The 71,412-nt window shown below is 46.4% G+C and overlaps 3 protein-coding genes across 9 annotated transcripts in view; 2 read left to right on the top strand and 1 right to left on the bottom strand.

The window, feature by feature from the left end:
* The window catches only part of srcap (Snf2-related CREBBP activator protein), an 80,852-nt gene extending 70,385 nt beyond the window's left edge, over nt 1-10,467 (top strand). For 2 of the 3 annotated variants that reach the window (XM_059953394.1, XM_059953393.1), the window contains 7 exons: nt 2,219-2,388; nt 2,852-3,048; nt 3,208-3,322; nt 5,153-5,305; nt 5,868-6,050; nt 6,371-6,454; nt 7,481-10,466. In XM_059953394.1, coding sequence (XP_059809377.1) covers nt 2,219-2,388; nt 2,852-3,048; nt 3,208-3,322; nt 5,153-5,305; nt 5,868-6,050; nt 6,371-6,454; nt 7,481-9,643 — 3,065 coding nt within the window. In that variant the 3' untranslated portion in view covers nt 9,644-10,466. Of the gene's footprint in view, nt 1-2,218; nt 2,389-2,851; nt 3,049-3,207; nt 3,323-5,152; nt 5,306-5,867; nt 6,051-6,370; nt 6,455-7,480 lie in introns of all 3 variants that reach the window. The other variant, XM_059953395.1, reaches the window with a different exon arrangement.
* Nucleotides 10,468-23,325: 12,858 nt separating this feature from the next.
* LOC132382881 (mitogen-activated protein kinase 7-like) lies at nt 23,326-42,621 on the bottom strand. 5 transcript variants are annotated; one of them, XM_059953389.1, is made up of 7 exons: nt 42,208-42,605; nt 34,552-34,785; nt 34,214-34,379; nt 28,401-29,593; nt 25,829-26,706; nt 25,490-25,617; nt 23,326-24,480 (listed from the first exon to the last, which is right to left on the bottom strand). In XM_059953389.1, exons 2-7 carry the CDS (start codon nt 34,772-34,774, stop codon nt 24,336-24,338), a joined length of 2,733 nt encoding a protein of 910 aa, XP_059809372.1. In that variant the 5' UTR covers nt 34,775-34,785; nt 42,208-42,605; the 3' UTR covers nt 23,326-24,335. The 5 variants fall into 5 exon arrangements, with proteins under 5 accessions (XP_059809372.1, XP_059809370.1, XP_059809371.1 ...); XM_059953387.1 differs by having other exon boundaries at nt 25,829-26,709; nt 42,208-42,598; XM_059953388.1 differs by lacking the exon at nt 42,208-42,605 and adding an exon at nt 35,947-38,583 and having other exon boundaries at nt 25,829-26,709.
* Nucleotides 42,622-70,078: 27,457 nt separating this feature from the next.
* The window catches only part of LOC132382882 (vitamin K epoxide reductase complex subunit 1-like protein 1), an 8,613-nt gene continuing 7,279 nt past the window's right edge, over nt 70,079-71,412 (top strand). Inside the window, exon 1 of the mRNA XM_059953392.1 lies at nt 70,079-70,579. Within this exon, the coding sequence (XP_059809375.1) occupies nt 70,404-70,579 (176 nt within the window). The 5' untranslated portion in view covers nt 70,079-70,403. The remainder of the gene's footprint in view (nt 70,580-71,412) is intronic.

Genomic DNA, 71,412 nt, shown 5'->3' with positions numbered 1-71,412 from the left:
TTCCATAGATGCTGCCTGACAGCACTTTTTGTGTGTGTTGCTTTGGATTTACAGCATCTGTGGATTTTATCATGATAGTGAGTTACTGTCTAATACCTGTGAGAGGTGGTTCAATTACGTACTGAGCAAAAGGGGATGAATCCTATTGAACTGCTGACATTTCAGGTTTTGCTTTACAATTTTCTCTTTTTTGGGGCGCTAATGTTTTTTTAAAAAAGCATGCGATTCACAAATAAAAATTCTCAGTTATATTGATTAAAATCCCTGGTTGTAATACTAATTTATGTGAACAGAGATATGAGGGCCAAATATTTCTACACACTGTATTCTAGTCTGCAAATAAATAATGCAACAGAGGAATAACCAGCTAGTTTAAGTAGGTTCATGGGCCTTTGAGAAATCTGATGGCAGAGGGGAAGAGGCTGTTACTGAATCTGCTGAGCATGGGTTTTCAAACTCCTGTATCTCCCCTCACGATAGTAATGAGAAGGGAGCATGTCCTGGATAGTGAGGGACCTTAGTGATGAATGCAGCCTTCTTGGAGGCACCACTTCTTGAAGATGCCATCATTGGTGGGGAGGGTTGTGCCCATGATGGAATTGGCAGAGACTGCCACTGTCTCTGGCCTCGTGTGATCTTGCATGTTAGTGCAGCTGCTGAGTATCCTGTGGCATCGGAGGAACTATTGAGCACCAAATTTGGGGAGAGGGCACCCGTTCTGGGAGGCTGGGTTGGCAGGCACTTAAACTAGCCCAACTCATCAAAGTTAGATGCTTGTTAGGCAAGATACAAACATGAGAACAGCACAGTTTGGGCCCTTCAGCTCATAATGTTGTGCTGAACTTTTTAAACCTACTCCAAAATTAGCCATCTTCCTAATATACCTGCCTCTACCTCCAGCCCTGGCAGGGTTTTACACCCCCCCCCCCCACACACACACCCCAGCCCACAACCCCCCCCATCTGCTTTTTTAACCTAGTTTTGTCCAATCACATTAAAAATTTTATTGTAATTGTTTTACTAGCCTTTTCTATCCTGAGAGAAAGGAGCTGGCTGTCTACTCAATCTATGCCTCTCATCATCTTATACAGCTCTATCAAGATTCCTCATCCTTAGCTCCAAAGAGAAATGCCCAGCCTTTCATCATAAGACGTGATTTCTAATCCGGACATCACCCTAGTAAATTTCCTCTGCACCTTCTCTAATGCTTCCACACCCTTTCTATAGTGAGGCGATCAGAACTGAACACAATACTCCCAAGTGTGGCCAGAGCAGTTTTATGGAGCTGCAACCTTACATCGCAGCTCTTGTGCTGAATGGGAGGGCCTTATTCAGTTCCTCTTGGGCTGATGCAGAGGGAGATAAAACCATGATGGACGGACAGAGGTTGGATGCCCACCAGTCTTCTTCCTTGGGGTTGGGAATTCAAAAACAGACTCAGACTGTGCGGCCTTTCGTTGTAGATCATATTCTCTGACTTATGTTAAATTCACGTTTCAGGATGTAGAACCCTGCGGCGTGGTACAGCACAACATGATGCTGTGCTGACTTTTATAAATTTTCTCAGTGATCTCTTCCCTCCTATACAGCCCAGAACCTTCCATTTTTCTTTCATGTGTGTAATAGCCTCCTACATGCCCCTAATGTATCTGCTTCTACCACCACACCCCACAATGTTCCAGGCATCCACCACCTACCTCTTGACTTCCCTGCAGTTATCTTAAATGCATGTCTTCTGACTCGAGTTTGTCGCCTTGATTGGAGGAGTTTATTTACGGGGGGTGGGGGGGGGTGGAGATGGGTGAGGCTGGGGTTGTTCTCCATGTAATGAAGGCAAAGGTAGGATGGGTAGTCAGAATCTCTTCAAAGTCAAGAACATGGTTTAAAGACTGGGTCGAGTTTTAGAGTATGCTTAAAGGAGATGTGCGGGATCAGCATCACAGAGAGTGGTCGGTTTCCCGCAGAGCTGTGCCAAAGGTAATCAGATGCAATCACTACTTTTAACAGGCAGAAACAGATTTTTAAATTGAGTGGGGGTGAAGAGGGGAGCCTTTTTTGAGAGCCCAGGTGCTGGGGAAAGGATTCTGCAGGTTTTGCCATACCGTTGTGTAAAATTCAGTCTCCTCTTTCTGACTCTCTTGCCTATCCCCTGCTCCCACACTCTTCCTTGTCTCTGCTGCTCCACTCCTCTCACTCTTCTGACCCCCATCCCCCACAGGGAAGCTGCAGGTCCTGGACCCCCTGCTGCGACGGCTGAAGGCCGAGGGACATCGGGTGCTTCTCTTCACCCAGATGACGCGCATGCTGGACGTGCTGGAGCAGTTCCTCAACTTCCATGGCCACATCTACCTACGGCTCGATGGCAGCACCAGGGTGGAGCAGCGCCAGGTGAGGGCAGAGCCACCTGTGGACCCTCCAGGGGCTCTTCGCCTGTCCCTGAGACCTTCACCTTGTCCTCTGGGATCTTGCTGTGTGTCATTCATACTTAGCAATATTGGATTAACATGGACCAGACTGGGGTGGTGTAAATTGAATTGGCGGAGCTGTCTGACTGCAGACTGGACTGCTGGAATGGTTTAGACTAGACCGGAGCGCTCATTCCAGGGACTGGATTGAACCAAACCAAATTAGACTGGAGCAGGCCATCCAAGCACTGGATCAGACTGGACGTGTGTAAGCTGAATTGGAGTCAGGGCACTGGACTGGAGCAGTCCATCCAAAACCGGACTGCATTAGTGCATTGCGGACTGGAGTCAGTGGATTGGTGCGGACTGGACTGGAGGAGTATGGCCCGGGTTGATCTTGGGTCTGACTGTGAGATCGTTTTCTCTCTCTCCCTCCCCCACCGCAGATCCTAATGGACCGCTTCAATGCTGACAAGCGCATCTTCTGCTTCATCCTCTCCACGCGGAGTGGCGGGGTGGGGGTGAATCTGACCGGGGCGGACACTGTGCTTTTCTACGACAGTGACTGGAACCCCACCATGGATGCCCAGGCCCAGGATCGGTGTCACCGCATCGGCCAGACCAGAGATGTCCATATCTACAGGTGTGGGGTTTGAGAGTGAGGGCAAAAAATGGGAGGTGCTGGAGTAGAGAGAGTGGAAGGGAGGGGATGAGGGTGGAGGAGGGGTGGAGTCGAGAAACAATGTGTGGTTTGCTTCTTCCAGCGAACTTGGACCTGATCGCTCTCTCCCTCCCACTCCAGGCTGATTAGTGACCGTACCGTGGAGGAGAACATCCTGAAGAAGGCCAATCAGAAGCGGATGCTGGGGGACCTAGCCATCGAAGGGGGCAACTTTACCACTGCCTTCTTCAAGGAGGTAAACAGAGTGTGGGGGCAGAGGCAACTGATGTCTTGTGTTTAGCACGCAAAGTTCTCTGGTTTTGGTCCAGGTGAAGGGGCTTGACCCGGAATATTGACTATCCAATCCCCCTCCCACAGATGCTTTGTGCAGCTGCAGCCTCTCTTTCTACAGTTGTCAGGAGAGAATCTTGAATCCCTTCATAATTGGGGACAGTAGAGTTAGATGAATTTGTATAAGACTAAAGAAAGCACTTGGCACACTTGTCTACATTGGTCGAGAGCACTGAATATTAGTGTTACAGCTGTACAAGATGTTGGTGAGGCTTCAATCGGACTGCTGTGTGCAGTTCTGGTCGACCCTATTACAAGCCAGGTGCAGAAAGGATTCGCTAGGATGTTGCTGGGACTTGAGGGCTTAAATTACAAGGAACTGTACAGGCCTCTAGGCCCATGATGTTATGCAGACTTTTTACTCCAAGATCAGTGTAACACTTCTTTCCTGCATAGCCCTCCATTTTTCCCTTGGAGAGACTGGATGGGTTGTTTTCCGTCAGGTGGAGGAGGCTGAGGGATGACCTTATAAATGTTTATGGCATTGATAATGGTTTGCTATTGTGTCTACCAAGATTCAGTAAAAAGTTCATCTTGCATACTGCAGTGTAGACAGAGTTCACGGAGGAGAGGCTGGTTTCTGTGATGTTTCGAGGTGTGTCCACAACTGTCTGCATTGTCTTGTCACGGGCAGGACAGCTACCAGAAAAGTGGATGCTTTTAGTCTTTTCCCTGGGCTGGGGAGTCTAGAAGAGACTGGTTTTAAGGTGATAGATAAAAAGATTTGAAAGGGACCTGAGTGGCAAGTATTTCATCAGAAGAGTGGTGGACAGGTGGAATGAGCTGCCAGAAGAATTAAAATGTTTAAAAAGTATGGTGCAATATTGTTGTCGTGCGTCTCAAGATAGAGTGGAAAAGCTTTTCTTTCGGAGCTTGTCACTTTAGCCAAATCACTACATACATAAGCACATAGAGAAGGGAAACAGATTGCAGAGTGAAATATTACAGAGAAAGTGCAGTACCGGCAGACACTAAGGTGCAAGGGCCACGATGAGGTAGATCGGGAAACCACAAACATGAGAAAGTCTGCGAATGCTGGAAATTCAAGCAACACACACAAAATGCTAGAGGAACTCGGCAGGCCAGGCAGTACCAATGGAAAAAAGTACAGTTGATAGTTTGGCAGGACTTGGTCTGCAGTATTGACTATACTTTCTTTCATAGATGCTGCCTGGTCTTCTAAGTTCCTCCAGCATTTTGTGCTCATTGCTTGAGAGGTGAAGAGTCCATCTGATTGTTAGAAGACTGTTCAGTAGTGATCTGATGAGAGCAGGGTAACACTTGTACTTGGGCCTGGCTTTTTTTTAACCTTCTGGATGATGAATCTGAGAAAGTCCAAGTGTTTGGGGTCTATGATTATGCCAACTTCTTTACTGAGGCAGTGGGAAAGGTAGACAGAGTCCATGGAGAGCAGGCTGGTTTCCACGATGTGCTGAGCTGTGTCCATAGCACTCTGCAGTTTATTGCAGTCATGGAAAGAATAATTGCTGTACTAAGCCCTGATAAGTTGCTTTTTATGGTTCACCAATGTAAGTGGACACAAATCATTACAAGGTACTTGGGCAAGAGCTTGGGTTTCATTGTTGGCTGCTAGCTTCGTATGAGGGCTTTAAGGTTATGGGAACCTTGGGGTTTGGCCATCTTGTGATTCAGGCCCCTCCCAGGGATGTTTCTCTCTCAGATGGTTAACCACTTATTTCTGTTTCTTCCACCACAACCCCCCCCCCCCCCCCAGCAAACCATCCGAGAACTGTTTGACGTCCCGACAGAAGAGCCCCAGAAGGAGCCAGAGTTGCCTCTGCCACCTCCTCTTCCCCCACCGCCCCCCACTCCCCGGCCAGAAGAGGAGGACTCTGTTTCGGCCAAGCAAACGCAAATCCTGGAACAGGTGAGGAGGTGGGGTGGGAATGATGTGGTGCTTTGGTTTGCGGTGGGGGTTTGGGAAGCAGTGGTCTCTGCGGTGTCCTTTGTGCCTGGCAGTCTACAGAGTCTGCTTTCCCCAACCGCACTCACTTCTGAATGGTGTACGTCGGGTGCCATGGTAGCACAGCAGTTAGCGTGGTGCGATTACATCTTGGGAGTTTCGGAGTCAGCACTCAACTCTAGTACTGTATCTAAGAAGTTTGTTATGTTCTCCCCATATCCATATGGGTTTCCTCCCACAGTTGACCTGCCCCTGCCCCCTCCCTGACTATACCATCTTATTAAGCAGTGTGGTAGTCTGCAGAGACGAGCTGACTTTCTGGCAGTTTTACGCTATATAGTTAACTGGTGTGATGGTCTGTTTGATATCCCCAGTGGTTTACATGTCTATATGAGCAGATTTATGGTCTCAACTTAGCTGTCTACTGTTTGGTTAATGAGTGCTGAGTGAGGGAGTGTGGGTGGGTTAGGATCTGGCTCTGTTTATCAATCCCCACAACCTGGTGAGTCTGTCTCCCTGACCCCAGGTACTGGGCAGGGCAGAGGATGAGGAGGACATGCGTGCGGCTTCGCTAGCCAAAGCGGAACAGGTGGCGGACCTGGCCGAGTTCAATGAGAGCATCCCTCTGGAGGGTGAGGAGGGATCAGCCCGCGAAGAAGAGGAAGAGTTGTCCAAGGCCGAGCAGGAGATTGCCGCCCTGATGGAGCAGGTAACCCAAGGAGAGAGGGAAGGGGGAGGGAGGGACGTGAGAAGGTGGTAGGGGGAGGTTGGGGTTTGGGGAAGGAGAGGGAAAAGAGCGAGGGTGTGTGGAAAGGATGAGGGGAGCTGGGAGGGAGTGAAGGGGAGAGGATGTGGTAAAGTGGAGAGGGATTTGGGTGAGGGTGTGTTGTGGGGAAGCTGGAGGAGAGGAGCTGTTCAAGGCTGAGCAAGGAAATGGAGGAAAAGGGCAAGGAAGGAAGCAGGGGGTGGGGAGGGAGAAGAGATACACAGCCTCCTCACACAGACTAACGGAGTCCCCTCTTCCCTCAGCTCACCCCCATCGAGCGCTACGCCATGAACTACCTGGAAGCCACGCTGGAAGACGTTAGCAGGGAGGAGTTGAAGCAGGCAGAGGTAGGCCCCCTTTAGAGCCTTCACCAGCATGACAGGCGAGTTATTAACGTACACGGAGCATTTGATAGTTCTGGGCCTATGTCCCCTGGGGTTCTGAAGAATGATGAGAGGAATGTCATTGAAATCTATCGAATACTGAAAACTCTAGATTGGTGGATATGCAGAAGATTTTTCCAATAGTGGGAGAGTTTCGGGCCAGTGGGCACAGTCCCAGAAAAGGACATCCCATTAGATCAGCAACGAGAGGGAATCTCTTTAGCCAGAGAGCGATAAATCTCTGGAATTTATTGCCACGGGTGACTGTGGGGTCCACCCTTAGGGTGTATTTAATATGGTGGTTAATACATTCTTGATTAGTAAGGGCGTCAGTTGTTACAGGGAGAAGGCAGCAGAATGGGGTAGCAGACTCGATGGGCCAGATAGCCTATTCACTTCTTGTATTGTGATCTTAAGGGAAATTTTTGTCCTGTGTTCAAGTCCGTGTACAGTGCAAAACCTTAACCTGCAGCAACGTCAGGCACAGCATCCACAAGAGTGTTGAAGACTGAGGCAGTGATTAGGGCTCTGCAGGGTGGTTCACAAATCCACTGTTTGAAGGGAACAGTCTTGAACCTGATGATGATCTTCAGGCTTCTTTATGTACAGCCCGATGGGAGCCACGAGAAGATGGCATGGCCCAGATGGGTGGGCGTTGCCGTATTGAGTCATCTGCTTATGTAGGTACAAGTGGTGGTAGAGTGGATGATGTGAGGGATAATACAGTGGAACAGTGAGATACTCATCTGATATGTCTATCATCTGAGAATCATATGATAGAACACTCACACTGACTGGTCTTCCATTCCGCCCCCCCCCCCCCCCCCCCCACCCGCTCCAACCTCCCCTTCTCCTTTTCCAACTCCCTTTTCCCTTCTCCAACCCCCCTTTCCATTCTCCAACCTCCCCTTCCCCTCCCCTTCTCCATCCCCCTTCCCCTCTCCATCTTTCTGTATCAATCTCCCTCCTACCTCTGCTTCCCCACCACAGGAGCAGGTGGAGGCTGCCCGGAAGGACTTGCACCAGGCTCAGGACGAGAGCTGGAGCTGGGGAGATGGCGAAGAAGAGCCCCTCCCGTCTGAGGAGCCAACCAACCGGCGTCCGAGGAGGTCCCGCCCCCAGCCACCTCCCCGCCCCAGCACTCGTCTAAGCAGGCGACTGCGTGGATGCCGTGTTCCTGATGGGGAGGGCGAAGAGGTTGCACTGGCACTGCCTCCACCACCACCTCCCCCTCCGCCCCTCCCTCCACCCCTGCCTTTTGAGGCCTCCGCTACTCGTGACCTGCACATCCACATCAGCAGTGAGCTCCCTGAGCAGATCTTCGCTGAGGAGGCCGGGTCGGAGGTTTGGGGGGCTGATGGGGTCCGGCCTGGCCCCTGCACACCGACCCCTGTGTCTGATGGTTCTCACCCCACAGAGACGGGAACTACAGAGATGAGAGAGTCAGGGACAGTCCAGGGACAGGTAGAGACAGCGACTGAGACCAGACTGGGACAGAAGGAGATGGAAGAGATGGGGACAGTCCCGGGACAGGTAGAAACAGCGACTGAGACCAGACTGGGACAGACTGAGACGGTCCCAGAACCTAGGGAGACTGGACAGACAGAGTTGGGACAGGCAAAGACAGAGAGAGTTCCAGGACGGGTGGAGACAGGACCGAAAGAGGCAGAAACGCTCACTGGCCAAATGGAGACAGAGACTGCCCCTGCAGATGGTCAGCCAGAGGGCCAAGCTTTGAGTGTTCTTGTTGCCACGGGTGAGACGTCAGTAACCGAGGAGCCAGCAGTAGAGGGGCAGAGGTTGCAAGACAGCCCCTCTCTAGTTCCCACGGACGCAGCAGGCCAAAGGTCACATGAGCGCAAACCGGTGACATTGCATACCATGGATGCAGAGCATCGAAGATCAGGAGAGGGCGAACTGCAATCATCGGTTAGCATGGATGCAGAGGTTCAAAGTTCAAGAGAGGGTGAGCAAAAGGAATCAATTCCTGTGGATACGGCTCGAAGATCGGGTGATGTTGATCCACAGCCATTGGTTACCAAGGACACAGAGGGTCAAAGGTTGGGAGGGGATGACCCAGGTTCATCAGTTACTGTGGACACTGAGGGTCAAAGGTCGGGAGAGGGTGACCCAGGGACATTAGTAACAGTGAACACCGCGGTTCAAAGGTTGGAAAAGAACGACCCAGGGATATTGGTTGCCACAGAGATGGACCATCAAAGGTTGAGAGAAGGCAACCAAGAGACATTGGTCAGCATGGAGGCAGAGGGTCAGAGTTCGAGGCCCACCAGTCCACATGTTCTGGATGCTACAGAGGGTGAAGATGAAGAGGAGGAGGAGGACAAAGAGGTTGTACCACCTCCCCGTCCTCCAGTCAAGCGGAGGCGCCGGACAGCTGACCAGGCCCTAGTGAGGGAGGGGCTGCCGGCTAGTGAGGGGGCCCAACTCTCGGCCACCGTCCTGCGCCGGGTCCCTGGCCGAATCAATGTCATTGTCCGGCGGCCTGAGCCACGCCCCGTCAAAGCTAAGCGCGTCCGCCTCTCCCCAGAGGTGGAACAAGGAAAGGCGGAGGAGGCTTCCTCGGGTCCTCCACCACCAGCCCCCACCCATCGGTCTACACGCCAGCGCCCTGGTGACCTCCTGCCACCCCTAGAGAGGCGCCGCTACAGGCCTCGAGGTCGTCAAGCTGTCCGCTCTCCTCCCTCTCTTCCCACACCAACCCCTCTTCCCACACCAACCCCTCTTCCCCCTCCTCCCTCTCCTCCCCCACCAACCCCTCTTTCACCTCCAGCCCCTCTTCCCACCCCACCCCCTCCAGCGCCATCCAGGAAGAGGGGCCGCCCCATCTCCTCCCACTCTCCAGGTCCCCCACCCAAAGTCCGGATCCCTGGCCGAAGGGGGCGACCTCCCAAGAATCCCCAACTCCGCATCTCATCCCTACCCTTTACCCCCCCTCCTCCTCCTCCTCCGCCTCCACCACCACCACCACCGCCTCCTCCCCCCCAACCCCGCCGGGGAAGGCCACCTGGGAGAAAGTCTCGAGGCAGAGCACGTCCCTCCATGCATCGTCCCCCTCCTCCTCCACCCCCTCTCCCGCGCCGCAGGGGAAGACCCCCCTCTGTCAACCGGAGGGGCCGCCGGCCCAAGGCCTAATTCACTCCCCAACCACCAGCCCCCCCCTCCATCCTGGGACAACTGGGAGGCAGGAGGTCACACACTGTGGAGACCATATTCCTCCCAGTCCTCAGACCCCAGGGTGAAGGAAATATCCCATGTGATCTCCATCTCTCACACCCTCATTGCTTCCTGTTCTCTCTCCTTACCCCTTCTCTCTGCCCTCTTCCCCCCTTCCTCAACTTCCTCTTTCCTTCCTTTCTCCCACTCAAGCCCGTAAGTGGATGTGCAAGTGTGTGTGTAGGGAGTGGAGATGCTGTGAACCCCCAACAGGAGCTTGTGAGGGGCAGGGGACTCTCCCCTCGCTTGTCACACACTGATGGATTGGGGTTGGGTTTACAGCATCTGTGCCCACGTTTCCACAGCCTGCTGGGACATGGACATGGGTTCCCCCAGCAGCTGGTGATTGGGTGCTCCACACCCACTGACCAACATCCACCCCTCCTTTTAGGATGGGGGGGGCAGAGGAATGCAGAGAGGGGTGGCACCCTCCCATTCCCTGCTCTCCCTTCTCCCAGCAAGATGGGGACCAAACACTGCCCCTCCCTCCCCTGCGTTCTCCGATGATCTAGTTGTTCCAATTATGTTCAATGACATGAGAAATTACAGATTACGACTGTGTCTTTCCTGTCCCCTTGTACAGCCAACTTGACTCCAGGGTAAACCTCTCCTCCCAGCCCGACTAGACGCTCCCTTATTGTACTATACATGTATCTTTTGAATAAAATCTATGCAAAGAATATTTTGTATGGAAAACGGAGACAAGCGTTCACATGTGTGACAGAAATAAAGAGATATTAACAAAAATCTACAGCGCACGGGGATGTGCAAGGTGTTCTGAGGCCACAGTGGGACCAAGATCCAAAATATTGAGTTTCCCTCCATGCTGTCCCAGCATTATAAAAGAGAGTGAAGCTCCTTCTGCAGTGTCCCATGACACTCCTGCAGGCAGGCACAGAATGAAGCTCCCTCCATACCGTTCCATTACACACTCTTGAGTTGGACACGGTGATGCACGCTCCGGGTTGGCTACAGAGTGAACCTCCCTCTGCATCATCCATCATGTTCCCAGCATCAAACAGTGAAGCTCTCTCCATACAATCCTGTCATGTTCTTGGGGACAGACACAGAAACTCCAGGCATACTGTCCATCACACTTCTGACACACAAACTCGCAGCACAACAATCCCGATAGACATCTGCAAACTTTGCCACAAAGCTATCAACACATTATCTGAATAATTGACAGGGCTGGATGGGTTCAGGAAAGTTTCCTGCATATATATAAGACCTAACTAGAGCACGTAATACTGACTGGATGTTGTGATAAGTTACATTAGTTTCAGGATAATTGTGGAAAAGCATAGGTCTGGTCCTCAGGTTGAGATTATGAATCGAAGAAAGCCCAAATATGGTAAGCGGGAACTGCAATAGGTTGTTTCTGGTAGGGTGGGAAGCTTTCGAAAGTGAAAAATTGAGAGTACAGAGTTTGTATGTTTCTGTCAGAATAAAAGGAAAGGATAACAAGTTTAGGGACCCTTGATTTTCAAGCCATTGAGCCCCTGGTTAAGAAGAAGGAGATGCAGAGGTACTGGAAGAGTGTATTGTAGAAATTCAGGAGACCAGCCAGGGAAATTGGGAAGGCTGAAAGATGACTACTCTGGTAGACCAGCTGAAGGAGAATCCAAAGTACTTCTACAAATGTACTCAGAGCAAAAGGATAGTAAAGCCATATTTGGTCCTCCTGTTGATGAGAGCGTTCTCCTATTCATGGAACAAAAGAATGGTGATCTTAAATGGACCTTTTGCACCCGTGCTCAGGAGATGTGCACAGGGTTTATAGAATGAGGAAAACCAACAATAAGGTAATGAACCTTGTACGGTTTACATGGGAGGAGGTGCTTGCTATCTTTAGGCAAATTAGGGTGGATTTCACCTCAGACACAATGTGTCTCCTCACTTTGAGGGAGGTTAGTGTGGAAATTGCAGGGGCCTCAGCAGAATGTTCTGAGCCATGGGTGAGGGTTGAGGGAAAGATAATTTTCTGTTTTTTTTAAAAGAAGCTCTGAGAAGACAGGAAATTCTAGGCTGGTGAGCCCGACTTTAGTGGTGGTAAGTCATTGGAAGGTATTTTTAGGGACTGGGTATATACATAGTTGGATGGACAGGAACTGATTAAGCAGTGTCAACTTGGCTTTTTGTGGTCGATGAAGTCTAGTCCTGCAGAGATTTTTGGAAAGGCTTCTAGAAAATCTGATGAAGGAAAAGCAGTGGTTGGGGCTTCAGTGAGGCCTTTGACAAGGTCCCACATGGAAGGTTAAGTCACTGGCATTCATGATGATGTAAATTGGTTTTACTGGAGAAGCCAGAGAGTGGTTGTAGATGGTTGCCTCTCTGACTAGAGGCCTGTGAGTAGTTGTGTGCCACAGGATCAGTGATTGTTCACTGTCATCTGGATGAGAATACTGTATACAGGGTTACTACATTTGTGGGTGACGCCAAGATTGGGGGCATAGTGAACAGGGGAAGGCTCTTAAAGCTTGCAGTGGTGTGGACCAGCTGGAAAACCAGTGAAGTATTGAGTGTAGAAGTTGTATGTTCAGGAGACCAGCCAGGGAAATTGGGAAGGCTGAAAGATGACTACTCTGGTAGACCAGCTGAAGGAGAATCCAAAGTACTTCTACAAATGTACTCAGAGCAAAAGGATAGTAAAGCCATATTTGGTCCTCCTGTTGATGAGAGCAACAGTGAAGATGTGCAAGATGTTGGTGAGGCCTAATTTGGAGTACTGTGTGTAGATTTGGTCACATAATTACAGGAAATCTGTAAGATTGAAAGTGTACAGAGAAAATTCACAAATGTGACTGAGGGACGGTGAAAGGTTGAATAGGTTAGGAGTTAGTACTCTGGAGTGAAGGAGAATAAGGGGAGATTTAGAGGTGTATAAAGTTAGGGGTAAAAGACAGTTAAGGCAAGCAGACTTTTTCTACTGAGGTTGGGTGAGATTAGAGCTGGATGTCATGGTTTTAGTGTGAAAGTTGAAATATTTAAACAGAATCTGAGGATGAATTACTTTACTCAAGGCAAAGAGCAGAGGTTTGAGATCAAAAATTTTCCCCGCTCCTAGATGAGCTGCCGACCATGGATGTTGTGCTCCATCTGCCCAAAGTGACTGGCTTTAAGGCGCTAATAACCCTCATTTGCCCCTTCTGTCAGTAGAAATGGTTGCTCCAGGCTTCGTATCTAAGCCACACATGAATGTCAGGAGCTGGACTTGGTTGGTTGAGGCTATTTGGGTGTATTTAATAGGTAGTGGGGGATGGTCCTTATTGCCACCTTGGCTATAACAACCTTAAGGAACCAATAAGAGTTGCAAAGTCCTTGAAAGTGAGTCCATAGGTTGTGGAACCATGTCAGTTAAGTTATCTTTATAGACTCTTCCATTCAAGGGTTTGTGTTTCCATTGAGGCCATGATGCAGCCAGTTACTATACTCTCCACAGTATTTCTGTTTCTCAAGCCTTAAAGTCGAGAAGTATAGTCCAGAAGCAGGTCCTTTGACCTATCTAGTCTGAGACAAAGCCGTTTAAACGGTCTATTCCCATTGACCTGCAATGGGGCCATATCCCTACCATCCCGATACCTATCCAAAATTCTCTTAAACATTGAAATCGATCTTGAGTGTACTCTTTTAACCCTGTGTACATCTTTCCTGTAGGTAGGTGACCAAAGCTGTATCCAATACTCCAAATTGGGTCTCACCACAAAAAACCCATCTCCTGTACTCAATAGATTTATGAAGGTCAATGTGACAAAAGCTTTGTTTATGATCCTATCTACCTGTGATACTGCTTTCAATGAATTATGGTCCTGTATTCCTCTTTTTTTTAAACACACTCCTCAGTGTGCAACTGTTCACTTTGTAAGATCTACTCTAGTAGTTCCTTCCAAAGTGCAGAACACTTGTCTGCATTCAATTCTATCTTCCATTTTTCCAGCTGATGCAGATCCCTCTGCAAGCCAATAATAGCCTTCCTCACTGTCTGCTACACCCCCAATCTTGGTGTCATATGCAAATTTGCTGATCCTGTTATTCACATTATCTAGATCATTGATATAGATGACAATTGTGAAAGGACCCAGCACTGCTAATGGCACACCACTGGTCACAGGCCTCCAGTTAGAGAGGCAACCCTCTACTACCATTCTAGACATTAAGCCAGATCCTAATCCAATATACTACCTAATTCTGAATGCTGAGGACTGAATCATCTTGACCAGTTTCCCAAGTGGGACCTTGTCAAATGCCTTGTAGAAAACATCCACTACTTGGCCCTCATTCACTTTCCTGGTGACTCCCATGAAAAAAAACTTTTAAGAGTGGTTTAAACACGACCTACCATGCATGAAGGAGGGGTGAAATGAAGAGCTGGGAAGGTGATTGGCGAAAGAAACACAGGGCTGGGGTTTCTGATAAAGGACAAAGAGGGGGAGGTGATGGGTAGGTAAGGAGATAGGTAAGAGAGAAACGGGAATGGTGAAGCAGATGGGGGGTGGCGGTGGGGGACATTACCAGAAATCGATGTTCATGCCATCAGATTGGAGGCTACCCAAACGGAATTTATGGTGTTGCTCCTCCAACCTAGTGCGGCCTCATCGTGGCAGTGGACTGTCATAGGGAAAGAAGAATTATAATAATCTCTGCTGACTATCCTTGATCAGTCCATGTCATCCAAACACTTCTATATCCAGTCCCTTGAAATACTTTCCAATAACTTTTCCACAACTGATGTCAGACCGGCTACACCCCCAATAATTTCCTGGTTTATGCTTAGAGCTTTTTTTTATTTTGAACAGTGCAACAGCATAGGCTATTGAATTCTCTGGTACCTCTCCTGTCCCTAGGATGCTTCAAATATCTGCATTTGCCTCCCATAGGGTCCAAGGGAAGATTTTGTCAGTCCGCAGGAATTTGTCCATCTCGATTTCAGTCAGGATAGCAAACAACTCCATGATCGGTGTAGGGTCCATGAAGTTCATGCTGCTTTGCCTGTCTCCCAAGTAAATACAGATGGAAATACGAGGAAATCTGCAGATGCTGGAAATTCAAACACACAAAATGCTGGTGGGACACAGCAGGCCAGGCAGCAACTATAAGGAGGAAGCACTGCCGACATTTCGGGCTGGCATTCATAATTAACATCTTTCCATCTGTTTTGGCACCATATTATGTGATTATCATTCTGGTCTTCCAGAGGACCAATTTTGTCCCTTAAAATTCTTTTGCTCTGAACATGATTTCTTTCTTTCTTCAATGACTTTTCAGAGCTGCAGAGGGAGCCTTTGGGTTGTCTAAGCACAGAACCCAGGGGTGCTGAGGACAGGCAGCAAAAAAGTTCTCTCTCTCATGTTTTGGATGCAGCTACTGGTTTTGAAACTCAGTGCAGATGGGAGGGAGGATCTCGCTGTCCTGTGTTAATCGTCTCCCCTGTAAACACTCTGTCTACTGTGGTACATATTCCACTTCCCTGCCTATGTATGTGATGCCTTCCAGCCCCTAAGTGCCTCACTGTCTGTGTAACTACCTCCTTCCTATATATCCTACTCATGGATCCCTTCGCTCTGCCACTGGCTGCCATGTCTTTGCTCATGACTTCCCGTCCACCCCTGCTCTCCTCTCCAAGAGTCCCGTGAACACACCTTGCACACCAGGGACAGCAAGGACCCAGGGATGAAGAGGCTGGTCACTGAGGGGTCGGAGGGCATCCTTTAATGGAGTGACCCTCAGTAAGTCCATTTGGGCCAGCAAGTTTTTGTTTCCGTTTTACCTTCCAACCCAACTGCTGTCAATTCACCCAACCACCTGGCTTGTCATTGGAAGGTTCTGTTTTAACTTCACAAATCACAGGCCACACTAGGGGTATTGTCACCCTGCTGTAGGAAGGATTGGGTTAGTTCAAAGTAAACATATTAATGTCACCTGACATTTGTTTTCTTGCGGGCATACTCAATAAATCCATAATAGAATCAATGAAAGACCGCACCAACGTAAGCGTTCAGCCAGTGTACGAAAGACTACGGACTGTGAAAATACAGAAATGAAGGAATACAATAAATAAATAAGCAATAATATAGAGCGAGAGATGATGAGTCCTTGAAAGTGAGTCCATAGGTTTTGGGAAAATTTCAATGATGGGGCAAGTGAAGTTGACCACTTTGATTCAAGAGCCTGAAGGTTGAGGGTTAATAACTGTTCCTGAAGGTGGTGGTGTTACTTCTGAGGGTTCTATACCTCTTCCTGGTGGCAGCAGCGAGAAGAGAGCATGATCTGGGTGCTGGGTCTCCCTGACGATGGATGCTACTTTCCTGCGACAATGCTTCATGTAGTTATGCTCAATGGTGGGTGGATGGGGAAGGTTTTATCCCACTACCTTTTGTATGATTTTCTGTTCAAGGACTTTGGTGTCTCCATACCAGGCTATGATGCAACCAATCAATATAATCTCCATTACGCAACTGTAGAAATTTGTCAAAATTTTAAATGTCATGCCAAATCGTCACAAGCTCCTAAGGAAGCTTGAAGTAATAATTAGCTCCTTGGTCTTACTGACATTGTATAAGAGGTTATTATGACAGCACTCAGCCAGATTTTGTATCTCCCTCCAGATGCTGATTCGTCATAACCTTTGATTCAATCTATGGCATTGGAACTGTGCTTAGCCAGACAGTCATAAGTATAAAGTGAATAGAGCAGGGGCTAAGCACACAGCCTTGTGATGCACCTGTGCTGATGGAGATTGTTGCTGCTCTGAACTGACTTGGGTTTGCAAGTAAGGAAATTGAAGATCCAATTGCACAAGGATGTATTGAGGCCAGGGACTTGAAGCTTGTAGATTATTTTTGAGGGGATTATGGTATTGAATGCCGAGCTATAGTTGATAAAGAGCATTTTGATCTATGCATCTTTGTTGTCCAGATGTTTCAGGATGGAGTGAAGAGCCAATGAGGTTGCATCTGATGTGGACCTGTTGCTCTGGTAGGCAAATTGGAGTAGATCCAAGTCGCTTCTCAAGCAGGAGTTGGATATGTTTCATCACCAACCTCTCAAAACACTTCATTACTGAACGCTGGTCATTGAGGCAGGTTACCACATTCTCCTTAGGCAGTAGTATAATTGAAGCTTGCTTAATTGGTAAAGACCAATTACCGGTCTTTAGTAATTGGCCGGTACCCTGTCTGGGCTGGATGCTTTTCGTGGGTTCACCCTCCTGAAAGCTGCTCGTACGTCAGTTTGGAACTGAGATCAGAAAATCATCAGGAGCTGTGGGAGTTCGTGATGGCTCCTCCATGTTTTGACTGTCAGGGGGAGCATAGAAGACATTGAATTAATCTGGAAGCGAAGCCCTGTTGTCGCCTGTTTTGCTTGATTTAAGAAGTGATAGCATTCAAGCCCAGCCACAACTGTTGTTTCATATGCAGTCTGGAACTGCCACTTCACACTTGAGGTGACTACAGATTAGCGTGATACAGTTGGCGGTAGGACCCTGTGGAATTCTGTTGAACAGGAATGGTACATGCTTCCCTGAAAGCTGCATCACGGGCAAACCAGGTGGTGAAGAAGTCGCCTGACACATTGCCCTTCACCGGTCAGGGCAATGAGTACAGGAGTAGGGATGAAATGTTACGGTTGTACAAGATACTGCTGGGGCCACACTTGGAGGATGTTTGCAGTTCTGATTTCCCAGTTATAGGAAGAATGTGATTAGTGAAACATGATTGCAGGAGGGGTGTGATTGGCAACTAAATATTCCTGGATTTCCTTGCTTCAGGTGTGATAGAATCGGGGGGCAAGAGGGGAAGGTGTTGCATTGTCAGAGAAAATATTACAGCAGTGCTCTGGCAGGATAGATTAGAGGGCTCGTCTAGGGTGGCTATTTGGGTGGAATTGAGGAATGGGAAAGGTGTAGTAACACCTATAGGGGTGTACTATAGACCATCTAATGGGGAGTGAGAATTGGAGGAACAAATTTGCAAAGAGATAGCAGATATTTGTAGTAAGCACAGGGTTGTGATTGTGGGAAATTTTAATTTTCCACTCATAGACTGGGAAGCCCATACTGTAAAACGGATTGATGGATTGTAGTTTATAAAATGTGTGCAGGATAGTTTTTTGCAGCAATACATAGAGGTACCAACTAGAGAAGGGGCAGTGTTGGATCTTCTGTTAGGGAATGAAATAGGTCAGGTGACGGAGGTATGTGTTGGGGAGCACTTTGGGTCCAGTGATCACAATGCCATTAGTTTCAATATAATTATAGAGAAGGATAGGACTGGACCCAAGGTTGAGATTTTTGATTGGAGAAAGGCTATGCAAAAGGATTTAGAAGGAGTAGATTGGGACAATTTGTTTTATGGGAAGGGCGTAATAGAGAAATGGCGGTCATTTAAAGGTGAAATTTGGAGGGTACAGAATCTTTATGTTCCTGTTAGGTTGAAAGGAAAGGTTAAAAGCTTGGGAGAGCCATAGTTTTCAAGGGCTATTGGAAACTTGGTTAGGAAAAAGAGAGATATCTACAATAAATATAGGCAGCATGGAGTAAATGAGGTGCTCGAGGAATATAAAGAATATAAGAAGAATCTTAAGAAAGAAATTAGAAAAGCAAAAAGATACGAGGTTGCTTTGGCAAGTAAGGTGAAAATAAATCCAAAGGGTTTCTACAGTTCTATTAATAGCAAAAGGATAGTGAGGGATAAAATTGGTCCATTAGAGAATCAGAGTGGACAGCTATGTGTGGAGCCGAAAGTGATGGGGGAGATTTTGAACAATTTCTTTTCTTTGGTATTCACTAAGGAGAAGGATATTGAATTGTGTAAGGTAAGGGAAATAAGTAGGGAAGTTATGGAAACTATGATGATTAAAGAGGAGGAAGTACTGGTGCTTTTAAGGAATATAAAAATGGATAAATCTCCAGGTCCTGACAGGATATTCCCTAGGACCTTGAGGGAGGTTAGTGTAGAAATAGCAGGGGCTCTGACAAAAATATTTCAAATGTCATTAGAAATGGGGATGGTGCCAGAGGATTGGTGTATTGTTCCATTGTTTAAAAAGGGTTTCTAAGAGTAAACCTAGCAATTATAGGCCTGTTAGTTTGATGTCAGTGGTGGGTAAGTTAATTTAAAGTATTCTTAGAGATGGTATATATAATTATCTGGATAGACAGGGTCTGATTAGGAACAGTCAACGTGGATTTGAGTGTGGAAGGTCATGTTTGACCAATCTTATTGAACTTTTTGAAGAGGTTACGAAGAAAGTTGACGAGGATAAAGCAGTGGATGTTGTCTATGTGTACTTCAGTAAGGCCTTTGATAAGGTACTGCACAGAAGGTTAGTTAGGAAGGTTCAATCATTAGGTATTAATATTAAAGTAGTAAAATGGATTCAACGGTGGCTGGATGGGAGATGCCAGAGAGTAGTGGTGGATAACTGTCAGGTTGAAGGCTGGTGACTAGTAGTGTGCCTCAGGGATCTGTACTGGGTCCAGTGTTGTTTGTCATATACATTAATGATCTGGATGATGGGGTGGTAAATTGGATTAGTAAGTATGCAGATGATACTAAGATAGGTGGTGGTGTGGATAATGAAGTAGGTTTTCAAAGTTTGCCCAGAGATTTAGGCCAATTAGAAGAGTGGGCTAGGCGATGGCAGATGGAGTTTAATGCTGGTAAGTGTGGGGTGCTACATTTTGGTAGAAATAATACAAATAGGACATACATGGTAAATGGTAGGGCATTGAAGAATGCGGTAGAACAGAGTGATCTAGGAATAATGGTGCATAGTTCCCTGAAGGTGGAATCTCATGTGGATAGGGTGGTGAAGAAAGCTTTTGGTATGTTGCCTTTATAAATCAGGGCATTGAGTATAGGAGTCAGGATGTAATGTTAAAATTGTACAAGCCATTGGTAAGGCCAAATTTGGAGTATTGTGTTCAGTTCTGGTCACCGAATTATAGGAAAGATGTCAATAAAATAGAGAGAGTACAGAGAAGATTTACTAGATTGTTACCTGGGTTTCAGCACCTAAATTACAGGGAAAGATTGAACAAGTTAGGTCTTTATTCTTTGGAGCATAGAAGGTTGAGGGGGACTTGATAGAGGTATTTAAAATTATGAGGCAGATAGATAGAGTTGACGTGGATAGGCTTTTTCCATTGAGAGTAGGGGAGATTCAAACAGGAGGATATGAGTTGAGAATTAGGGGGCAAAAGTTTAAGGGTAACATGAGGGGGAATTTCTTTACTCAGAGAGTGGTAGCTGTGTGAAATGAGTTTCCAGTATAAGTGGTAGAGGCATGTTCGGTATTGTCATTTGAAGCAAAATTGGATAGGTATATGGACAGGAAAGGAATGGGCTGAGTGCAGGTCAGTGGGACTAGGTGAGAGTAAGCGTTCGGCATGGACTAGAAGAGCCGAGATAGCCTGTTTCCGTGCCGTAATTGTTATATGGAGAAGGAGCAGAAAAAATTCACGGGACAGGAAGGCCTGAGTGAAGGAGGCTGAGGTTTATAAAACCACAAAGGTGGACCTTCATAGTCTTCCCCCAGGTCGAGGAGTGTAAAACTAGGAGGCACGAGAAGAGAAAGATTTTAAAGGGCAGATTTTTCACCCAGTGGGCAACGAGTACATATTATGATCTGACTGACATGGGTATAACTGCAACGTTTAAAAGACGTTCGGAAAAGTACCGGAATGACGGGACACTGATGAAAACAAAATTAACACAGGCAAGTTTGGTCTGTGTATGTGAATGGTGTCAAGTTAGGAAAAGGGTAAGTACAATGAGATGTAGGTGTCCTTGTTCATCAGTCACTGAAAGTAAGCATGCAGGCACACCAGGCAGTGAAGAAAGCTAATGGCATGTTGGCCTTCATAACAAGGGGAGTTGAGTATAGGAGCAAAGAGGTCCTTCTGCAGTTGTACAGGGCCCTGGTGAGACCACACCTGGAGTATTGTGTTCAGTTTTGGTCTCCAAATGTAAGGAAGGATATTCTTGCTATTGAGGGAGTGCAGCGTAGGTTCATGAGGTTAATTCCCGGGATGGTGGGACTGTCATATGTTGAAAGATTGGAGTGACTGGGCTTGTATACACTGGAATTTAGAAGGATGAGAGGGGATCTGATTGAAACATATAAGATTATTAAGGGATTGGATACCCTAGATGCAGGAAACATGTTCCTGAAGTTGAGGGAGTCCAGAACCAGAGGCCACAGTTTAAGAATAAGGGATAGGCCATTTAGAATGGAGTTCAGGAAAAACTTTTTAACCCAGAGAGCGGTGGATATGTGGAATGCTCTGCCTCAGAAGGCAGTGGAGGCCAATTCTCTGGATGCTTTCAAGAAAGAGTTAGATAGAGCTCTTAAAGATAGCAGAGTCAAGGGATATGGGGAGAAGGCAGGAATGGGGTACTGAATGTGGATGATCAGCCATGATCACATTGAAAGGTGGTACTGGCCTGAAGGTCCGAATGGCCAATTCCTGCTCCTATTGTCTATTGTGTGAGCACAGACATGACGGGCTGAAAGGCCCGTTTCTGTGCTGCACAACACAGTGACTCTAAACTTCGATTATGTGGAGTGGGGGGGGGGTGCTTGTGTTTTCCCAGGGATAAACCATGGGGGGACTGAATACAGGTAGACTCCCACTCTGAAGTGGTGCGGGTTTTAATCCTTCTTGTCCCCTCTAGAACCGTCGTGTGGCGGGGTACCTTCTTACTCCTAGTAGCCTCATTTCTACACCCTGGTGATCATTTCCTGTCTTATTTCGACAGCCTGGTGATCCGCTGTCGTCCCATTGCAGTTCAGTTTCCAGTCTGATTTGTTCCCGTCCTTTTCAATAGCCTAGATCCCACTGACCTCAACAGAGCCTCCGCCTCATGTTGGTATGTCAGCCAACTTCTGAGGCCTCAGTACGGGAGGGACTAGATGCCAGAAAGGTCAGAGCGGCTCATGATAGAACCCGTCTGTAATTACAGTCCTGATTAAAGGTCTCGGCCTGAAACATCAACTGTTTAGTCATTTCCGTAGATGCTGCCTGGCCTGCTGAGTTCCTCCAGCATTTTGTGTGTATTACCAGGCTGAAGGATATCTCAGCTTGGAGAAGATGGACCGCCATCCAATAAGCAGCGATAAAGGTGATGGAGGAGTGGCGTGTACGGGTCAGATATGGGAGCCAGGTCATGTTACACACTCCCAGATTCAGACAGAGCGAAGCTCCCTCTGCTCCATCCCGTCATTTTCCCCTATGACATTCTCGTGGAATGGGTTGCTAGCAAAGGTGGTGGAGGTGGATACGATAGGGTCCTTTAAAAGACTTTTGGATAGGTACATGGAGCTTAGAAAAATAGAGGGCTATGGGTAAGCCCAGTGATTTCGAGGGTAGGGACATGTTCGGCACAATCTTGTGGACCGAAGGGCCTGTATTGTGCTGTAGGGTTTCTATGTTTCCATGTCAGGCAGAATATTTCTAAACATTTTCCAAGAAAATTATACTGAAAGCATAGAAACACATTTACTAATTACTGCAATCGTTAGTCAAATTTCCAACATGAACATAATTTCAAAATTTATATATAATAAGCATAATTCTGTTTTGTAACTGCAATACAAGTGACGGTTTATGTAGGGTGCTGCTTCTCCCTGGATCCCATAGGTGCTACATTTCACTCCCAGCACTCAGCTGTTGTACACCGGTTCCACAGATGAGGGCGCCCTTGGCCAGTCTGAGGACCAAAACTGTCAGGAGGTTCCTACTGCTCAGATCTCTCCTGCATCAATCGTCCCCCGTACACACTCCCCTCCACCCATCTCCCTGTCTATGACGCCCTTCATTCTCTACACCACTCCCGTCTCTGTGACCTCCTCCCTCTCCATTCCTTTAGCCCCTACAAACCTCCCCGTTCCAATGATCACCTCCCCAACTCTGTACCCACTTCGGACTCGTTTGACATCCTTCCCTGACTCCGTGAGCCTTTTCCTCAGTCTCTGTAATCACGATACCTCGACTCCGAGACCCACTCGCATCTGTAAACCCTCCCCATCTCCAAGATCACCACGACTTCCAGCCCCATATCCTTCGACCAATTTTAATTTCCACCGCTGGTCCATCAGTTGCCCTGCCTTCTTTGCTTGGATCTTCCCACCCACCTCCCATACCAGGGGCAGTGGAGACCCAGGAATACACAGGCTGATCAGTCTAGGAGAGGGCTAGTAGCCACTTGTGGGATAAAGGCAAATCCATTTGGGCCAGTGAGCATCTGTTTGTTTTATTCTCCATCCCAACATCCTTTGGCCAAACACAGTGGCTGATTCACCCATCAACGTGGCTGGACGTTATGTTGCAGTCGGAGAAACGGCACTTGGGAATTCTGTGCTGTTCCTGTTGCCCCGGCTGTATGAAGTGTGTTGTGCGGAGTACTCACTGAAAATAGATGCATGGGGAGACGGAGCAATGATGGTGCTTGCCACATAGGCCTTCAGTCGTTAGGGGCACTGAGTACAGGAACTGGGACGCTCCAGCTCGGTTCTGGTTATCCAGTCATTGAAAGGGTGGATTTAAGCTGGAGAGGCAGCAGGAAAAGACTCTTCAGTTTGTAGCCTAGAGTGGGTAGTTAAACTAATTAAGTTTTATTTATTTCATTTAGAGATACAGCGCGGTACAGGCCCAACGAGCCACACCACCTAGCAACCCACCTACATAACACTAGCCTAATCAGCCAACAATTTACAATGACCGATTAACCTTTACGCCTTGGGACTGTAAGAGAAAACTAGAGCAAACTCTCACAAACTCATGGGGGACAACACACAAACTCCTTATAGATGGCGCCAGATTTAAACTCCATACTCTGGAACGTCCCGAGGCACCCTGAGTTGTAAAGAGATTCGGGACAGGTTGGGACTGTCTTCTGTGAGGCATAGGAGACCAAGGTGTATAAACCCACAAGGGATACAGATAGGGTGAATGTGTCCAGTTTTTTACTAGTGTTGGGGAATGAAGAACTAAAAGGCACCGGTTCAAAGGAGACATGAGGTGCAGCCTTTTTATCTGGACTTTGGAGGTAGTTTGTAAATGGGACCACCTGCTCGAGGAAGTGGTTGAGGTGGGTACAACTACGACGTTCAGAAGACACTCGGAGAGGTGCAGGGGAAGGCAAGTGGGGTGGTGTAGGCACAGACTTGATGGACTGAAGGGTCTATTTCAGTGCTGTTCAGCTAATTCACTCCACACGAGGGTTGGAGTGGGGTTCTTGCACCTTCCCAGGGCAGAACACTGGGTGGGGTGGGAAGGACTATTTCTCACAGCAGGTTTACCAGACCCTCCCTCAGTGGCTTCCACCCCACCCCTCCAGAACTTGGTGGAGTGTCTGCCTCTCCCTCAAAACCTGCGGACGAGGATTCCAGTGTGAGATCGGTGTGCAGAGTAGATGACTCCTTTTGGTCAGGTTTCATCCCCTTGCTTCCTGCTGAAGGAGGTGTGTGGTGGGAAGGCCTCTGGTAATCGGCTGCTGTCCCATTCTGTCAGTCTGGGGATCCAGCTGTGTTCTCAGCAGAGGTGCCACACCCTCCCTCGCTCGCAGGTTTCCAACCAGGTCATGATCATTCACCCTCGTGGTAGGGGCTAGATGTCGGCCAAGTCGGAGAGGCTCATGGGGGATCCCAGCTGTAATTCTTGCTGCAGCGACTCCATCTCAGCCGGATGCATCCGGTGGACCTCCAGCCAATCAGCGAGCAGCGAAGCAGAGAGGGGGGCGGAGTCTGCCTGGCTGTAGGGGAAGGGTGGAAGAAACACGATCAGACACTTACAATGTCATGTCAGAAACAGAGTGAAGCTCCCTCCACACCGTCCCATCACATACTCCCAGGGTCAGACACAGAGTGAATCTCCCTCCACACCGTCCCATCACACACTCCCGGGGTCAGACACAGAGTGAATCTCCCTCCACATCGTCCCATCACACATTCCCGGGGCCATCTTTTCAGGTGGCGGGAGGATCTCCCAGGGCAGACTGCCTGGCGATGTTTAGGGGGTGTGTTCGTGCCCGGGTAACTATTGAAAAAGAACACGCGCAGTCCACAGCGGCCTTGGAGGAGTTTCGAGACCGTTGGGCTCCGCGGGGTGTAAATGCCATCGTGGATAGGGATAGCAACATTCTGGTGTAATGTCTATTCTCTATTTGTAGTGCAGTAATTGTGTTTGCCACTGTTTTGTATATATTGTATAGCACCGATATTTGTAATAAAGGATTTTGTAATAAAAAAAAGGGTCAGACATAGTGTGAATCTCGCTCCACACCGTCCCATCACACACTCCTGGGGTCAGACACAGAGTGAAACACCCTCCAGACCGTCTCATCACACACTCCAGGGGTCAGACACAGAGTGAAACTCCCTCCACACTGTCCCATCACACACTCCCGGGGTCAGACATAGTGTGAATCTTCCTCCACACCGTCCCATCACACACTCCAGGGGTCAGACATAGTGTGAAGCTCCCTCCACACCGTCCCATCACACACTCCAGGGGTCAGACATAGTGTGAAACTCCCTCCACACCGTCCCATCACACACTCCTGGGGTCTGACACAGAATGAAACTCCCGTACCGTCCCATCATATAGTCGTGGAGTCAGACGCAGAGTGAAACTCCCTTTGCAACCTCCCATCACATACGTCCTTTGGGAACATGAAGCCCCCTCCACACCGTCCCATCACTTCCAAAATGTGACACCGAGGGGGGTAGAGAGGGCTTTGAACTAATGTGAGGGTCTCTCACCTTTCCTGGGACTCGCCCACCATGTCGAAAGACTGATTGAGGAACTCCTCCAGATCGAAGCCCACTCCGTAGCCTGCCCCACTGCCCTTTGGTGTGACTGAGAAAACGGGCGGAAGCAGATCCTTCACCTGGGAGAGAGGGGGAGAGGGAAGAAGTCAAGCACAAGATCAGGGAGGTACATTCCACTGCGTACACCCTTCTGACACCCTCCCTCCCCTACAGACCTCGTCTGCATGACCCCCACCCTCCCCATCTCTGTGACCCCCCCTCCCCTACTGTACTGCCCTCTTCACCTGACCGCCTCCTATTTCCCCAGACACCAAACCCCGCTCACTTTACCTGTGACTTGGACAGCTGCTGGGTCACCATGCTGACATCCTCCTGCTCCGTGGTAGCTGCCACTGAAGTCTCGCTCCCTAGTTGTGGCTCGGTTGCCTGTCCTCTCGATGCCTCGGGGACTGCCCGCTCCTCGTCAGGAGGGTGGGGACCGTCCCACGCCGCTGGCCGGTAGAGAGGTGCAGTGCCGCCCCACTCCTGTCCCACTCCCGTCCCAAACGGGCGCCCAGGGGTGGGTATGTGGGCGAGGGCAGGGTTGGAGGTCGTGGGGGCCTGGGCAGGGGCAGGCGGGGGTGGCCGGGATGCAAGAGCCCGGTTGGGCTGGAACGGGTTCCCAGGGAAGCAACAGGGCAGCTCGGCTGGGCCGCCAAAGCCCGAGAAAGGAGGCAGAGCCACGGGAGGCGGCAGTACCGGTTCCGTTCCTGGTCCCGTCGTGGCTGGGGCTGGTCCCAGTCTCGGGGTCGGTCCCGTTCCTAGTGCAGGGCCTAAGGGGGCCGGACCCTGTCCCCGGGGGGCAGGCGGACCCAGCCCTGATCCCGTCCCGGCGGCCGGCGGCCGTCCTGGTCCCTGCTCGTGTCCGAAGCCCGGTCTCCGGACCAGCCCGCCGCCGTTGAGGGTGGCCCCTACCCCTGCCGGCCCCAGCCCGGCCTCCGTCATGCGCATCCAGCGCTGCAGCAGGCTCTTGTCGCCCTGGCTCAGGACCACGCCGCCCAGCACGTCGCCTTCCTTCAGCTGCCGCCGCTCGCGCTCCCTCTGCCTCCGCTCGCGCTCACGGGCGCGCTCCTGCCGGCGCCGGCGCTTCTCCTCACGCTCGCGCTGCCGCTCCTGGGCCGTCACCGGCCGCCGGACTTCCGGCGTCTCCTGGGCACAGGCCGACGCTTCTGCTGTTGGGGGGGAAGAGGGTTTCCATAACTCAGGTTGTTTCCATAACTCGGGGCTTTACTCAGCTAGTGGGTTACTGAAACCCTGAAGGGGAGAGGGTGCCTGGGTTCCTTAAATGCCCTCATGCATCTGCCCCCAACACCACAACAGCGAGTTCCACACATTCCCGAGCTCCAGATCCAGTCGGTGTCCGGAATCCTTCTGGGCACGACTCACTAATTCCACCCGGTCTGAATCTTTTGCCCTCGGGATGCTGAAGTCCCCCATGGCAACAATTCTGTTATCTTTGTACTTTCCAAAATCTTACCTCCCAAACTGCTCCTCTTGTCTCTGTTGCTTTTGGATGGTCTACAGAATGCTCCCAGGAGAGTGATTTCGCTCTCCCTCTTTCTGATTTCCACCTGCATTCACTCAGTACACGAACATCTTCCCTTTCTGTAGCCACGATGCTATCCTTGTCCTTCCTGTGTCTCTCTACACGCTGCACCCACCTGGACATCTTCTGAACTATGACTCTAGTTCCCATTGCCCTCCCAAACTGCTTGGAACTCCCTCCAAAGCTCCAGCAAATCTATCTGCAAGGGTATTGGGTCCCCCTCAAGTTCAGTGCAACACACCTATTTCTACAGGCCATACCTTCTCCAGAAGAGATCCCAATGATCCACAAATCTGAAACCCTGCCCCCTGCACCAGGTCCTCAGCCATGCATTTATTTACCAAATCAGACTAGTTTGACCCTCACTAGTGCATGGCATGGGCATCAATTCAGAGATTACTACCCTGGGGATCACCTGTTTCAGCATCTTCCTTAGTTCTCTTCATGTCATCTCTTTTCCTACCTATGGCGTTGGTACCAATATATACCACGACTTTCAGCTGTTCACCCTCCCCCTTTGGAGTGCTCGGGACACAGTCTGAGACGCCCCAGACCCTGGCACCTGAGGGGGCAACATACCATCTGTGTGTCCCTTTCATGTCACAGAATCTCCTGTCCACTCCCCATCACCACTGCTCTCCTCTTCCCCCATTAATAATCCTCCGGAGCCACAGAAGCAGACCCAGTACCAGACAGCTGGTGGCTGCGGTCCTTCCCCCAACGGGCATCATGAGGAACGTCACTCTCTATTTCCCCTGTTTTCCTCCTCCCTCCCCTTTCTTTCTCTTACTCCCCTTCCAACCCGTGCTTTACACTCCCTTTCCTCTTCAAATCCCCTCTCCCTCAGCTCCCTGTCCTGTCCCTTCCCTCTTTCTCCACCCCTCCCTATCAGATTTCATTCCTTCCCCATTTCCTGCCCCTCTGCTTTCCTATTTTCTCCCCCTCCAACCTTCCCTTCCCTCCCCTTCCTCTGTTTGCCCTCCCCCTTCTTTCCACTCCCTTTCCTCTCCTCCCAATATGTTCCCCTTGCCGGTTTCCTTCCTTCCTCCTTTACTCCCTTTTCTTAACCCTCCCTACCCTAAATCTTCCTTCCCTCCATCAAACCCCTCCTTCCCTTTCTCCACCCCTCAAACCCCCTCCATTCTTCTCAACCCCCTGAATCCCTCCCTCCCCTTCACCTAAATCCTCTCCCTCTCTCCTCAAGCTCTCTTCATTCCCCTCCCTTCCTCTCCCATCAATCCATCTCCCTCAATCCCTCTCCTCTTCTCCTCAATATTCTCTTTGCCCCTCCTCACCCCCTCCCTGCCCTCCACTCACCTCTGTTCCTCTGCCTCTGTGCTGATTTCAACAGGGCCGCCTTCAGTGCTGCTTTCGTATCAGCTGAGATGCCTCCGTCTTTCCTGCCCTCCACCCGGGATGCTGGTGTCTCCTCCTCCTCCTCCACCTCAGCACCCCTCTCCTCCTTCTCCTCTTCCTCCTCTGAATGTCGCTGCCTACGCTGCTCCAGGACTGTTGGCTCCTCCCTGGGGACGGGGCGGGTGACAGGATGGGGAACGGGGAGGGTGTGCGAGACGGAAGCGGGGACAGGAAGGGGTTGGCGTGGCTCCCCGGCCATCTCCACATCCCGGGAGGAAGGGGTAGCAGCAGAAGAGGAAGAGGAAGGCGATGGCAGAGGGACCACTGGCCTGAGCTCAGCCCCCCGGCGTTGACGGCGTCGGTGGAACTCGGCAATCTCACGGCCCACTGCCTCTCTCAGCTCTTCCCTGCCGGCTCCCTCAGTTGGCTCGTCCAGCTCCAGGGGTGGAGAGCACTCGGGCTCATCCTGGGGGTCGTGGTACTGGGCCAGGAAGGGGTGGGCCAGGGCCTGTGCCGCCGTGGGGCGCTCCCGGGGGTCCAGCCTCAGCAGGCGGCCCAGGAGGTCCAGGGCCTGGGGTTGGGCCCCGGGGAAGAGGGATGCCAGGGAAACGGGCTTACGGTGGGGCAGGCCCCTCAGGTAGGACCGCACTCTCTCAGCCCCCACTGAGGCCACCAGGTCATCGGAAGGGGTGCCTAGCACAGCCAGAATCAGCTGCAATTGATGGAGGTAGTTCTTGCCGGGGAACAACTGCCGACGGGCCAACATCTCGGCAAAGATGCAGCCGGCGGACCATAAGTCCACTGCGCTCCCGTAACCAGGGAACGAGAGCATGAGCTCGGGCGCTCGGTACCACCGGGTAGCCACGTACTCTGTCAGGAAGGGCTGCTGAGAGGAGGCGGCGGAGGAGGAGGTGGAACTCCCCCCACGGCGAAGGGCACGCGCCATGCCAAAGTCGCCAATCTTGAGCTCGCAGTTCTCGTTGACCAGCAGGTTCCCGGGCTTGAGGTCGCGGTGGACGACACGGGCCGAGTGGATATACTTGAGGCCCCGAAGGAGCTGGTAGAGGAAGTACCGCGAGTGCTCGAGAGTGAGGGGCTGCGGAGAGTGGATGATCTGGTGAAGATCGCTCTCCATCAGGTCCAGCACCACATAACTGGGGGCAGGTGAGGGGAGAGAGGTGGGGTAGGGAGGGAATGAGTGGGGGGGGAGGAAGTGAATAAGAGGAGAGGCAGGGAGAGAAATGGAGATAAAGAGTGGGGACAGAGGAGAGAGAGTGAGACAGGAACCGACAGTCCAGGGCTCATAACAGTCCCTACCCCTCTTCCCCAAAAAACACCAGAAGACAGGAGAATCTGGGCCATTGAGTCTGCTCCATCATTCCAGCATGGCTGATTTACTCTTCTCAGCCCTATCCTCCTGCCTTCTCCCCATAACCTTTGATGCCCTTACTGATCAAGAACCAAGCAAACCTCAGTAACTTGCCCTCCACAGCCGCCTATGGCAATGATTCCACAGATACACCACCCTCTGGCTAAAAAAATTCCTCCTCATCTCTGTTCTGAAAGAACATCCTTCTATTCTGAGGCTGTGCCCACTGGTCCTTGACTCCCCCCCCCATTGGAAAAATATCCTCTTGTAAAGGGGGTTTCTTCTTTTTTCTTTGTTACTGTTGGGAAAGGGTTTCTTTTTGTTAACTAGCAGGAATGCTAATTTACTGATAACGAGAATGGTATTCCTTTGTAAACCAAATGGGGATTAATGTTCTTTCTTCTGAGTCTGTAAGCTTTTGTTGACGGGCTTTTGGGCAGATCGGCGCGAGGGGGTCGAGAGAGAGGACGCAATGCTCTAAGCTGGGCGAGGATCGGACCCCAAAGGGGGGTCCGAGGCTGGGAGATTCTCCGAGGAGGGGGGGGGGGATGAAGCTAGATGTGCTTGGTTGACCACTCGGAGGGTCCTGAGTTGTTTGGAGAGTCCGAGGAGTTCGGAGGGTCCTGAGCTGCGAGTCGAGGAGTTCGGAGGGGATCGAATGGTGGCCAGAAGACTTCAGAAATTGAGCTCCAACGGCTGTGCACGAAGTGGTTTGGACTTTGATAAGTTTGGCGCCTTTTCTTTAATTTTCTCTTCATATATACTGTATCGTTATTAATCACTTAGTTATAGTAACCTTTATAAATTGTACTGATTTAATCGCATATGGTGTACTGTCTGGTTTTGGGCGAGGCGAGGACATCACACAGCATCCACACCAGCTGATTACCCAGTTTGGCGGGGCCGAAGGCTGCTCCCCCTAGACGGAACGAGCTGAGCGAGCCTGAGGCGACTCAGGGGGTTACATTGTGGGGTGCTCGTCCGGGGTTGATTTCTGTGGAAGCTGTGTGATCACCCTCTTTAAATTGTGTCTGCGACGGAGAGACTGGAGAAAGTGATCTGGAACCAGTCGGAAGACTTACAAGTTGGAGAGAATGAAGAAAGTTGTCTGACTGAGGGTAATAGCAAACTGAGAACCCGGAGAGGGGAGTTTGCAGAGGTGAAGAAATTACAGACGAATCTCAGAAGAGAGAAGCGGAAGCTTGAAGGGAACCTGAAGATGACCATCGACAGTTCAAATGAAGTGCAAAACCTGAAAGTTGATCTGGAAGAAGTCATGAGGAAGAAAAAGCTGGAGAGAAGTGCAGTGAATACTGAACAGGAGGCTGAAGAGACTGCGGGAGCAGTGCAGGCCACGTGTTTCCGTTTGGAGAAGATCAAACAGCAGCTACCGATCACAGGAATGAGGAAGAATACAGATTCAATGGATGATGTGCTAGATGTGTGGTACATGCTGCCTTTTGCTGACTTTCCCTCGATTGAGGAAGAGACCTTTGGCCCTTCTCCCATTGAGTCAGGTGTAGCGGGGAGGGTTAGCTGTGTGCAGTGTGGGGCATGAGTGAGAGGTTGAGAGAGGAGTTGGTAGTGGGCCCAAGGTATCCCCAGTTGTGTCCGAGCCTGAAGGGTTTAGGTGAGGGGGTACGGAGGCCTCAGAAGGGTTAGGGAACTCCCAGATAGTTGGCCTAAGTAGCGCCTGAGGAACAGGGCGTGAGGGTTACTGTGTGGGGAAGAGATGTCACTGTTTGTGCTTGGGTTACGGTGTGTTGGCAGGAAAGGTGGCGAGTTATTTAGTAGTCATGAGGAACTGTTGGGAAAGGGTTTCTTTTTGTTAACTAGCAGGAATGCTAATTTACTGATAACGAGAATGGTATTCCTTTGTAAACCAAATGGGGATTAATGTTCTTTCTTCTGAGTCTGTAAGCTTTTGTTGACGGGCTTTTGGGCAGATCGGCGCGAGGGGGTCGAGAGAGAGGACGCAATGCTCTAAGCTGGGCGAGGATCGGATCCCAAAGGGGGGTCCGAGGCTGGGAGATTCTCCGAGGAGGGGGGGGATGAAGCTAGATGTGCTTGGTTGACTACTCGGAGGGTCCTGAGCTGTTTGGAGAGTCGAGGAGTTCGGAGGGTCCTAAGCTGCGAGTCGAGGAGTTCGGAGGGGATTGAATGGTGGCCAGAAGACTTCAGTAATTGAGCTCCAACGGCTGTGCACGAAGTGGTTTGGACTTTGATAAGTTTGGTGCCTTTTCTTTAATTTTCTCTTCATATATACTGTATCGTTATTAATCACTTAGTTATAGTAACCTTTATAAATTGTACTGATTTAATCACATATGGTGTACTGTCTGGTTTTGGGCGAGGCGGGGACATCACACAGCATCCACACCAGCTGATTACCCAGTTTGGCGGGGCCGAAGGCTGCTCCCCCTAGACGGAACGAGCTGAGCGAGCCTGAGGCGACCCAGGGGGTTACACTCTCTACATCCATTCTGTCTAGGTTTTTCAATCCAACCTTCCCCCCCATTCTTCTAAACTCCAGTGAATACAGACCAGCGCCATCAAACACATTAGCCCTTTTGTTCCTAGTATCACTCTCATGAACCTCCTCTGGACCCTCTCCAATGCCAGCATATCCTTTCTTAGATAAGGGCCCCAAAACTGCTCACAATACTCCAAGTGTGGTCTGACTAATTCCTTATAGAGCCTCAGCATTACATCCTTGCTTTTATATTCTAGTCCTCTCAAAATGAATGCTAATGTTGCATTTGCCTTCCTCACCAATGACTCAACCTGCAAGTTAACCTTTAGGGAATCCTTCACGAGGTCTTGCAAGGCCCTTTGCACCTCTGCTTTCTGAATTTTCTCTCTGTTTAGAGAATAGTCTATGCCTTTACTCTTACTATCAAAGTGCAGGACCACACACTTCCCTACACTATATTCCATCTGTCACTTCTTTGCCCGTTCTCCCAATCTGTCTAAATCCCTCTGCAGACTCCTGGTTTCCTCAATACTACCTGTCCCTCTACCCAAACTTGGCCACAAAGCCATCAATTCCATTTTCTCATCCCTCTCCCATCACAACTATCTCCCTCCTCCGTCTCTAACCCTTTCCCTCTCTTTGTTGTAAACTTCTTTCGATCTACCCAATGCAAAGACACCACATACTACGCTGAATGGAACTTTAGTAGCAAGCTACTAGAGAGAACCTTCCTTAAGCACTCCCTCAGAGGCTGCACTGAAGGTCTATGGTTTCTAAAGCAAATACAGCTCTTTTACTACACATACAGTCACGTGCACCAGATCCATGTGGGTTCAACCCCCTTGGTTTTCTGTACAGATGGTTATTGTTAACTTATCAGCCATAAATTGTTTGTGTAACAGCTTAACTGCCCCTCCGTCTGGGAACACTCGGAGCCTCCTGCCCTTGAAACAGGGATTCCTTTTAAAGCTTATCTTGCGAGCGCTATAGTAAGTACAAAGCAGGGTATGTCTCTCACAGCAATTAATCAAGCAACTATACAAGTTGTTTCTCAGCAAGACTGAAGTTAAGCACAGGTCACATACCAAGAATAACATAACCCACTCAGCTTATATAACCATATAACAATTACAGCACGGAAACAGGCCATCTTGGCCCTTCTAGTCCATGCCAAATGCTTACTCTCACCTAGTCCCACCGACCTGCACTCAGCCCATAACCCTCCATTCCTTTCCTGTCCATATACCTATCCAATCTTTTTTTAAATGACAAAATCGAACCTGCCTCTACCCCTTCTATTGGAAGCTCGTTCCACACAGCTACCACTCTCTGAGTAAAGAAATTCCCCTCATGTTACCACGAAACTTTTGCCCCCAAGTCTCAACTCATGTCGTCTTGTTTGAATCTCCCCTACTCTCAATGGAAAAAGCCTATCCACATCAACTCTATCACCCTCATAATTTTAAATACCTCTATCGTCCCCCCCCTCAATCTTCTACGCTCCAAAAAGACCTAACTTGTTCAACCTTTCCCTGTAACTTCGGTGCTGAAACCCAGGTAACATTCTGGTAAACCTCCTATGTACTCTCTCTATTTTGTTGACATCAAATATCTCGCAAGAACACTTTGTGCTTCTATTCTTTTTGCAAAGTCTTAGCTGCTATGACCCTGACAAAATAGCCAGGGTCACAGGAGACTTATGAGATGCTAACTCCTTAACACCTCATCTTCACTCCACTCTTCCTTCACCAATCCCACCCTTGCCCCCAACTTCCTCCCCCTCCTACACATTGAGGGGGTCGGCCAGGCTTCCTGAGGGCTCCAGGATGACCCATCGTCCCACTAACACACCCTATCCACCCGTCTCCACTCTTTCCACCTCCCTCTCACTTAGCCCCACCCCCAGCACTCTCTCCCTCCTCCCCTACCTACACATTTCGGAACTCAGCCAGGCTGCCCGGTGGCTTCAGGACGTCCCGGATGCCAATGACGTTGTCATGCTTGAAGTGCTTGAGGATCTGCAGCTCGCGGAGGGTGCGCTTGGCGTTGGTCACCACGTCAAAGGCATTGGGGATCTTCTTGATGGCGACCAGCTGGCCTGTGGGGGGCAGATGGCAGGGGTCAGCTCTGAGATGTGGGTGCAGAGTGCCAGGTGGGATCAGCAGAATGAAAGTTGGGTGTTGTTAGGATGTGAGGGGAAGGAAGATGTGGGAACAAGCCAAGGGGAGAGGAGAGGGGGACAAGAGGATGAGGTGAGGGATCTCTCCTACCTGTTTGCCGGTGACGTGCTGAGGTCACCACTCCGTAGGCGCCTGTGCCAATGGTCTGGAGAACCTGGTAATCCTCTCCCACCTCAAACGTGACGTCCATGGAACGTGCTTTCAGGAAGGCGAGGTTCTGTGCTGCCGTGGACCGTCTCCTCGCCGCCTCCTCCAGTGCTGTTGTCCTCTCCCCTTCCTCCTCCTCCTCCTCTCCCCGCCGCTCCTCTGCCATCCTCCCCAGTCCTGGAGGGGCGAGAGGGGAGCAGTGAGGGATTGGCACTTACAAACCCAAGGGATCTCCCTCCCATGAGGGAACTCCAACCCCTCCCCCAGGACCTCTCCCTCAGGGAGATTTCTTCCATGAGGAATCTCCCTTAAATTGCTAGGGGATCTCTTTCCACTCCCTGGATCTTCTCTCAAAGGTACCTCTGCCAAAGAGGGTTCTCCCTCCCTACTCTGAAGGATCTGCCCTTTGAGGGAGGCCTACCTGCTCAGGGCATTCTCCCTCACAAGCCTCCCTGAGGGATTTCAGCCACCCCATCCTATTCTGAGCCTTTAGCCCATCCAAACTTGCTGACCCAGATCAAAACTGAATGTAATACTCGAAGTTTGGTCTCAACAATGTTTTGTTGAATTGGAATGTTGCACGGAACATTCCAGAACAGTGCAGGCCCAATGGAACACAACGTTAAACTGATATTTTAATCTACTCTGAGATTAACCGAACCTTTCCCTCCCACACACCCCTCCATTTTCTATCATCCATGTGCCTATCTCTTATATGCTCCTAATGTACCAGCCTCTATCACCACCCCAGCAGTGTGTTCTACACACCCGCCACTTCCCCACTATACTTTTCTCCAATCACCATCTTGTACTGGCCACTTCCACCCTGGGAAAAAAAATCTCCTACTATCCTTTCCATCTGTGCCTTGTACAGCTCTATCAAGTCACCTGTCATCATTCTTCATTCCAGGGAAAAACTGTAGCTTGCTCTCTAATCCAGGCAATGCCTGCATCCTTCCTTAAATGAGGTGATCAGATCTGAACACAATATTCCAACTGTAGTCTACCCAGAGCTTGGTACCAGAGCCTTATTACCTTATGGCCCTTGAACTCAATACTTGAAGGCCAAAACAGATGCATCTCCTTAATCACTCTATTAACTTGCACGCATCTTTGAGGGATCTATGATCACGTATTCCCAGATCCCTCTGTCCTTCCACACTGCTAAGAATCTGGCCATTAACCCTTGTCTGATCTTGGCATCCCAACCCTATCCTGTCTACCTCTGACACCACTTTCAGGGAACCAAGTTCCTCTTCCAAATGTCTCTGTTCTACAACACCTCACACAGCCCTGTCGCTCATTGTGTGAAGTCCCCGATTTGTCAAAATTGCAAACCTCACACTGGTCCGAGTGAAACTCCATCTGCCATTCCTTGGCCACATCCCCAGCACATTCAGAGAAGCCTCTTCACTGTCCACTGCACCATCGATTTTGGCGTGATATTGGCAGAATCTCGGATGGCAACGAGGAGGTGTACAGGAGTGAGGTTGATTGGCTGATTTAATTTTGTTGCAACAACAACTTTGCACTCATTGTCAGTAAGACCAAGGGATTGATTGTGGACTTCAGGAAGTTGTGAGAACACGCTCAAGTCCGTATCGAAAGTCAGCGGTGGAAATGGTGTACAGCATTAAATTATTGGGCAATAGCATCTTAGAGGTTCTATCTTGGGCCCAACACAGTCATAAAGAAGGCTTGCCAACAGCTCTAGGAGTTTTAGAATTGGTATGTCCCCTGCAGATGTGCAATGTCACAGCACTGTCTGGTATGGAGGCTCCAATGTCCAGGATCGCAAAAGGCTGTCAGCTCCATCATGGGCACAACTCTCCCCACCACTGAGTTAGTGCGTGAAGAAGATGCCATCAATCACGAAGGACCTTTACTACCTGGACATGCCCTCTACTCGTTATTGCATCAGGGAGGAGGTACGGGAGCCTGAAGACACTCACCTCCATCCTCTCTGCAGTCAGATTTCGGAATGGATCATGAAACCCTGTGCAATATGTATTTATTTATTTTCTGTTGTTTATAATTGTACTGACTGCAGTGCCGCCACAAAGCCGCAGATTTCACCAGGCGTGTCAGTGAATAACAAACCCGATTCTGAATTCATGGAGATGACCAACGACAGGACTCCAACCCTCCACTCTCTCCCCTCCCACTGAGACTATTTTGTGTCGGCTGCCCCAGGATCTTCTGGGCTCTCACCTCCAGACCAGCGTATCAAGCGGGATCTTGTCAAAGTCTGTATGGACCCTGCCCTGTCGGTCCTCTGTCATCTCTTCTAAAGACACAAGTAAACTTGTGGGGCACAACTTCCCATGCACAAGGTCCTTTATCATTGTCTTTCAGTAAATCCTCCCCCTCGGAATCCTCTCTGGTAACTTTCCTACTACGGGTGTTACTCACCAGCCTTACTGTCCTAGAATGTCCTTACTGCCGTACTTGATAAAGGCACAAGATTGGCCCTCCTCTCTCTCTTTCTCACCCTTGGCTAATGATGATACAGATATCTGTTGTGACCTCCTTGGCTTCCCGCAGTGACCTAGGTACAAATATGATCAGTTTCCAGGGATTTATCCAATGTTTTTGTAATGTGGGTATGTATCAAGATCATTATTTTCACCCCTGAATTCCAGAGCCATCAAGACATTTTTTCATGTTAAATACACACGACAGCCGCAGACAGTTGTGGACACCTGCCTCCCCTCCACGGACGTTGCCTTGGTAAAGCAGCAGGCATAATTGAAGGCCCCATCCAGCCTTCTCCCCTCCCATCAGGCAGACTATACAAAAGCCTGAAAGCACATACCGGCAGGCTCAAGGACAGCTTCTACCTCACTCTTTTAAGACTATTGACCAGACCGCTAGTACGATAAGGTAGACCTTAACCTCACATTCCACCTAATCGTGGCCCTTGGAGTCTGTAGCAGTTACCCTTTATTCTGCATTCTATATTGTTTTACGTTGTACTACCTCAATGCACTGTGTAACGACCTGATTTGTATGAATGGTATGCAAGAAAAGCTTTTCATTATGTCTTAGTACATGTGACAGTAATAAATTAATTCTGTTTCCCATATTCACGTGTACATCTAAAAGCCTCTTAAAACACTCCCATTGTCTGCCCTCACCACCATCCCTGGCAGCCCTTTCGGGGCACCCACTGGGTGGGAAACAGCTTGCTCCACCCATCTCTGAACTTAACCCAATTCCCTTCTGTTTGACACTCCCACTCATGAAGAAAAAGAGATTCTGACTGTCTACTCTGTTTACACCCCTCATAATTTGATAAACTTCTATCAGAATTTCATTCAGCGATTCAGGAACAGCTTCTTACCCTCTGCAATCGGATAACTGAATGGGCATTGAACATTGAACCCATGAACACTACTTCACTATTTAATGATTGTTTCATTAAAATGGGCCCTTTTTTTTTGCTTTTTCTATACTAACCCTTTCGTGGGATTAAGGCTTTTCATGTGATGTACCGTCTGTAATTTCGCGGTACTGATTTGTAGCAAGGTGACAAATCACACAGCATCCACACAAACTGGGGTCTCAGAGTGGGCTCACACCTGACGTGGCCAGAGATTATCTTCCCTTGACTTACGCAGCTGATAGAACCAGAGAGTCTCATAGAGATACACAGACACACATTTCAGAGTCCAACCCTATGTCCCCGTCAAGAGACAGAAGTGGGCAAGGTTGGCCATCAGGGCTCTGATGACGCAGTATAGGTCAGACCCCTATACAGTGGATGCAATCGATTACACATTGTAATCTTCTGTGGTGGGGGAGGGAGGGAAATTATATACAGGTAGTCCCCGAGTTACGAACGTCTGACTTACGGACAACTTGTACTTACAAACCAAGGAAGGAGAATGCAGTCCGCCATTTTAAGTCGGATTGCAACGCCATCCACCATTTTAAGTCCTTGCCGTTGACACTGTGTTGAGTGCTTAACTTTGTATTTGGCTTAAACTTTTCTTAACAAGATTCAGCCTGACACCCCCCCCCCCCAACCCCACCCCCGTTCCGGCTGGCTGATGGCGCAGTGAGATCAGCGCCGGGCTGGAGAACGGAGGTTCCTACGTTCGATCCAGTGACAGACCGCTCCCGCGCCGGGTCGATGTTGATCCAGCGATTCCCGCACCATTCGTGCCGAGTTGATGTCGAGCTCGCAACTCAACATCGTAAAAAAAAAACACTGCCACCTCCAGTTTAAATTCCCACGCAGAATATTGTGGAGGATCAAATACCCAAACCCCCAGCACAGCCCCCACTTGTCCCATTTAACCTGTCTCAGTGCGATGGACTTTCAGACCCGGGGAATTCAGTGCGGTGGTCCTTAGGACTCAGCAGACCTCGGGACCCACCGCCTGCAGTGTCTCTGCTCCATTGACGGGAAGCAACCACGATTGACAATAAAGTGGAAATAATAAAGTGATCGGAAAGAGGTGAAACGCCATCGGTCATTGGAAAAGCGTTAGGCTAAGTCAGTCAACGATCGGAACAATTTTAAAGGATAAAGTGAGAATAATGGAGCATGTGAAAGGCCCTGCCCAGATGAAAGCGACAATTATTACTAAACAACGCAGTGGGTTAATTATTGGAATACATGTTTCTTCAGTGCATAGAAAGGTAAAATATGTACTAAATATTAAGACAAACGTTTGACTACCTGACGCTAAATAATACCGTATGTACTTGTTCTGACTTATGTACAAATCCGACTTAGGAACGGAACTTGTTCGTAGCCCGGGGACTGCCTGTATATGTACATACACACTCAAAACTAGTACAGTAGAAGAGTGGAGATCTACAAGACATTGGTGGGGCTGAATAGAGTGTATGGTGTGGGAAACCATGACAGAGCTTGTCTCTGCTGAGTGAACATGGGATGGGGAAACAGCATTGACTGGATGACGCCCCTGATGGAGTGCACCAGTTCTGATGCCTCTCTCCCGGCAGCTGTGAGCAGGTGACACCGTGGCCTGAGGCCTAGTCCTTTCACAAACCAGACAGCAAGCACGTAAAGGGCTTCCTGACCAACTGACCATAACAGATAGCAACAACACCTCCACTGCAAAAATTCTAAACATCGGCGCTCCACAGGCTGCACCATTAGCCCTCTATTCTCATGTCTGCATAGCCACACTTCCATAACTTCTATGGCAAGTTTGCAGATGACACCACTGAGGTGGGCCACATCGTAAATAACGATGATGAATTAGTGTACAAGAAGGAGATAGAGACTTCGTGCCATGATGCCTTGCTAACCTTTTTCCTCTATGTCAGCAAAACAAAACAGCTGGTCATTGGCTTCAGGAAGTGGGTGCACTGCACATGCTCCTGTCTACATCAACGGTACTGACGTTGAGAGAGTTTCAAATTCTAAGGAGTGAATGGACCATCTTAGTCCAACCATAATGATGTCATGGCCAAGACAACTGACCAACGCCTCTACCTCCTCAGGAGGCTAAAGAAATATGGCACCTCCCCATCAACCCTCACCAATTTTTACTGACACACCATAGAAAGCCGCCTCTTCCCACTGCCTCAGGAAAACAGCTACACAATCAAAGACCCCCCCCACCAACCCCAGACAATCTCTCGTCTCCCTTCTTCCATTGGACACAAGATCAAAAGCCTGAAAGCACATATCACCAGGCTCAAGGACAGCTTCAATCCCTCTATGATGGACTACTGAACGCTCCCCTAGTATAATAGGACAGACTATCGTGGCCCTTGCACCTCATTGTCTGCACTTTCTCTGTAACACTTTATTCTGGATTGTTATTGTTTCCCTTGTACTAGCTCAACGAACAGTGTAACAGTGTGCAGTAAAAACAGTTTTTAACTGTATCTCAGTACGTGACAATAATAAATCGTCTCCAATTACAAGGAACCACAGGGAGTTGCGGACACAGCTCACCACATCACAGAAATCAGAATTCCCTCCATGGACATTTCTGACTGCCTCAGTAATAATCAAAGACCCCCTCCCACCTCAGACGTTCTTCTCCCCCCCCCCCCCCCATCAGGCAGAAGATACAAAAGCTTGCAAGCATGTCCCACCAGGCTCGAGCATAGCGTCTACCCTGTTGTTATAAGACAAGAATATTCCCCTGGTATGATAAGATTGACCCTTGGACCATATTGTCTGCCTGCAGAGAACTTTCTCTGTCGCTGGGACACTTTATTCTGTTAATGTTTTACCTTGTTCAATGTATCTGCACTGGATCTGCATGAACGGTGTGCAAGGCATGTTTTTTCCAATCATCCAAATTAGTAACTTACAAAATACACACTTCTTTGCCTGGACTACTCTGACAAAAACCACAGCGATTCTCCACACCCAGGAAGATGAGGACAGTGGGCACTGAGGGTGGGGAAGGTATACCATGCTCCCTCCACTGGTGCCCTTTCCAAATGATGGAACTCCCTCTGACCATGATGCCAAAGGATCCCATAAGCGGGGCAGCAGTGGTGCAGAGTCTCACCCCTATTGTTTCGAGGAGGGTATGATTGTGGGGTTGGATGGCAAATATGTGGAGAGGTGAACAGCTTTGGACCCATTTTAGAAAAGGTGTGCTGTCATTGGAGAGGCTGCAGAGGTGGTTCACAAGAATTATTCCAGGAATGAAAGGGTTATCATACGAGGAACACTTAATAGCTCTGGGCCTGTACTCGCTGGAATTCAGGAGGATGGGGGGGTGGTGGGGGGAGAGAAGAGAATCTCATTGAAACCTTTTGAATGTTGAAAGGCCTAGACAGAGTAGATGGTGGGAATGTCTAGGACAAGAGGGTACAGCCTCAGGATAGAGAGTCACCCTTTCAAACCAGAGCTCTTTCTTTTAAATTTCTTTAGCCAAAGGGTGGTGAATTTGTGGCCACATGCAGCTGTGGAGGCCAGGTCCTTGTGTGCAGAGATTGATAGGTTCTTGACTGGACATGGCATCAAAGATTATGGGGAGAAGGCTGGGAAATGGAGTTGAGGAAGATAGAAAAAAGTGATCAGCCATGATTGAATGGCGGAGCAGATTCGATGGGCCAGTTGTCCAAATTCTGCTATGTCTTATGGATCGATAGGGAATGAGCTGGCAAAGCTAACGGTGACAGTATCTGGGAAATGGGTCATTGGCAATCCTTATCAACTGAAGGATCATGTTAATGTACTGTTGTTGGCCAAGGGCACCAGCGGCCAATGAATCTGATACCTATTGAACCCACCCCGTCAACTTTAATGAAGGACCGCACACTCCTACAAGGCAGACAGTGTGATTGGATGATGAGGAGACAGTGACATCACTGGATGACTGACCAGTGACCGCCACTGGGCCCGCGTGATCGACCAATGACCCTCGTGGCCATGTTATTCTACCAATCAGTTCCTTGTGAATGGTCAATAAACTTACGTCATCGGCCAGTGACCCTGTGACGCCATTGGTCAGGTAGTGGCTCAGTGAATGGCCGATTACCCTAGCGACAAACCGAGGACCCCACCCGTACCTCGCGGTGATTGGCTAAGCGCCCGCAGAGCCGTCTGACGCAAATGCGACCTTTCCCCCATCACATGCCACCCGCTCCTACCTCACTCGTCTCCCCGAGGCCTCACCGCCACCGCCCCGGGCACCCGCCACACCACACGGCCACCGCCATGGCTGCTCCCATCGCAACCGCTGGTCCCGCCCCTCCCCTCGGACTGACGCCCTGCCGTCAAGTCCAATCAGGCACGTAGTTGCCGCGCCACTCGGCCAATCGGCGGACAGGGACCGCCCTACGCCGAGGCGTCACGTGGTGCACTATTTGACTAGAAGGGGCGAGGCTGAAACTCCAGAGCAACGCAGACAAAATGCTGGAAGAACTCGACAGGTCAGCCGGCATCTGAATGAACAATTGACGTTTCCCGCCGAGACCCTGCTTCAGGACGCCCCGTGTGAAGCCCGTCGGGCGGCAACCCCACACCGCGCACGTGCGATAGACCAATCGGCCAATCGGCGGCAGAGTTTAAATCGCTATCCGCCAATCGATGCAAAGGAGGCGGTATTAACATAGTCACATGACTGTGACTCCTTGGTCGGCCTGACTAGTTCACTGTGCTCAAACAATTGACGTCTGGCAGAGTTGACCAATGAGGAAGCGAGCATAGGGCAGGATACGCCCAGATGATAGACAGTTCCTACGGCCTATCTATTCACGGCTGCTGAAAGTATTAACGAATTGGTGACAACGTTGCCTAAGGGGGCGGATCCTGAAGAAGGCTGGCGACACTCAGTTGTTGGCAGATAATGTCGCCAATCAAGTGTGGCCAAGAACTGTCCAAGTTGTATTTACCTTACAGGACACATTTTAACAATTCAGAGGTTTAATACTAAATATTTAATATTAATAATAATGAAGACGACGTGTTGTACAGGCGCACTAGAAGTCACTGAATGTCCACAGCGGGGCAGAGGCGCGCACAACAGTCCTTGTTGACCTTAGGACATTATTGGAAGCCATGCAACCTCATGGTTGGCTGGTCATTCAGCGACTGGTCTTTCCCTGGACCCAGTGATTGGCCAATGACATACACCAGGACCGTTAACTTCCTGCCGCCTCTGTAAAGCAGCTAGTAAAATCAAAGACTGCACCCATCCCGGGCATTCCCTCTTCACTCCACTCCCATCGTGCAGAAGATATAAAAGCCTGACAGTATATGACACCAGTTTCAAGAACATCATCTATTGAGCAGTCCCCCAGTACAGTAAGATGGACTCCTGATCAACTCAACCTATTCCGTAATGATTTGATCTGTATTAACAGTATCCAAGTCAAGTCGTTTATGTCTTTTAAGTAATAGTATATACTTATACTATAGAACTGTGCAATGCATATAGAAATGAGATAATGTTTTCCGAACCAGGGAAGCACGATAACTTAAGAAGGTAAGGATAAAATCTACTAAGTTTTCAAACATTTTACTGTATCTTGGTAGATGTGACTATAATATACCAACACCAGTTATGATCTTGCGCCTTATTACCTGCCTGCTCTTTCTGTGTTACTGCACACTTTCTTCTTCACTCTTACTGTTATCTTTCATTCTATCTCAATGCACCTGTAATGAGATGATCTGTATCAAGAGTATGTAAAGACCAGCTTTTCACAGTACCTCGGTGCATATGTAACAATATAACAATAATTTACAACACGATAATAAACTGATACCAAAACTTTGCAATTTCAAAGAGGTGAAAAATTTAAAAGGTGACAGGTACAGAATTGAAGGTTTTACATTTGAATGCATGCAGAATATGGAATAAAGTAATGATCTTGTAGTGCTGTTAGAGATGGGCAAGTATGACGTTGTGGGCATCAATGAGTCATGGCTGAAAGATTATATTTGGGAGCTTAACAGCCAATGATATACATTGTATCAAAAGGACAAGCAAGTAGGCAGAGGGTTGGTGTGGCTCTTTTGTTAAAAAATGAAATCAAAGAGGTGACATAGGATCAGAAGATTTAGAACTCTTGTGGGTACAGATAAGAAACTACAAGGGTAAAAAGACCCTGATGAAAGTTATATACAGGCCTCCAAACAGTAGCCGGGATGTGAGCTACAAATTACAATGGGAAATAGAAAAGGCTTGTTAAAAGGGCAATGTTACAATAGTCTTTTTCTTTTTCAATCTTTTTATTGAATTTCATATATATAAAAAAAACATAACATAGTAATGAATAGGTTATAAATACATTAGACTTGAAATTAAATTAATGATAGGATAACAATATCCTATTAAAATATCAACAGGAAAACAATACATTATCAATCAAGCCTATAATAAATATATGAAAAAAATAATAATCATCATCAAAAGAAAAAATTGTGAAAATACAAGCAAAAGATATATATTGAAAAAACAATACTAAACTAAACTAACATGGGCAATAATAACAGTTTATTTGTATATGATAGTGCCAAAAACGCCGGAACTCCATACCTGAACAAGAATAAGTAAAGAGAAGGTCTGGAAAAGGCCAAATTAATTCACATGAAAATGTCGAATGAACGGTCCCCAAGTTTCTTCAAATTTAATTGATGAGTCAAAAATAGTGCTTCTAATTTTTTCTAAGCTCAGACAAGAAATAGTTTGAGAGAACCACTGGAACGTGGTAGGAGGATTTACTTCTTTCCAATTTTGTAATATAGACCTTCTGGCCATTAATGTTACAAAAGCAATCATTCGTCTAATTGAAGGGGAAAACTGATTATCATCCTCATTTGGTATACCAAAAATTGCAGTAATAAAATGAGGTTGTAAATCGATATTCCAAATTGAGGAAATGGTAGCAAATATGTCCTTCCAATAGTTATGTAAAGTGGGACATGACCAAAACATGTGGGTCAATGAAGCCACATCTGAATGACATCTGTCACATTGAGGGTTAATATGAGAATAGAATCGAGCAAGCTTATCTTTAGACATATGAGCTCTATGTACAATTTTAAATTGTATTAAAGCATGTTTAGCACATATAGAAGACGAGTTAACCATTTGTAAAATTTTTTCCCATTTTTCTATTGATATATTATATTGAAGTTCTTTTTCCCATTCTTGTTTAATTCTACCTGATATTTCTGGTTGTATCTTCATAATCATATTACAAATAAAAGCCACTAATCCCTTCTGATAGGGATTAAAGGTAAAAATCATACCTAAAAAGTCCATTGAAGTTGAATTGGGGAAGGATGGTAGAATTTTATGTAAAAAAATTTCTAATTTGTAGATATCTAAAAAAAGTTAGATTTAGGTAACTCAAATTTGTTGGAAAGTTGGTCGAAAGACATCAAACTACCTTCAAAGAAGAGATCACGAAAGCATTTTATACCTTTCCTTTTCCATATGCTAAAAGCTTGATCTGTCAAAGAAGGTTTGAAAAAAAAATTAAGTAAAATAGAGCTATCAAGAACAAAGTTTGTCAGAGTAAAAAATTTACGAAATTGAAACCAAATTCGTAATGTATGTTTGACAACAGGGTTGGATATCTGTTTATTGAATTTAACTAAATCGGCAGAAAGAGAAGAACCCAGAACGGAGAATAAAGAATATCCCTGTACCTCATTGCATTCTAAGTTTACCCACTGTGGGCACAATGGTGAATCCAAATCTGATTTCCAATAAATTAAGTTACGAATATTATTCGCCCAATAGTAAAATCTAAAGTTAGGTAAAGCTAAACCACCATCTTTTTTAGATTTTTGTAATTGCCTTTTACTTAACCTAGGATTTTTATTTTGTCACACAAATGAAGAAATTTTTGAATCAATGTTATCAAAAAAAGATTTAGGAATAAAAATTGGTAAAGCTTGAAATAAATATAAAAATTTCGGTAGAATCATCATTTTAATAGCATTAATCCGACCAACTAATGATAAGGATAAGGGAGACCATCTTGTAGTAAGTTGTTGAATTTGATAAAGCATAGGTAGAAAATTCAATGTAAATAAATCTTTATATTTCTTAGTAATTTTTATACCTAAATAGATAAAGTTATCATCAACAACTTTAAATGGTGTCCTTTCATTCAATAAGGTTTGCACGTTTAAAGGGAATAAATCACTCTTATCCAAGTTTAGTTTATAACCAGAAAAACTACCAAATTGAGCCAACAAGGATAAAATAGCGGGAATAGACCTGTCAGGATCAGAAATATATAACAACAAGTCATCAGCATAAAGTGATAACTTGTATAATTTCTCATTGCGGGTAATACCAAAAATATTAGGAGATTCACGAATAGCAATGGCTAAAGGTTCTAGTGCAATATTAAACAATAAAGGACTTAAGGGACATCCTTGTCTCTATCAAGATTTCGGACTTTTCTAATAATACTAGATCTTGGAGACTTAACGCTACTTTGCTTCAAGATCCAGAATTCACCACCTACATAAAACAGCAAATTGACTTGTTTTTCTCAACAAACTATACAGAAGAGATTGACAGAGGAATACTTTGGGACTCTTTTAAGGCTTTTATCCGTGGACAAATTATCTCATATTCCGTCGGTAAAAGAAAACAAAGATATTTAGATATTGCTTTATTAGTGGATAAAATTAAAGAAATTGATAAGATTTACTCCGTGACTCCTACTAAAGAACTTTATAAGAAAAGAGTTGAGCTTCAAATGGAGCATAGCTTATTATTATCTTCTTCAATTGAGAATCAATTAATTAGGACCAGGGCCCAATTTTATATCCATAGTGATCGAACTGGTAAATTATTAGCTAACCAATTAAAAGTTATTTCGATTAAGCGACAAATTATTAAAATTCGTAAACAAGACGGCAATCTGACTACTGATCATAAAGAAATCAATAACACCTTTCAAGATTTTTATAAATCTTTATATCAATCAGAATTTGACGGTGATCTGTCCATGATGGATAACTTTTTTAACAATTTGAATATTCCCAAACTGACAGATGAAGATCGTAGCTTGTTTGATGCTCCTATCTCTTTGGCTGAAATAGGAGAGGCCATCTCATTAATGAACTCAGGGAAAGCTCCTGGTCCTGATGGTTATATTATAGAATTTTTAAAAACTTTTTCTTCTTTGCTTTCCCCTTGGTTATGTGAAATTTTTAATGATGCATTTATTAAGAAGAGATTACCTCAGTCTTTTTATGAAGCTACTATCTCTCTAATTCTTAAAAAAGATAAGGATCCCACTTTATGTGCATCTTATCACCCTATATCACTATTAAATGTAGATTCTAAGATTCTTACAAAAATTTTAGGTATAAGGTTAGAAAAGGTATTATCACAGATTATTTCAGAAGACCAAACTGGATTTATTAGGAATCGGTATTCCTTTTTTAATATTAGAAAATTGATTAATATAATTTATACTTCACCACCCACAGTTCCAGAATGTGTTATTTCACTAGATGCTGAAAAAGCTTTTGATAGAGTTGAATGGATATACTTATTTAACACTTTGAGATATTTTAATTTTAGTTACGATAGTCATGGGGGATTTCAATATGCAGGTAGATTGGAAAAATCAGGTTTGGTGCTATATACGAAGAGAGAGAATTAGTAGTATGTCTATAAGATGGCTTTTTAAAGCAGCTTATGTTTGAGCCCACTAGGGGATCAGCTATTTTGGATTGGGTGTTGAGTAATATACTCAATTTAATTAGGGAGCTTAAGGTAAAGGAGCACTTCGGAGGCAGTGATCATAATATGGTAGAATTTTCCCTGCAATTTGAGAGGAAGAAGCTAAAGTCAGATGTATCGGTATTACAGTACAACAAAGGGAATTACAGTGGTGTGAGCAAGGAGCTGGCCAAAGTTGATTGGAAGGGGACAGTAGCAGGGAGAGCAGCAGTGGCTGGAGTTCCTGGGAGCAATTCAGAAGGTGCAGGATAGATACATCCCAAAGAAGAAGTATTCCAAAGACAGGATGACGCAACGGTGGCTGACAAAGGAAGTCAAAGCCAACATAAAAGCAAAAGAGTGGTCATATAATAGAGCAAAAATTAGTGGAAAGCCAGAGGATTGGGAAACTTTTAACAACCAACAGAAGGCAACTATAACAGCCATAAAGGGGGAGAAAGATAAAATATGAAGGTAAGCTAGCTAGCAATATCAAAAAGAATTTTCAGATATATAACGAGTAAACGAGAGGTGGAAGTACATATTCAACCAGTAGAAAATGATGTTGGACAGGTAGTAATGGGAGAGCAAGGTTCTGGCAAACAAACTGAATAAGTATTTTGCATCAGTCTTCACTGTGAAAGACACTAGCAATATGCTGGGATCACTTGATTCTGGAATGGTTCCAGAGGACTGGAAACTTGCAGATGTCACTCTACTCTTCAGGAAGGGAGGAAGGCAGATTCAAGAGTCAGTTAGCCTGATCTCAGTGGATAGGAAGATGTTGGAGTTGATTGTTAAGGATGTGGTTTCGGAGGCACATGGTAAAATATGCCAGTCAGCGTGGTTTATTAAGGGGAAAATCTTTCCTGACAGATCTGTTGGAATTCATTGAGGAAATAATAAGCAGGATAGAGAAAGGAGAATTGGTGGATGTTCGGAAGACCATGCAAGGTGGCACACATGCTTGACAAATTAAGCGCCCATGGAATTACTGGAAAGATACTAGCATGGATAGAACATTGGCTGGTTGACAGGAGGCAAAGAGTGGGAAGAAAGGGAGCCTTTTCTGATTGGCTGCTGGTGACTAGAGGCGTTCCACAGAAGTCAGTGTTGGGACAGATTCTTTTCATGTTGTATGCCAATGACTAGGATGATGCAATTGATGACTTTGTGGATGATATGAAGGTAGGTGGAGGTGCAGGTCATGTTGAGGAAGCAGGGGGGCTGCAGAGAGACATATTAGGAGAATGCGCAAAGAAGTGGCAGTGTTGGGAAGTGTATGGTTAGGCACTTTGATAGGTGGAACAGAAACACAGACGTTTTTCTGAACAGGGAGAAAATTCAAAAATCTGAGGTTCAAAGGTACTTGGGATTCCTTGTGTAGGATTCCATAAAGGATCATTTGTAGGTGGAGTCATTGGTGAACAAGGCAAATGAAATGTTAGCATTCATTTCAATAGGTACATTTAATGTCAGAGTAATGTATGCAATATATATCCTGAAATTCTATTCCTTCACAAACATCCACGAAAACAGAGGAGTGCCCCAAAGAATGAATGATAGTTAAATGTTAGCCCCCCCAGCTCCCCCCCCACGTGTAAGCAGCAGCAAAGCTACAACCCACCAGCAAAAAGCGTTGGCACCCCCCCCCCCCCCACCCCACCGAGCACTCAAGGGTTCAGCAAAGCTTCAATAAAGACCCAGACTTGCAGCACCTTGTTCATTCGGTAATATTCTCTCTCTCTCCCTCTCCCTCTCCCTCTCTCCCCCTCCCTCTCCCTTCCTCCCTCTCCCTTCCTCCCTCTCCCTCCCTCTCCCTCCCTCCCTCTCCCTCTCCCTCCCTCCCTCTCCCTCCCTCTCCCTCTCCCTCCCTCTCCCTCCCTCTCCCCCTCTCTCCCCCTCTCTCCCCCTCTCTCCCCCTCTCTCCCCCTCTCTCCCCCTCTCTCCCCCTCTCTCCCCCTCTCTCCCCCTCTCTCCCCCTCTCTCCCCCTCTCTCCCCCCCCTCCCACATCACAGCAAGGGAGGAGATATAACAAGGTAACTCGCCAATTTATGGTGTCAAAAGTCTGTTGCATCACTTTTCCCAAGCTTGCTGCTTACGAGCTTCCATCTCCCACAACGTACCAGGCAGTGGCTCCGGCCTCGAGTCCACCTGCCTCCCAAGCTATAAAAATCCGGCACCCTGAAGGTGCACCAGTCTTCAAGAGGACTAGCAAGGATGTAATGCGGCCTCACCTGGGAGTATTGTGAGCACTTTTGGGCCTCTTATTTAAGAAAGAACATGCTGACATTGGAGAGAGTTCAGAGAGGTTCAGGAGATTGATCCCAGGAGCAAAATGGTTAACGCATGAAATGAGTTTGATGGTTCTGTGCCTGTACTCGTTAGAATTTAGAAGAATGAAGGAGGATCTCATTGAAACCGATCAACTGTTGAAAGGCCCAGGTAAGAGTGGATGTGGAGAGTACGTTTCATGTGCTGGTGGAGTCTAGGGCCAGAGACCACAGCTCAGAATGGATGTTGATATGAAGAGGAATTTCTTTACTCTGAGGCAGACAAATCTGTGAAATTCATTGCCACAGGTGGCTGTGGAGGCCAAGTCATTGGGTGTATTTAAGGCGGAGGTTGATAGGTACTTGATTAGTCAGGGTGCGAATGGTTATGTGAAGAAGGTAGGAGACTGGGGCTGAGAGAAAAATTGGATTGGCCATGATGAAATGGTGGAGCACACTCAATGAACTGAGAGACCTTATTCTGTTCCTATCTCTTATGACTGTGTGCTTAACCCCCTGCTCAGCTCACTTTACACTTGTGACTGTGAGGCTAACCACAGCTCCAATGCCATAGTCCAGTTTGCTGATGACACCACTGTCACAGGCCAAATCAAAGGTGGCAATGAATCAGTATATAGGAGGGAGATTGAAAATTTGGCTAAATGCTGATTATTGACTTCAGGAGAGGGAAACCAGAGGTCCATGAGCCAGTCCACATTGGAGGATCAAAGGTGGAGAGGCTCAGTAACTTTAAATTCCCAGGTGTTATTATTTCAGAGGACTTGTCCTGGGCAATTACAATAGACAATAGGTGCAGAAGTAGACCATTCGGCCCTTCGAGCCTGCACCGCCATTTTGAGATCATGGCTGATCATCTACTATCAATACCCGGTTCCTTCCTTGTCCCCATATCCCTTGATTCCTCTATCCATAAGATACCTATCTAACTCCTTCTTGAAAGCATCCAGAGAATTGGCCTCCACTACCTTCCGAGGCAGTGCATTCCAGACCCCCACAACTCTCTGGGAGAAGAAGTGTGGCAGTGCCTCTATTTCCTTCGGGGTTTGAGAAGATTCGGCATCTTATCTAAAACTTTGACAGACTTCTATAGATATGTAGTGAAGAGTATATTGACTGGCTGCATCACAGCCTGATATGGTCACAGCAATGCCCTTGAATGGAAAATCCTACAAAAGGTAGGGCCTGGTCTATCAAAGGTAAAGTCCTCTCCACTATTGAGCACATCTACATGAAACACTGTCTCGGGAAAGCAGCATCCATCATCAGGGACCCCACCACCCTGGACATGCTCCCTTCTCACTGCTGCCATCAGGAAGAAAGTACAGGAGCCTCAGGACTCACACCACCAGTTTCAGGTATTAGGCTCTTGAGCCAAAAGGGAAAACTTCAGCTGACTTCTCTTGCCCCATCATTGAAATGTTCCCACAACCTATGGATTCACTTTCAAGGACTCTTCATCTCATTTTCTCGATACTTATTGTGTATCTATCTATCTATCTATTTATTTATTTATTTATTATTTCTTTCTTTTTGTACTTGCACAGCACAGTTTGTTGTCTTTTGCAGTCTGATTGAACGGTCAAGTTGGTGCAGTCTTTCACTGATTCTGTTACGGCTGTTATTCTATGGATTTATTGAGTATGCCCACAAGAAAATGAACCTCAGTGTTGTATATGGTGATATATATACATTGATAATAAATTTATTTCAGATTTGTTATTGTCTTACACAACTACACTCTTCTGTTCCCCACACTGGCCTCTTACTCCCTTCTCCTCACCTGCCTATCACCTATCCCTGATACCCCTCCTGCTTCCCTGTCTCCCATAGTTCACTCTCCTCTCCTGTCAGATTCTGTCTCCTCCAGCCCTTTACCTTTTCCAATCATTAGTGCACAGTTTTTCACCTCATACCCCCTCCTCACCCACCTGGCTTCACCTATCACCTTCCGGCTTGTCCACCTTCCCTGACCCCCTTCCTTTCCAGCACTAATGAAGGATATTGGCACAAAATGTCGACTATTTATTTACTTCCGAGATGCTGCCTGACCTGCTGAGTTCCTCAGCATTTTATATGAATACAGTGTTGGTGGTCGAGACAAAGGTTGTGACGAATTGGCATTTAGGAGGGAGACTGAAAATCTGGTGTCACAACAGCAATCTCGCACTCAAAGAGCTGATTATCAACTGCAGGACGAAGAAACAGGAGTCCATGAGTCAGTTCTCATTAGGGGATCGGAGGTGGAGAGGATCAGTAACTTTGAATTCCTTGATGTTATCATATCAAAGGATCTGTCCTGGGGCAAGCATGGACATTCAAAGTGAATGTATTATCAAAGTACATATGTGTCACCATATACATACTACCCTGAGATTCATTGAAATGCCGCCACAGGAAAGCAGCATCTCTCGTCGGGGACCCTCGCTGCCCAAGTCGTGCTGTCTCAGAAGTCGCACTACCAGTTTAGGAACAGTTACTGCCCTTTATCCTTCAAGCTCTTGAGCCATTGGGGCTAACTTCCCTTGCCCCATCATTGAGATGTTCCCACAATCAATGGTCTCACCTTCAAGAACTCTATATCTCATGTTATTGATATCTATTGTTTGTTTATTTGCTATTTTCATTTTTCCCTTTCTACCTGCACACTTTGTTGTCTTCTGCACTCTGGTTGAATGCCCCAGTTGGCGATCTTTCAGTGATTCTGTTATGGTTATTATTCTATAGATTTAGACCATAAGACAAAGGAGCAGAAGTCGGCCATTTGGCCCATCGAGTCTGCTCCGCCACTTCATCATGAGCTGATCCAATCTCCCCTTCAGTCCCATTCCCCCGCATTCTCATCATAACCTTTGATACCCTGACTACTCAGATACCTATCAATCTCTGCCTTAAATACACCCAATGACTTGGCCACCACTGCCGCCTGTGGCAACAAATTCCATAGATTCACCACCCTCTGGCTAAAATTTTTTTCACTTTTCTGTTCAGTATGGGCATCCTGCAAACCTCAAGTCGTGTCCTCTCATACTAGACTCCCCCACCATGGGAAACAACTTTGCCACATCTACTCTGTCCATGCCCTTTCAACATTCAAAATGTTTCCATGAGGTCCCCCCTCATTCTTCTAAACTCCAAGGAGTACAGTCCAAGAGCGGTCAAACGATCTTCAATGTTAACCCTCTCATTCCCAGAATCATTCCAGTGAACCTTCTCTAAACCCTCTCCAATGTCAGAACATCCTTTCCTAAATAAGGAGCCCAAAACTGCACACAGTATTCCAAGTGAGGTCTTACCAGTGCCTTATAGAGCCTCAAAATCACATCCCTGTTCCTATACTCTATTCCCCTAGAAATGAATGCCAACATTGCATTTGCCTTCTTCACCACCGACTCAACCTGGAGGCTAACCTTAAGGGTATCCTGCACGAGGACTCCCAAGTCCTGTTGCATCTCAGAACTTTGAATTCTCTCCCCATTTAAATAACAGTCTGCCCGTTTATTTCTTCTACCAAAGTGCATGACCATACACTTTACAACATTGTAATTCATTTGCCAATTCTTTGCCCATTCCCCCAATCTATCCAAGTCTCTCTGCAGACTCTTTGTTTCCTCAGCACTACTGGCCCCTCCACCTATCTTTGTATCATCAGCAAACTTAGCCACAAAGCCATCTATTCCATAATCCAAGTCGTTGATATACAACATAAAAAGAAGCTGCCCCAACACGGACCCCTGTGGAACACCACTGGTAACCGGCAGCCAACCAGAATGGGATCCTTTTATTCCCACTCTCTGTTTCCTGCCAATCAGCCAACACTCTATCCACGTATGTAACTTTCCCATAATTCCATGGGCTCTTATCTTGTTTAGCAGCCTCATGTGTGGCACCTTGTCAAAGGCCTTCTGAAAATCCAAATACACAACATCCACTGCATCTCCCTTGTCTAGCCTACTTGTAATTTCCTCAAAAAATTGCACTAGGTTTGTCAGGCAGGATTTTCCTTTAAGGAAACCATGCTGAGTTCTGCCTATCTTGTCATATGCCTCCAGGTACTCAGTAACCTCATCCTTGACAATCGATTCCAACAACTTCCCAACTACCGATGTCAAGCTAACAAATCTATAATTTCCCTTTTGCTTCCTTGCCCCCTTCTTAAATAGCGGAGTGACATTTGTAATCTTCCAGTCCTCCGGAACCAGGCCAGAATCTATCGACTTTTGAAAGATCATTGCTAATTCCTCCGTAATCTCCACAGCTACTTCCTTCAGAACACGAGGGTGCATTCCATCTGGTCCAGGAGATTTATCTACCCTTAGACTATTCAGCTTCCTGAGTACTTTCTCTGTCGTAATTGTGACTGCACACACTTCTCTTCCCTGACACACTTGAGTGTCCGGTATACTGCTGATGTCTTCCTCAGTGAAGACTGATGCAAAATACTCGTTCAGTTACTCTGCCATCTCCTTACCTCCCATTACAATTTCTCCAGCATCATTTTCTATCGGTCCTATATCTACTCTCACCTGTCTTTTACTCTTTATATACTTGAAAAAGCTTTTAGTATCCTCTTTGATATTATTTGCTAGCTTCCTTTCATAGTCCATCTTTTCCCTCTTAATGACCTTCTTCATTTCCTTTTGTAAGATTTTAAAAACTTCCCAATCCTCTGTCTTCCCAATAATTTTTGCTTCCTTGTATGCCCTCTGCTTTGCTTTTACTTTGGCTTTGACTTCTCTTGTCAGCCATGGTTGCATCCTTTTTCCATTCGACAATTTCTTCTTTTTTGGAATATTTCTGTCTTGCACCTTCCTCACTTCTCCAGCCACTGCTGCTCTGCTGTCCTTTTCGTTAGTGTCCCTTTCCAGTCAACCTTGGCCAGTTCCTCTCTCATGCCACTGTAATTTCCTTTACTCCACTGAAATACCGACACATCAGATTTCGGCTTCTCTTTCTCAAATTTCACAGTGAACTCAATCATGTTGTGATCATTGCCTCCTAAGGGTTCCTTCACCTCCATCTCTCTAATCACCTCTGGTTCATTACACAATACCCAATCCAGTACAGCCGATCCCCTGGTGGGCTCAACAACAAGCTGTTCTAAAAAGCCATCTCGTAGACATTCTACAAATTCTCTCTCTTGAGATCCAGTGCTGACCTGATTTTCCCAATCCACTCGCATGTTAAATCCACTCGCATCCACTCCCCTACAATTATCATAACACTGCCCTTCTGGCAAGCCTTTTCTATTTCCTGTTGTAATTTGTAGTCCACATCTCTGCATCTGTCTGGAGGCCCATAGACAGCTGCCATCAGGGTCCTTTTACCCCTGAGATTTCTTAGCTCAACCCATTAAGATTCTGTACCTTCCAATCCTATGCCAACTCTTTCTAATGATTTAATATCTGACATAAGTACTGACATGGATTGAAAATTGGCTGGCTGACAGGAAACAAAGAGAAGTGATTAACGGGTCCCTTTCGGAATGGCAGGCTGTGACCAGTGGGGTACAGCAAGGTTCGGTGCTGGGACCGCAGCTGTTTACAATATACATTAATGATTTAGATGAAGGGATTAAAAGTAACATTAGCAAATTTGCTGATGACACAAAGCTGGGTGGCAGTGTGAACTATCAGGAGGATGTTATGAGAATGCAGGGTGACTTGGACAGGTTGGGTGAGTGGGCAAATGTATGGCAGATGCAGTTTAATGTGGATAAATGTGAGGTTATCCACTTTGGTGGCAAGAACAGGAAGGCAGATTACTATCTAAATGGAGTCGTTAGGAAAAGGGGAAGTACAACGTGATCTAGGTGTAGATCTAGTACAATGAGACACCACCTGGAGTATTGTGTGTAGTTTTGGTCTCCAAATTTGAGGAAGAACATTCTTGCTATTGAGGGAGTGCAGCGTAGGTTCACAAGGTTAATTCCCAGAATGGCAGGACTGTCATATGTTGAAAGATTGGAGCGACTGGGCTTGTATACACTGGAATTTAGAAGGATGAGAGGGAATCTGATTGAAACATATAAGATTATTAAGGGATTGGATACACTGGAGGCAGGAAGCATGTTCCTGCTGATGGGTGAGTCCAGAACTAGAGGCCACAGTTTAAGAATAAGGGGTGGGCCATTTAGAACAGAGATGCCGAAAAACTTTTTCACCCAGAGAGTGGTGGATATGTGGAATGCTCTGCCCCAGAAGGCAGTGGAGGCCAAGTCTCTGGATGCATTCAAGAGAGAGTTAGATAGAGCTCTTATAGATAGTGGGGTCAAGGGATATGGGGAGAGGGCAGGAACGGGGTACTGATTGTGTATGATCAGTATGCCCAGAAGAAAATTTATGTACATGGTAACATAAATGTACTTCGATAATAAAATTCATTTTGAACTTTGGTCATGTATTTCTGGTTACTCTTTTCTGCTATTTATGCAGTTTGATTGAGGAAGTAGTTCTGCAGTTGTGGCCTGCATTCAGTGCTGAACTGAACTGTCTGAGCTGGCTGTCACTCTTAACCACGTTTGGGCATTCTGCAGTTTTAATATTCTATGTGTTAACCGTTTGCTTTTTGCTATTTGTATGATTTGATTTTTTTCTGAGCTTTAGGTATTTGATATCTTCTTTGAACAAGTTCCATGTGTTTCACAGCTCCCCGCAGGAGGACAAATCTCAGGGCTGTACACTGTGACACAGCACTTTGATAAGTGTGGTTTGATTGTGGAGACTCGGCTGTCACAAGGACAGGAATGGCTGCTGGATGTTCCAGGGTTCAGATGTTTCAAAAGGGACAGGGAGGGAGGGGAGCAGCATTGTCAATCAGGGATAGTATCACATCTGTAGAAAGGGAAGACACCGTGGAGGGTTAGTGTACTGAGTCAGTGTGGGTGCAAATCAGAAACAGGAAGAGCAAAATCACTCTATTGGGAGCATTCTATAGACCCTCCAAGAGCAACAGAGACACTGAGGAACAGGTTGGAAAGTGCAAATACTAGTAACAGGATGGTTGTCATGGGTGACTTCAACTTCCCCAATATAGATTGGCATCTCCTTCATGCAAAAGGTTAGATGGGCCACAGTTCGTTAGGCATGCTCTGGATTCCTGACGCAATATGTAGATATCGCCTAGAGGAAAGGCCGTACTGGATCTCTGTATCAGATCTCTCGGTGGATGAACGTTTTGGACACAGTGACCACAACTCCCTAAGGCCCTGGACAGGGATAGGAGCAGATACTTTACTTTTATTGTCACCAAACAATTGATACTAGGGCGTTCAGTCATCACAGTGATATTTGATTCTGCGCTTCGCACTCCCTGAAGTACAAATCGAAGTAAATATAATACAGATTTAAATTATAAATCATAATTAGAAAATAGAAAAGGGAAAGTAAGGTAGTGCAAGTCAGGTCCAGATATTTGGAAGGTATGGCCCGGATCCGGGTCAGGATCTGTTCAGCAGCTTATCACAGTTGGAAAGAAGCTGTTCCCAAATCTGGCCGTATGAATCTTCAAGCTTCTGAACCTTCTCAGGGAGGGAAGAGGGACAAAAAGTGTGTTGGCTGGGTGGGTCGTGTTCTTGATTATCTTGGCAGCACTGCTCCGACAGTGTGCGGTGTAAAGTGAGTCCAAGGATGGAAGATTGGTTTGTGTGATGTGCTGGGCTATGTTCACGATCTTCTGCAGCTTCTTCCGGTCTTGGACAGGACAACTTCCATACCAGGTTGTGATCCACCCTGGAAGAATGTTTTCTACGGTGCATCTATAAAAATTAGTGAGGGTTTTAGGGGACAGGCCAAATTTCTTCAGCTTTCTCAGGAAGTAAAGGTGCTGGTGGGCCTTCTTGGCAGTGGACTCTGCTTGGTTAGACCAAGTCAGGTCATTTGTGATATTCACCCTGAGGAACTTAAAACTTTTGACCTGTTCCACCTGCACACCATCGATGTAGATGGGTCGTGCAGTCCACTACTCCTTCTTAAGTCAACAACCAATTCCTTCGTCTTGCTGACATTGAGGGATAGGTTATTGTCTTCGCACCATGCCACCAGGTTCTTAATTTCCTCTCTGTACTCAAGAGAGTAATTACTCTCATTACCCAAGGTATGGCCTACAATTGTGGTATTATCAGCAAACATATATATTGAGTTTGATGGAAACTTGGCTGCACAATCATGGGTGTACAGTGAGTACCTCAGGGGGCTGAGTACACAGCCTCATGAGGCTAATAAAGTATGATGAAGTACTTAATAATGAAGCTATTTGGCAGGAATTTTAGGACCTGAAATTGGGAACAAATCTACTCTGAAATGCAGAGGTCGTTAGAAAGCTCTTATGTAAGGTTCTAGATATATTTGTCCCACTGAGTTCATAGAGTGACGGAACCATGGTTGACAACTGTTGTGAAACTTGTAGTCAAGGGGAAGAAGTAAGCTTGCTTATGGTTTAAGAAGCAAAGATCAGACAGGGCTCCAGAGAGTTATATGATAGCCTGAAGGGAACTTAAAAATAGACAGTCAGTTGAAAGGGGAAATGAGAAGGCCTTAGCAAATATTAAGGAAAGAAGGGGAGGAGGGGCATTAACAGAAGTTAGAGAAGTCAATGTTCATGCCATCAGGTTGGAGGCTACCCAGCCGGTATATAAAGTGTTGTTCCTCCAACCTGAGTGTGGATTCATTTTGACAGTAGAGGAGGCCATGGAAAGACATATCAGAATGGGAATGGGATGTGGAATTAAAATGTGTGCCCACTGGGAGATCCTGCTTTCTCTGGCCCCTACAGACTTATTTTCACCATGGATGTCCAGTCCCTATATACCTCCATCCCCCACCTGGACTGTCTCAAAGCTCTTCGCTTCTTTTTGGATTCCAGACCTAACCAATTCCCCTCTACCACCACTCTCCTCCATCTAGCGAAATTAGTTCTTACTCTCAATAGTTTCTCCTTTGGCTCCTCCCACTTCCTCCAAACCAAGGGAGTAGCCATGGGCACCCATATGGGTCCCAGTTATGGCTGCCTTTTTGTTGGCTTTGTGGAACAGTCCATGTTCCAAGCCTATACAGGTATCCGTCCCCCTCTTTTCCTTCGCTACATCGATGACTGCATTGGCGCTGCCTCTTGCACGCATGCTGAGCTCGTCGACTTCATTAACTTTGCCTCCAACTTCCACCCTGCCCTCAAATTTACCTGGTCCATTTCTGACACCTCCCCCCTTTCTTGATCTTTCTGTCTCCATCTCTGGAGACGGCTTATTTACTGATATCTACTATAAGCCTACAGACTCTCACAGCTACCTGGACTATTCCTCTTCCCACCCTGTATCTTGCAAAAATGCTATCTGTTACGTATTCAGGCAACAATAAATATATGAGATCGGCAAGGGTTTCTTATAATAAAACAACACGTTTATTAAACACAGAAAACAAACCCCCCCAAAAGTAAACAAACACTACCGTAACCGGAAACAGCTGCTGAGCGGCTGTTCAAACAGTTCGTAAAGTGATATTCCAAAATAGTTCTTAAAGTGATATTGCCAAAAGTTCGATATGCTCACAGTCCATTTAAAAGGAGAGACTTTACAGGACGATTTAAGTTCTCTTTCACGTCGTTTGCTTCGATTCCCGACGTCGAAATTCCCACGAAGAATTTACGAAACAGAACGGCTTAAAGGCACTGACCTTTCCTTCTCCACTACCTTCAATCCTTTCTAGGTAAACCTAGGGATTAACACGAAGATAGTCAACGAAATCCTTCCAAATAAGGATCAAACAAAGGTCGCCCCCCGTTTCACCGTAGAAAGCGATTCTCCTCGATCTTTAACTTCCAACCTTGAATCTTCACTCTCCTTTAATTCTCAAACTAACAGAATCATAAAGAACCTGTTGGCATTAACCTTTTAAACTTTAGGCATTAAATAAAAACTTCATCCTTCAACTAAACTGCGTCATCACTTCAAACACGCAGTGGCATGAAGTCAACTTGGCAAATCCAGCCACGAACTGCCCCTCCTCACAGGGTGGGGTCTACCTTTTATAACCTGTAAAAAAAACCCGTCACATGATCTCTACTGGCGGGAAAATGATGTCATTCCACCATCAGAAGACCATCACCTCAAGTCCAGTACAGCTTCAACCCCAGTCACATGACAAGGGCACCACTGTCATGTGTCACGAGTATGTAACACCTCCCTCCAAAAAAAACATTTTTGGTCTGACAAGAACAAAAATTTCTAACAATTGCTTACAAGAAAAACAAAGGTATAAATTTTATAACATACACAATCCACAACACCATCATATAACAGCTTATAACTCACAATACAGTAGGAGTGCTACAATTGAAAAAAAAACCACTCCAAAAAAAAAATTACAATGTACATTCAACATCGAGATAGACAATCAGCAACCACATTATCTTTACCTTTAATATGAGTTATCACAATATTGTACTCTTGTAACATCAAACTCCAATTTAATAACCTTCTGTTTTTGTTTTTCATCTTACTCAGAAAAACTAACAGATTATGATCAGTGTAAACAATAAGTGGTTTCTGAGTTGTACTAACATATACCTCAAAATATTCCAAAGCTAAAACAAGAGATAACAATTCTTTCTCTATTGTCGAATAATTTCTTTGATGCTTATTAAATTTCTTAGAAAAGTAAGCTACTGGATGATCAAGCTCATTCCCCTCATTCCTTTGCATTAATACTGCTCCTGCAGCCTCATCACTAGCATCCACAGCCAATGAAAAAGGTTTCCAAAGTCAGGTGCCTTAAGCACAGGTTGTTGACATATCATTGTTTTCAATTTTTCAAATGCTTCTTGACAAGGCACCGTCCATACAAACTTCTCATTCTTCCGCAGAAGGTTAGTTAATGGAAGGGCAACATTAGCAAAATTCTTACAAAATTTCCGATAATATCCTACCATTCCCAAAAACCTTCTGAGAGTTTTTTTCCCCGTTGGAGTGGGAATCTCTAAAATTGCCTGAACTTTTGCCTGAACAGGAGCTACCTTACCTTGACCCACAACATAACCAAGGTAAGTCACAGTGGCATGTCCAAATTCACTCTTAGCTAAATTAATAGTTAAGTTAGCTTTTGAAAGCCTTTCAAACAATTTCTCCATCGCAATAATGTGTGCTTCCCAAGTATCATTTCCTGTCACTAAATCATCAATATAAGCATCAGTATCTTTCAATCCCTGAATCACAAAGTTAATCATCCTCTGGAAAGTACCTGGGGCATTCTCCATCCCAAATGGAAGAACATTATACTCATATAACCCAGATGGAGTTACAAATGCAGAAATCTCTCTACCTCTGTCTGTTAATGGAACACACCAATACCCTTTCAATAAATCAATCTTTGTAAGGAACTTTGTCTTTCCAACTTTATCTACACAATCATCTACTCTAGGAATTGGATATGCATCTGTTTTCGTTACAGCATTCACCTTCCTATAATCCGTACAAAACTTAATACTACCATCTGGCTTTGGCACCATAACACATGGCGAACTCCAATTCGAGTTAGAATGTCTAATGATATTATTCTCTAACATATATTCAATTTCTTTCTCAGCAAGTTCACATTTTTCCATGTTCATCCTATATGGATGTTGTTTAATAGGTTTGGCATCCCCAACATCTACATCATGTGAAGCTATAGAAGTCCTTCTCGGAACATCTGGAAACAACTCCCTATATTTAAAAATCAACTCCTTCAACTGTTGTCTCTGCTCTAACTGTAAATGTGCTAATTTTTCATCAATATTTTCCAGAATGGTTGAATTTGGTAACCTAACAGAAACAATGTTGGATTTAGAATGAAAGTCAGATGAATCATCTATCATGTTCCTAGTTAAATCAAACTCATTCTCATTAACCACAATAGTCACAGTATCAGATTGTTTCTCAAAATATGGTTTCAACATATTTATATGGCAAAGTTGTGTTGACCTTCTACGATCTGGAGTTTTTACCACGTAATCCACATCATTAATTTTAGACTCAATTTCATAAGGACCATGAAATCTAGCTTGTAAAGGATTTGTCTGCACTGGGAAAAGAACCAACACCTTATCTCCAGGCTTAAACATCCTCATCCTAGCGTCTTTATCATACCAAGTCTTCATTTTCTCCTGAGCCAACTTTAAATTTTCCTTAGCTAAGCTACAAGCTTTATGTAACCTGTCCTTAAATTTCAACACATAGTCCAACAAATTAGTATGTACTTCCTTATTAATCCACTGTTCTTTCAACAAAGCTAAAGGTCCTCTAACTCTATGCCCAAACACAAGTTCAAATGGACTAAAACCTAAAGATTCCTGTACCGATTCCCTTACTGCAAATAAAAGTAAGTTTATACCCTCATTCCAGTCACTTTCATTTTCCACACAAAATGTCCTAATCATATTCTTGAGGGTAGAATGAAACCTCTCCAAGGCACCCTGCGATTCTGGATGGTATGCAGACGAAGTGATTTGCTTAGCTCCCAATTTATAAACAATCTGTTGAAACAATCCAGACATAAAATTACTGCCTTGATCAGTTTGTATCTCCTTAGGTAATCCAAAATAAGTAAAAAAATTTATAAGGGCCTTTGTCACAGTCTTAGCTTTTATATTCCTAAGTAGCACTGCCTCTGGAAACCTAGAAGAAGTACACATGATAGTCAACAAATACTGATAACCAGTTTTTGTCTTTGGTAATGGACCAACACAATCTACAATAACTTTAGAAAATGGTTCACCAAATGCTGGGATAGGTTGTAATGGAGCTACTGGTGTAACCTGATTTGGTTTACCCGCAATTTGACAAGTATGGCACGTTTTACAAAACATCGCCACATCTTTTCTTAGACCAGGCCAGTAAAAATGTTTTAAAATCTTGTCCACAGTTTTCCTTACCCCTTGATGTCCACCTAAAGGCACACTATGAGCTAAAGTCAAAATCTCATTTCGATAAGCTTTTGGAACAACTACCTGGTAAACAACATTCCAATCCTCACTTGCAGGAATTGTAGGCGATCTCCACTTCCTCATCAACACTCCTTTTTCCAAGTAATATCCTACTGGCACCTTATCAATTTCACTATCTAGTAAAACCTGCTCTTTTAATTTTATAATCTCAGAGTCTCTATTCTGCTCTGCTATCATCTCCTTCCTAGACAAAGATAAATCTTTATAGTCAGACTTACTCCCAGAATCTTGTTCAAACAACGAAGATAAGAAAGTCTCTGACACATCCTCAAAACTCGAATCCTGAGTCGAACAGTCCTGAATAACAACCTCATTCTGCGCATCAATCTTTTTAGCCATAGCTCTAGTCACAACACAGGAAGAATCTGTGTTAGAATTCAACTCTGGTTCCTCTGACTCCATTGTCAAATGCACTTCAGGAAAAACTTGTCCACCTGCCAAGTCATTACCTAACAATAAAGAAATACCCTTCACAGGTAAGCTATGCTGTAATCCTATTTTAACAAATCCTGTAACTAACCCTGACTTTAAATTTACTTTATGTAAATGTACAGGCATAAAATCACTTCCAACACCTCTTATGTAATTTACCTCACCAGTATCAGACTCTTCATTAAACTTCAACACACTGTCTAACATCAATGACTGAGAAGCACCAGTATCCCTAAGGATTTTTATTGGCACCAAAGTAGATCCTTCCTTCAAGGATACAAACCCTTCAGTTACAAAATGATCATATCCCTTTCTAACTTGGTCAGACTCTAACAAAGCCTCATTTGTTTTTATCAAACCCTGTAACTTTACATGTGCTTCAGTATGTTGCACACAAGCATCTGGAACTGCTTCCTTCTCTTTCTTTTTCAATTTGAAACAGTTAGCTATTACATGGCCAAGCTTCTTACAATAGTTACAAGTAAGACCAAACTGTCTTTCCTTCACAGGCTTTCCTTTCTCATCAACTTTCTCATTAACCTCCGATTTAATTTCAGATTTACCTGGAGTCTCCATGTTATTTTTCCTCTTAAAAATTCTGCCCTGAGGAAATTTGTTCTTATGGATCAAAACATACTCATCAACTAATCTAGCACAGTCCTGCAATTTATCAGCATCCTTCTCATTTAAGTAGGTCCTTACTTCAACAGGAATGCTTCTTTTAAATTCCTCCATTAAAATCAGCTCTCTCAATGTATCATAGTCCCCATTTACATTTTCAGAAGAAACCCATCTCTCAAAACACATAGCTTTATCATAGGCAAATTCCACATAAGTTTTTTCCACAGACTTTTTCAAACTTCTGAATCTTTCCCTAAATGCTTCTGGGACTAACTCATATGCGTTTAAAATATGACTCTTTACAATATCATAATCAAGTGCTTGCGCAGCTGTTAAAGCTGTGTAAACTTGTTGTGCTTTGCCTTTAATTACATTTTGTAACAACACTGACCATTTATCTTTTGGCCACTCTGACATCCGAGCAATAGTTTCAAAATGTTGAAAATACCTTTCCACTTCTGTTTCACTAAATGGAGGGACCAATTTAATTTCTTGACTAGCAACAAACGTTTTTTTTAGAACCAGAAGACTGATTTCCAGTCCTTAATTCCTCCATTGCATATGCAAATTCTCTCTGCTTTTGTTCCGCCTCCAATTTACACCTCTCCAATTTCATTTGTTCGATTTGCAACTGCATCTCCAGATTACTTATTTGAAACGACTCTAAAATCGATTCATCAAAAACACCCGAATCCACATAGTGTGTTGCGATTTTCCTCTGTATTACAGCCTTAGAAGTCGTCTGCAAAATACCTTTAAGTCGCAATCTACTAGCTATCTCAAACACCTCAGTTTTTTTCGCCTTCGCCAACACCTCTGCAGCTGGCGAAGCCAGAAACTCATCAATATTCATTGCTGCCGAATACCACAACAAGCCAAACAAAAGAACCGAGTAATCCCCGTTTCCAAAACACCGATTTAAAAGTTAGCAAGCATGTAAACTCAAAAAATTCAATCCCAGACGAGCCCCCATATTTAATGTTACGTATTCAGGCAACAATAAATATATGAGTTCGGCAAGGGTTTCTTATAATAAAACAACACGTTTATTAAACACAGAAAACAAACCCCCCCAAAAGTAAACAAACACTACCGTAACCGGAAACAGCTGCTGAGCGGCTGTTCAAACAGTTCGTAAAGTGATATTCCAAAACAGTTCTTAAAGTGATATTCCAAAACAGTTCTTAAAGTGATATTGCCAAAAGTTCGATATGCTCACAGTCCATTTAAAAGGAGAGACTTTACAGGACGATTTAAGTTCTCTTTCACGTCGTTTGCTTCGATTCCCGACGTCGAAATTCCCACGAAGAATTTACGAAACAGAACGGCTTAAAGGCACTGACCTTTCCTTCTCCACTACCTTCAATCCTTTCTAGGTAAAACTAGGGATTAACACGAAGATAGTCAACGAAATCCTTCCAAATAAGGATCAAACAAAGGTCGCCCCCCGTTTCACCGTAGAAAGCGATTCTCCTCGATCTTTAACTTCCAACCTTGAATCTTCACTCTCCTTTAATTCTCAAACTAACAGAATCATAAAGAACCTGTTGGCATTAACCTTTTAAACTTTAGGCATTAAATAAAAACTTCATCCTTCAACTAAACTGCGTCATCACTTCAAACACGCAGTGGCATGAAGTCAACTTGGCAAATCCAGCCACGAACTGCCCCTCCTCACAGGGTGGGGTCTACCTTTTATAACCTGTAAAAAAAAACCCGTCACATGATCTCTACTGGCGGGAAAATGATGTCATTCCACCATCAGAAGACCATCACCTCAAGTCCAGTACAGCTTCAACCCCAGTCACATGACAAGGGCACCACTGTCATGTGTCACGAGTATGTAACATATCCCCTTCTCGCAATTCCTCCGTTTCTGCCACATCTTTTCTCAGGATGAAGCTTTTCATTCCAGGACGAAGGAGATGTCTTCCTTTTTTAAACAAAGGGGCTTCCCTTCTTCCACCATCAACTCTGCTCTCAAATGCATCTCTCCCACTTCCTGCACATCTGCCCTCACCCCATCCACCCACCACCCCACTCGGGATAGGGTTCCCCTTGTCCTCACCTACCACCCCACCAGCCTCCAGGTCCAACATATAATTCTCCGTAACTTCTGCCAGCTTCAACGGGATCCCACTACCAAGCACATCTTTCCCTCCCCCCTTTCTGCTTTCCACAGGGATCGCTCCCTACGTGACTCACTTGTCCACTCGTCCTCCCCATCCCTTCCCACCGATCTCCCTCCTGGCACTTATCCTTGTAAGCAGAACAAGTGCTACACCTGCCCTTACACTTCCTCCCTCACCACCATTCAGGGCCCCAGACAGTCCTTCCAGGTGAGGGGACACTTAACCTGTGAGTCGGCTGGTGTGGTATACTGTGTCCAGTGCTCCCTTTTTTATATTGGTGAGACCCGACGCAGACTGGGAGACCGTTTCGCTGAACACCTATGCTCAGTCTGCCAGAGAAAGCAGGATCTCCCAGTGGCCATACATTTTAATTTCACGTCCCATTCCCATTCTGATATGTCTGTCCATGGCCTCCTCTACTGTCAAAATGAATCCAAACTCAGGTTGGAGGAACAACACCTTATATACCGGCTGGGTAGCCTCCAACCTGATGGCATGAACATTGACTTCTCTAACTTCCGTTAATGCTCCTCCTCCCCTTCTTACCCCATCCCTGACATATTTAGTTGTTTGTTTTTTTTCCTCTCTCTCTGCCCTTCACTCTGCCTGTTCTCCATCTCCCTCTGGTGCTCCCCCCTCCCCCTTTCTTTCTCCCGAGGCCTCCCATCCCATGATCCTTTCCTTTCTCCAGCTCTGTATCACTTTAGCCAATCACCTTTCCGGCTCTCAGCTTCATCCCACCCCCTCCGGTCTTCTCCCATCATTTCGCATTTCCCCTTCCCCCCCCACTACTTTCAAATCTCTTACTATCTTTCCTTTCAGTTAGTCCTGACAAAGGGTCTCGGCCCAAAATGTCGACAGTGTTTCTGCCTCTCGATGCTGCCTGGCCTGCTGTGTTCCACCAGCATTTTGTGTGTGTTGTTTAAAGATATTGCTCCTCATTTCAATCATAAAAGGACACCCTCTACTGAGGCTGTGTCCTCCAGTTTTAGACTCTCCCATCATAGGAAACATCCTCATCACATCCACTCCATCAAGGCCTTTCACCATTCAGTAGGTTTCAAAGAGGTTTCGGAATTCAGGTGAATACAGGCCCAGAGCCATATGACAAGCTGTTCAAACCTGGAATAATTTTCGCAAACTTCCTTTGAACCTTCTCCAGTTTCAGCACGGTCTTTCTCAGGTCTTTCCAAACCTGCTCAGAATACTGCAAGTGAGGCCTCACCAGTGCTTTATAAAGTCTTAACATTACATCCTTACTTTTATATTCTAGTCCTCTCAAAACGAATGCTAACAATAGACAATAGGTGCAGAAGTAGACCATTCGGCCCTTCGAGCCTGCTAACATCGCATTTGCCTTCCTCACCACAACTTGACCTGCATATTAGCCTTCAGGGAATCCTGCATAAGCATTCCCAAGTCCCATTGCACCTCAGATTTTTGTAATTTCTCTCCATTAGTCAACCCTTTCATTTCTTCTACCAAGTGCATATGACCATACACTTCCCGACACTGAATTCCATCTGCCACATCTTTGCCCATTCACCTAATCTGTCTGTCCCTCTCTAGCCTCTCTACTTCCTGAAAGCTACCTGCCCCTCCATCAATCTTCATATCGTCTGTAAACTTTGCTAAAAGACCATCCCATCCTCCAAATCATTGACATATAATGTAAAAAGAATTGGTTCCAACACAGACCCCTGTGGAACACCACTAGTCACCAGCACCCAACCAGAAAAGGCTCCCTTTCTTCCCATTCTTTGCCTCTTGCAAGTCAGCCGATGCTTTACCCCTGCTAGAACCTTCCCTATAATACCACGGGCGTATACGCTTGTTAAGCAGCCTCATGTGTGACACCTTCTCAATGGCCTTCTAATAATCCATTTAAACAACATCAGCCGATTCTCCTTTGTCTATCCTGCTTGTTATTTCTTCAAAGAATTCCAACAGGTTTGTCAGACAAGATTTTCCCTTAAGAATCCATGCTGACTGGCATATTTTACCATGTGCCTGCAAGTACCCCGAAACCAAACAATCAACTCCAATATCTTCCCAGCCACTGAGGTCAGGCTAATTAGCCTATAATTTCCTTTCTTCTGCCTCTCTCCATTCTTGGAGATTGGAGTGACATTCACAATTTTCCAGTCATAAGAACAGAAGAAACGGGAGCAGGAGTCGGCCACCTGACTCATCAAGCCTGCTCTGACCATGGACTGATTCCCACCTACCTTCCCCAGAACCCTTAATTTCTCTACTATGCAATGGTTCTTCTGGTGATCTAGTGATTATTGAAAGATTCTCCCTAGTTATGGTAACTTCATACACTTCATGACCCCTGACACCTGGAACTTACTGCTAATGTCTTCAACAGTGAATACTAATGCAAAATACTTATTCGGTTTATTTCCCATTTCATTGTCTCCCATTACTACCTCTCTGGTATATCCAGTTGTCCGATATTCACACTTGCCTCTCTTTCACACTTCTGGTATCCTCTTTAATATTATTGGCCAGCTGTTCACACACAGAATGCTGGAGGAACTCAGTAGCTCAACAGTTAATGTTTTGGGCTGAGATCCTTCATCAAGACTTGAAAGAAAGAAGGAAGAAGCCAGAATAAGAAGGTGGGAGGGAAGGGAAGGAATATTCGCTGGAAGGTGATAGTGGGGAAGAAGGGGGTGTGTGAAATACGAAGGGAGAAGGTGATAGGTGGAAAAGGGAGGACGGGAATTAGGTGGAGCACCAAGGGAAGGTGATGGGCAGGTGAGAAGAGATAATGGGAGGCAAAATGGGAATTGTAGAAGAGGGAAGGTTGCCAGAATTTGGAGAAATTAATATTTGTGTCATCAGGTTGGAGACAGAATATAAGACGTTGCTCCTCCAGCCTGAGTGTGGCCTCGTCATGGCAATAGAGAAGGCCATAGACCGACATGTCAGAATGGAAATAGAGAGTGGAATTAAACTGTTTGGCCACTTGGAAATCCTGCCTTATGCAGATGGAATGAAACTGATCAACAAAGCGGTCCCCAATCTATGTCTGGTCTCACCAGTGTAGAGGGCATTGGGAGCACTGGGTAAGGTAGACCCCAGATTTGCAGGTATAGTGTTGCCCCATCTGCAAGGTCTGGGACTCTGAATGGAGGTGAATGGGCTGGTGATGCATTTCTGCTTGCATGGAGAAATGCCAGGAGGGAGATAAGTGGGGAGGACCGAATGGACGTGAATACCGAGGGAGTGAAGGAGGGTTCTTGTTGAACAAGCTGAGCAGTTTCAAGTTCCTGGGTGTCGACATCTCTGAAAATCTATCCTGGGTCCAACATATTGATGTAATTACAAGGAAGGAACAACAGCGGCTATGTTTCATTAGAAATTTAAGGAGATTTGATACGTCACCAAACACTCTCGTCACTTTCTACCCCTGTGCCATGGAAAGGATTGTAACTAGTTGCATCACCATCTAGTATGGAGGGGTCATTGTGCAGGATTGGAAATAACTCCAGAAAGTTGTAAACTCAACTAACTCCTTCCCAGCATCAAGGACATCTTTAAAAGGTGGTGCATTAAGGCATCATCCATCTTTACATACACCCATCACCCAGGACATGCTCTCTTTTCATTGTTATCATCACTGAGGAGTTATAGGACCCTGAAGACACAGACTCAATGTTTCAGGAACAGCTTCTTCCTCTCCATCAGATTTCTGAATGGACATTACCTCAGTATCTTTTGCTCTCCGTTTGCACTACGCATTACGCGTCAATCTATATATATGGCTCTTGTAAATTATAGTGTTTTAATTATTATATTTGCAAAGTACTGCTGCCACAAAACATTTCACGACATGTGATATTAAAACAGATTCTGATTGGGAATTTCAGTAATGACCAATACACCTCATTATTCCTTTTATTATTGATTTCCGCCGCGAATACGCACCCACACTTCACCGCATACCACTCCATCACCTAAATCGGCTTGTTGCATTGCTCAAGGCGCTATAAGACTACATTATACGTGAGCCTCTGCGGGGGTGGCGGGGAAACACGTAGTTTCTAAGTCAAGGGGTCACTCCGAACGAGCGGAATAAACTACATTTCCCATAAGGCAAGCCCTGACGCTCGCCAATGGGATCGCACGTCGGTACTGACGTTTGAGCCCCGCCCCGCCCCGCTCCTCTGCCTGGCGACCAGAGATGGCAGTGACGGCGCCCAGGTGGGACGGGACAGTCCGGTGGCTGGTGTGCGGCCTCGGTCTGGTCCTCTCGGTCTATGCCTACCACGTGGAGACGTCCAAGGAGCGGGACGCAGCATATCGGGCTATGTGCGACCTCAGCGAGTCCATCAGCTGCTCCAAAGTCTTCACCTCCCGGTAAGCGGCTGCACCTTTACCAACCGTCACCCTTTCTGACAATTGGCTGGGCTAGCTGACCGTAATCTTGACTCCTACGCTGCGATTGGCAGCTTTATCTGCCCGTTAGCTGCCACTTTCCCTCTATTCCGGTGCTGATTAGTTCTTAGCGTCTCGGCTCTACCGTGATTGGTTAGAGGTCGGGGCTTATCTCCCGCACCTGCCCCTCTCAGTGCTGTCTATTATTCCTTTTCTTATTGGTCCGTCGACTTTGTTTGCGAGCCTTCCCGGTGTTACCTTATTGGTCTGTGGCACTGTCTGTTTAGAGGCCACGCCCCGTGATTGGGTGCCAACGTGGCTCATCACCTGCCGCTTTCCCAGCAGGTTGAGCCACGTTGCCTTTTATGTTCTCTCCCGCCCCCTCCTCCGGAGCCAGCGGCAGGTTAAGTTACGTTTGGAAGATTTTGCCTTTATTATAAGACTAATTGCTTTAAAAACAACCTGCAGTTAATTTGCTTTAAAGTTTGATCCCTTATGCACTTGTTTTCAGTGTTTTTTTTTAGCAATTTATGTGAATATTTAATTCCCGATTAGTTTATTTTAAAAATAGCGAAGAGAACAAAACAACCGGTTGTTGCAAAGGGTCTCAAAGAGCTCTTCCAGGTGGGGCGACACTTCACTTGTGGCTCTAGTCCACTCCTTGGAGCACGTGTCCCCCTTCCCGGCTTTGACACCATTCCACGAACCCGTCTACCACCGTTATCTCTACATGCTTACTTTCACCGTTAGCTACATTCTCAAGGCACTGATGTGTTCAATAGTACAGAGACAATACAGAGATTTTATTCTCCTAC

The sequence above is a fragment of the Hypanus sabinus genome, chromosome 29 (genome assembly GCF_030144855.1).
Source record: "Hypanus sabinus isolate sHypSab1 chromosome 29, sHypSab1.hap1, whole genome shotgun sequence".
NCBI lineage: Eukaryota > Metazoa > Chordata > Chondrichthyes > Myliobatiformes > Dasyatidae > Hypanus > Hypanus sabinus.
This window is presented reverse-complemented; position numbering and strand designations above follow the sequence as displayed.

Bases quoted from the DNA above. Each gene is read 5' to 3' on its own strand.
- LOC132382881 (XM_059953387.1), bottom strand. From the start codon at position 34,774: ATGGCAGAGGAGCGGCGGGGAGAGGAGGAGGAGGAGGAAGGGGAGAGG. The intron at 26,710-28,400 runs GTGAGTGGAGGG...CCCCCCCAACAG, and splicing joins ACAGAGGCAGAGGAACAGAG to CAGAAGCGTCGGCCTGTGCC. The intron at 25,618-25,828 runs GTAAAGTGAGCG...CCTCTCTCCCAG, and splicing joins AGCAGCTGTCCAAGTCACAG to GTGAAGGATCTGCTTCCGCC.